Source organism: Mobula hypostoma, chromosome X2 (genome assembly GCF_963921235.1).
Source record: "Mobula hypostoma chromosome X2, sMobHyp1.1, whole genome shotgun sequence".
Taxonomy (NCBI): Eukaryota; Metazoa; Chordata; class Chondrichthyes; order Myliobatiformes; family Myliobatidae; genus Mobula; species Mobula hypostoma.
Window position 1 is genome coordinate 31,406,857 of NC_086129.1, and position 72,089 is coordinate 31,478,945.

General features: G+C 41.6%; 1 long non-coding RNA gene across 1 annotated transcript; it reads right to left on the reverse strand.

Annotated features, from left to right (window-relative positions):
- Window positions 1–22,313: 22,313 nt before the first annotated feature.
- Window positions 22,314–46,513, reverse strand: LOC134340810 (uncharacterized). Its single transcript, XR_010016640.1, has 3 exons — window positions 46,500–46,513; window positions 28,504–28,619; window positions 22,314–22,482 (listed from the first exon to the last, which is right to left on the reverse strand). It is a non-coding gene; the product is annotated as an uncharacterized LOC134340810 (long non-coding RNA).
- Window positions 46,514–72,089: the final 25,576 nt, after the last annotated feature.

Sequence of the window (72,089 nt, forward strand, 5' to 3'; positions counted from 1 at the left end):
AAGTGGCTGATACTGTGTATAAAAAGTTGAGATTAGCAAACAACCAAGGGGCCCACTGGCCAAGAAGTGAATATCTATCACACTTCAGTCAGAATAGAAGTATCCAACCACATATAACTGTAAAGTTTACCAATTTAATACTTGTTGGTACTCTTCCCATTGGGTGTTAAAACTAAAGGCATCAGCAAAGAAGTTCAATTTCTAAGCAAAACTCTCAACTGGCTTAAGAAGCTGTTTTTATTCCTATTTTCCACCCTTTAGAGAACACTAATCTTGAACATGTTCATCCTAATTGTAATCACATTATTTCATTTCCCATCAGAATGAATTTAGTGAATATTGAATAAATCACTACAGTAACCTACAGTCCAATTGTCAACAGGGTGAGTTGATCAGAGAATATGTTTGCAGCCTGCATTGCAATTTTGCTGGCCTGTGGTCGGTGGAGAACACGGCAGCTGTGTACTTGAATTTGGTGGCATATTTCCCACATTCTTCACAGATCCTGAAATTCAATTTTTATTTTCTTCACACACAACATGGCAGGACCTTCTGTGCAAAACTACCATCGTATGAGAATGAGTGGATGCTTGCAGACGGGTGGAGCGGGTAATAGGTGCGCTGGTGCAAACCAGCACAGATTTGCCCATAAATCTACTGAGATTGAAGTGGCAGCTAAAAATGCTGCACTTTTAACATAGCTGCTTGTCAGAAGTAACAACATTGTGAATGTCTTTGCCATTCAAATATTTTCAAAAAACATGACATACCTTTAAATATTAATGACATTTTCAAACCTTTTTTTTTCATTCCAAACCAACAAGCCCACAAAGATTCATTACATCCGGGTGTCCAATTAACCTACAAACCCCATATGTCCTTGGAATGTGTGAGGAAACTGGAACACCAGGAGAAAACCCATTAGATTACAAGGAGGACATACAAACTCCTTACAGACAATGGTGGAATTGAACCCAGATTGCTGGTGAAATAATAGCATTAAATGAACTGCTACGCTACCAAGCCACCCTTGAAATGAATTAGAAAGATGAAGAAAGAATTAAAACATGTCATTTGAAAACGTTATAGTAACTCGTAATATTTCCCATCTTCCCCCTCACCTGGCCTCACCTATCATCTGCCAGTTTGTACTCTTCTCCCTCCTCCCTCCACCTTATTCTGGCTTCTACACCTTCCTTTCCAGTCCTGACGAGGGGTCACGTCCCAAAATGTCGACTGTTTATTTCTCTCCACAGATGCTGGCTGACCAGCTGAGTTCCTCCAGCATCGTGTGTGTTTTGCTCAAGATTTCCAGCATCTGCAGAACCTCTTGTGCCTCCATTTATGAAAGGGCCCTCTGCATTTAATTTAATCTACTGCATGTTTTTGTGTGGATTCCCCAATGTGAGTGCTGGAGAAACGATATAACTGCGAGCTCTGTTGCTGGACTTTCACTCCAATGTACTGTACGAGTAACACACGACTGCTGGTACCTTAGCACTTCCTTACAAAAAGGAGGAAGCTGTTCAGTCCGTCTGACTGATGCTAATTCCTGAAGCATACCTATTACGTGCAAATACCTATCACTGTTCATGTTTGTATGTGTATATGTGTGCAAGAATGCTTGTGGAAATCTGAAATTTGCAGATATTACCTTGGTAGGTAAGATTAAAGAGAATACCAAGGCAATTTATACATATTCTAGGAGCTAGAGAGTAACAAGGGAAAGGATAGATCCACTCAAGGACAAAGGTAGAAGTTTGTGCAGGGAGTCAGAGGAAGTGGATGAGATTCTTAAAGAGTACATTGCAGCGGTATTCAGCTAGGAGAAAGATCAGATGAAAGTGAGATTAGAGATAGGTATTTTAATATTCCAGGGTGTGTTGATATTAAGAAGGAGGAAGTATTTGGTGTGTTGATAAACATTAAGATCCTCAATTCATGAGATCTATCCCACGCTTCTGAGGAAAATAATGGAGGAGATATCTGGGGCCTTGACAGAGATCCTTGTATCCTCTTTTGCCAGGGGCCAGTAATATAATGCTGGAGAATAGCCAATACATTTCTTTTGTTTAGGGAGGGCAATCCTTATCTCACTGGTACACAAAATATTAGAGGAAGTTTTTAAGGATAGGATTTACTTCCATTTAGCAAAACACGATCTTATGAGGGATAGTCAGCATGGCTTTGTGCAGGGTAAGTCCTGTCTCACAAATTTGATTAAGAATTCTGAGGAATTGACAAAGATGAATAGAGAGATTAGGGCAGTAGGTGTTGTTTACATAGACTTTAGTAAAGCATTTGTCAAGGTTGGTCATGGTAGGCTGGTCCAGAACATGGGCCCACAGTATGTTACTGAATAGGATCCAAAATTGGTTTGGCAATAGAAGACAGATGGTAGTAGTGGAGAGTGGTTTTTCTGACTGGAGGTCTGTGACCAATAGCTTTCCACGAGGATCATTGCTGGGGCTGGTCTTGTTTGTAATATATAATACTGCTTTGGATGAAAATGTGGTTGATCTGTTGAGTACATTTTCAAATGACATCAAAATGAGTAGTGTTGTGGATAGTGAGGAAACTTGTCAAAAGATACAATAGGATATAGATCAAATTTGGGGAGAGGAGAGGGAGACAGAGTTTAGTTCAGACAACTGTGAGATGTGCATTTTGGAGGTAGAATGAAGAGAAAAATAAACAGTAAATAGCAGGACTCTCTGGAGCATTGATGTTCAGGGGGATGCAAGATAAATAGTTCCCTGAAAGTGGCTACAGAAGCAGATAGAGTAAAGAAGGCATATTGTATGCTTTCCTTTATTGATCCAGGCATTGGGTATAAAAGTCAAGAAGTCATAATGCAATTGTATAGAACTAAAATGAGATCAACATTTGGAGTATTGTGTGCAATTCCTATTGCCACACTCTAGGAAGGATGTGGAGGCTGTAGAGATGGTGCAGAAATGGTTCACCAGCATGTTTCCTGGATTGCCGTGTATGAGCCATAAGGAGAGATCAGACAAACTTTGATTGCTTTATCTGGACTGTTGGAGGCTAAGGGGTGACCTGATAAAAGTATATAAAATTTTGAAGGAGTTAAATAGGGCAGATAGTCAGAATCTATTTCCCAGGGCAGAACAATCAAATACTAAAGGGTAAAGGTTTAAGGGGAGAGGTTTGAAAGTTTAAAGGAAATTTTTGAGATGTTTGAGTGGTAGGGTGCTTGGATTGCACTGCCCAAGGAGGTGCTAAGAACAGATACAGTAGCAATGTTCACAATACATTTAAACAGAGACAAAACCAGGCAGGGAACAGATGAATACCGAATATTATCAAGCATATAGGATTATTTTAATTTGGCATCATGTTCAGTGCAGACATAGAGAGTTAGAAGGTTTGTTTTTGAGCCGTACTTCTCCATGTTTTATGTTCTCAATTTCTTCTGAGTTCTTCAAAATGTTTTAGGAGCAGTGTATAAATCTGTTACTTGTGAAGTTACTTGGTTCATAATATCATAGCAACATTTAACTGAAATATTTTTCAATCTGCAGCACAGCTCACTGAGGGCTTCAACTTTGTTATCACACACTTATCCTAGGATTCCTAGTGGATGTAATGGCATCATCTATTTGGGTTAATTTTGAATTATTAATACTTTTTACTGTACATCATGAAAGTATTATCACAAGATATAACCCCTTTTTAAAGCAATGCACTCAAAGTATTGGAGGAACTCAGCAGGTCTGGCAGCATCTATGAAGGGACATGAACAGTCAAGTACTCTCTCCCATCTTCCCACCTTCTTATACTGGCTTTTGACCCCTTCCTTTCCAGTCCTGATGAAGTGTCTCAGCCCAAAACATCAACTGCTTATTTCCAAAGTACATTGGAAACAATTTACAGTTGCCTATTAACCTTCTGTGATGCTTTTGTGATGTGGGAGAACGTTTGAGAAAGGAAGAAGGTGAAAACGCAACACAGATTGCACTTGGGATGAGAATATGAACTTGGTGCAGCACAACATGAGCTAAACCAAAAATAATGTATTGGAATTATTGCCAGGATCCCCGTTGTTGGCTTGAATTTGTATAATGGGCACCTAAGATGAGTAATGTGTTCTGACTTCCTTGCTTGCTCCCTGATGAACCTGAAGTCCATGTCCTCATTTGTGGTGTATAATTTTTGCTGACCTGTGTAAGCTCTCATTTAATGTGAAACTTGGTTGTAAAATTGCTGTTGTTGTTTTCAAACCCCTCATACTTGTTCTCATGTATGCTCTTCCAGACTCACAATGAACTGAGATATCTGTACTCTTAAAAGTTGCTGGTGAACGCAGCAGGCCAGGCCTAGAGATGCTGCCTGGCCTGCTGCGTTCACCAGCAACTTTTATGTGTGTTGCTTGAATTTCCAGCATCTGCAGAATTCCTGTTGTTTATCTGTACTCTTCTGATTTGTGTCACTTGTCCATCCTTATTCGATCATCCTATTGTTGGATTCTTTGACTGAGGCTTAAAATGGAATTTTCTTTAGGATCCTTTTTGCCTCTCCCCCTTTCTTTCCTTATTTACAGTGCCCTTGACTACTACCTATTCTTTGACCAGATCCTTCAAGATATTGATGAGAATAGAATTTTGTGTTATTTGATAACATGTCTGTATTATGTTTCAGGATAGTTTACTATTGCTCTTTAAGACTGTTATAATACAATTGTGACCTTTATGGATATGTTGGAAAATGTTAGAATATTATTTTCATAGATATATCAAAAATTTGTTCTTTGCTTCATTGAGGAAGGTGTTCTCAATAGCTAAAATTTGTTAAATATTCCCTGAGGATTTATCTGATAAACAGCCATTTTAAATTTTTCATTCAAAAAGGAAGGTCTATCCAATGTTTCTCTTTCATTTGCTTGTAAGACACTTATAGCACTGTTGTATTGAAGTGGAAGATTTTATTTTTACTTTACTGTTGTTATACGTTGAACCTCATGAGCATTGATTTGTTTGGCTTTGATGGGTTTTGCAAACTTTCCCTTTTAATACACAGGCAGATTTACTATCAAATTGAAAAGTGTTGTTGATCTAAAACAATTCATTAAAGCTTTAAGAGGAAGGAATGGGATAATACTTCTTTGGTGCTTCAGGATGACTGCGTACACAGAATTGTCTGCCTCGGATATGGGTAACTGCCTCTTTTACTTGTTGGGGTGTTGGTTGAGGAAGAAGCAATTGTGTTGCTTTTAAATTTGTTTGCAAGTTTTCAAGCCTTGATTGTTGCTAACCCTTTGTCACAACAACCAAGAACTGGGGATATGGGCCAGCGGAGAGCTCTCAGCTATTCGGTTGGCCGGGACCCAGCGGAGACTTGCATCCAGCGCTACAGCCAACCAATCAGAATGAGTTCGACCAATATAGACATAATCACTCAATTGTGTACCAATAATGTCACCTCAACTGGTGATGAAACGTTTGCGACCTAACCTCCAGGCTCAGCGAACAACCCTACAAACAAATCTTTACCAGTTTAATGTTTTAAATACTGTTAGGCTTGGAAAAAAAAGATCCTGCAGATCTTCTCTGCTTGAACTTGTTCACTATGTTCCTAATACTATACTCTCTGCTTTCCTCATTTCATTTTATTGCTGTTGCTCATTTTCCTTGCCTGACATTATTAGACTAATCTCAGTCCTAGGTGAGACAGGATTACAGGTATTTCAATCAAATTGCCCTCAACTGTGCCATGAGCATCCTGGCTTGATATTATTTAAATAGTGCAGCTTCTGTGGAGCCTGTTTTATTGAAACTGGCACCCTGGGAATGACTGCAACGTTTTAAAACATCTGAATCCTTGGCTTCTGCAATTAACCTCTATTCTGTAACCTTAGCCTGTGAAGAAGCTTGTCACCCAGTACCTATCCCACAGCAAGTTCTGTAACCAGATCATGTCCCAGCTGACAGGAATGCCAAGCTTAAAATTATAATTCTCCTGTTTTGTATTTTGCGGTGTTGCACCTACCTCTCTTGGTGACTTCTTCTGACTTAGTGGTATTTAGAGTTTTTACTCTCCTTCAGTAGCCTCTTGTAGATTTCCGCTCTTTGTCCCACTCTGACTGCCTATGTGTACAGCTACTAAGATCTCACTTTCTATGATTCTCTCATGAGCACAGTTGGCTTAACAGTTTCTTTGTCAAGACAACCTGTGTATTCACATTTTAAATAAGTTTTCCTCATCCCTACCAGTATCCCATTTGGTGAAGTGGATCATATTATGTTTGATTTGGTCTCTGAAGCGTATTTTGGTCTTTTTCTGCTTTGATGTTTTGGTACAAATGTAAATACTTGTTTCTGTGCTCTTAATATTCTTCTCATTCACAAAGTAATCAAGACTGATAATCAAATATATGAATTAAAATGCTTGAATATTGCCTAACTAATGCTAACTGGTTGGTTCCCATCTTCTATTTAAGTTAATTATTTGTGCTGGCAGTCATATGATCTGTATATTACTTGTTTCTTCCTGCCTTTCTTCACAACAGAAGTTAAAAAGTTAAGTACATTTTCTCAGAATATCAATGGTCCTGGAATAAAATGTATATCAGAGATACTTAAAACATTCCCTTCTGTATACTGCAGAATTTCACATTTCATCCTTGATCTTCTCTGAAAGAAAGAATGACTCATATTTGAATATAGTACTTAACTGAAAATTATACGGGTATAAAACATAAAACACAAGTATTCTGCTCCACCATTCATTCGGTTCATGGTTAATCTTCAACTTTCAGAATATATTCCTGCCCTATCCACATATCCCCTGCAAATTTTTTGATATTCGGTAATCTGTTAATCTGTGTTTCAATGAATTTAACAACACAGCTCGCCTTGCTTCCTGGGGAGAGAATTCAAAGATTCACCCCCTGCATGCAAAAATGTATCTTGCTGTCTATTGTAAACAACCAGAGCTTATTCTGAGACTATGAGCTGTGGTTCTGGTCTTCTCAACTGGGGAGGGTAGAGTTGGGCTGGTGATAAACATTATTCTTACATCCAGTCTGTGGAGCCATTTAGAAATTTTGTAACTCTGGAGAATACCTACCTAGCCTCTATCCTTCTGGCATATCTATCATCTGAAACGAGCTTAGTGAATCTTTGTTCCACTCCTCCGATGACAAATATATCCTTTATAGATAAGATCAGAAATGTGCACACTACTCCAGGTGTGGTTTCACCAAGCCCTTACACAATTGTGGTAAGACATCTTCCGTATTCTCTGAATGCACTACCCTCCACTTTCTCCACACCAGTACCAACCTTACCATTAAGCCTGCAGACAAAGGGGGTTCTGTTGTAGTGTGGCACATTGACCTCTACTTTGCTGAGGCCAGGCAGCAGCTCTCAAATACCTACCTACCCCTCAAAAAAGGCCCCACTCCAGACCATCAGAAAACTGTCCCCAACACCATCACTGACCTCATCCATTATGGAGAACTCCCATCCACTGCCACCAAGCTCATAGTTCCCTTACCCTACACTGCTTGCTCCTACCTCCTACCCAAGATCCACAAACCGGACAGTCCGGGTAGGCTTATTGCCTCTGACTGCTCCGTCCCCACTGAACTTGTGTCCTCATATCTCGATTCCATTCCATCCCCCTTGGTTCGGTCCCTTCCCACCTACATCTGCAACATTTCTCATGCCCTTGATCTCCTCAGTCTTACTATTCTCTGGCCCTGACTGCCTCACCTTCACCATGGACGTTCAATACCTATATACTTCTATCCTCTAACAAGAAGGCCTCAAAACTCTCCACTTCCTTCTTGACAAAATAACCAACCAATTCCCCTCCACCAGCATCCTCCTCCTAAGTTTGGCAGAAGCTGGTCTTCATCCTAAACAATTTTTCCTTCGACTCTTCTCTCTTTCTTCAGACTCAAGAGGTAGCCGTTGGCACCCACGTGGGCCCCAGCAATGCCTGCCTCTTCATTGGCTTTGTGGAACAGTCCATGTTCAAAGCCTTTCCTGGCAATTCTCCGCAGCTCTTGTTCCGCTACATTGATGACTGGATTGGGGCTGCTTCATGCAACCATACTGAGCTCATCAATTCCATCAATTTTGCCCCTAACTTTGTCCCTGCCTTGAAATTCACTTAGGGCATTTCTGACCATTCCCTCCTCTTTCTCAATCCCTCTGTTTCGATCTCTGGAGAAAAACTATCAACCGTCATCTTTTATAAACCTACTGATTCCCATGGTTATCTCAACTTAAACACAAAATACACCTCATATACCGTCTAGGTAGTCTCCAGCCCCTTTGTATGAACATAGAATTTTCCAACTTCCGGTAATTCCCTCCCCCTCCCTTCCCCTCTCCCTATTTCACTCTGCCCCCTCCCCCAGCTGCCTATCACCTCCCTCATGGTTCCGCCTCCTTCTACTACCCATTGTGTTTTCCCCTATTCCTTCTTCACCTTTCCTGCCTATCACCTCCCTGCTTCCCCTCCCCCACCACTTTATCTTTCCCCTTACTGGTTTTTCACCTGGAACCTACCAGCCTTCTCCTTCCCACCCTCCCCCCACTTTCTTTATAGGGCCTCTGCCCCTTCCCTCTTCAGTCCTGACGAAGGGTTCCGGCCCGAAACGTCGACTGATCGTTTCCACGGATGCTGCCCGACCTGCTGAATTCCTCCAGCATGTTGTGAGCGTTATCTCAACTTTATCTCTTCCAACCGTATCTCCTGTAAAAATGCTATTCTCTTTTCTCAGTTTCTTTGCCTCCCCCACATCTGTTCCCAGGACATGGCTTTCCATTCCAAAATATCAGAGATATCCTATGTCTTTAAAGAATGGGGTTTCCCTCACTCTACTATTGGTGATGCCCTCACCCGCATCTGCTCCATTTCCCGTACATCCGCACTCAGACCAGTGATAGTTAACATTGATAGGGTTCCTCTTGTCCTTACCCAACACCCCATGTGCCTCTGCAATCCAACACGTTATCCTCTGCAACTTTCCGGTATCTCCAAAGGGATCCTACCACCAAACATACTTTTGCCTCCCTGCCCCCCTCTAATTTCCACAGGGACCACTCCCTCTGTGATTCCCTTGTTTCCCTCCCAGCACTTATTCCTGCAAACGGCCTAAATGCTACACCTGCCCATACACCTCCTCCCCCACCACCACCCAGTCCTTCCAGGTGAGGCAAAACTTCAACTGTGAAGCTGCTGGGCTAGTCTTTTGTGTCCGGTGCTCCCGATGCGGCCTCCGCTACATTGGTAAGACTTGTCATAAATTGGGGGACCACTTTGTCAAGCACCTCTCTGCAGTTCACGGCCTCCTCTTATGCCATGATGAGGCCACCCTCAGGGTGGGGGAGCAACACCTTCTATTCCGTATGGGTAGCCTCCAACCTGATAGCATGAATATCGATTTCCCCTTCTAGTTAAAAAAACTTTCCCACCCCATTCCACACTCTGACCTTTTACCTCTTCTCACCTGCCTATTACTCCCTCCCCCCCCCCCCGGGTCACCTCCTCCTTCCCTTTCTCTATGGCCTACTTTTATCTCCTATCAGGTTGAATATAAGGTGTTGCACCTCAACTCTGAGGGTGGCCTCAATTTGGCACAAGAGGAGGCCATGGACTGCATGTCAGAATGGGAGTGGAAGTGAGAGTTAAAATGTTTGGCCACCGGCAAGTTCAGCTTTTGATGGATGGAATGGAGGTGCTTGATGAAGCGGTCCCTCAATTTACGATGGGTCTCACCAATGTAGAGGAGGCTGCATTGAGAGCACCAGACAAAATAGACAACCCACAAATGTCCAGCAAATGGAAGAGATGTGAGTGATGGCAGCATCAATAGTGGAGGAAGGGAAACCCCATTCTTTGATGAATGCGAACAACACTGATGTCCTGGAAATGAAAGCCAATCCTGGGAACAGATGCAGTGGAGGTGAAAGACCTGAGAAAATGGAATAGCATTTTTTTACATGAGATAGAGTGGGAAGAGTTATCGTCAAGATAACCGTGTGAATCGGTAGGTTTATAAAAGTAGTTGATTGACAGTTTGTCTCTCAGGATGGAGACAGAGAGATCAAAAAAGGGGAGGGAGGTGTCAGATGGTCCAAGTGTACTTAAGGGCAGAGTGGAAGTTAGAAGCAAAGTTGATAAAATTGACATGGGTGCACGAAGCAGCACCAATGCAATCATTAATGCAGCAGAGGAAGAGTTGGGAAGCAGTGCAAGGGAAAGCTTGGAACATGGGCTGTTCTACAGAGCCAATGAAGAGGCAAGCATAGCTGGAGCCCATGCGGTTGCCATGGTTACCCCTCCAGTCTCAAGAAAGTGGGAGGGGCCAAAGTTAAAATCATTGAGGATGAGGTCCAGTTCTGCCAAACTCTTTGTTTTCTAGCTGATAGCTACTTTTCACTCCTGAAATATTATTTTCTTTTTCAACTCCCCAGATAGTGCCTGATCTGTTGAGTGTTTTCAGCACTTTCCATTTATTTTCCAGATTTTTAGGATCAGCAGGTTCTTATATCATTTTCAATTTTTAGTCCATGTCATCAAGTCACACTGACAGTAGAATCCTTTCAATTAGTGCTGGCAATAGTCCAGCTGCAAACAATCTCAAATCTGTGCGGCCTTCTCCTTTCATGAACATTTTGGAAAGGATTTTCAGAAGGCCTTTGACAATGTCTGTGTACTTGGAGTTTCAGAAGGAATTTGACAAGGTGCCACACATGACGCTGCTTAACAAGTTAAGAGGCCATGGTATTACAGGAAAGATACTAGCATGGATAAAACATTGGCTGATAAGCAGAAGGCAAAGAGTGGAAATAAAGGGAGCCATTTCTGGTTGGCTGCCAGTGACTAGTGGTGTTCCACGGAGGTCTTTGTTGGAACCGGTTCTTTTTATGTTATATGTCAATGATTTGGAGGATGGAATCGATGGCTTTGTGGTCAAGTTTGAGGACAATACCAAGAGAGGTGAAGAGGCAGGTAGCTTTGAGGAAGCAGAGAGGCTACAGAAGGACTTAGACAGATTAGGAAAATGGGCAAAGAAATGGCAGATGGAATAGAGTGTTCAGGAACTGTATGGTCATGTACCTTGGAAGAAGAAATAAAAGGATAGAATATTTTCTATATGGAGAGAAAATTCTGAAGTCTAAGGTGCAAAGGGACTTGGGAGTCCTTGTGCAAGTTTCCTTGAAGGTTAATTTGCAGGTTGAGTTGGTGATGGGGAAGGCAAATATGATGTTTGTGTTCATTTATAAGTGGATGAGAATATCAAAGCAGGGATGTAATGATGAGGCTTTATAAAGCACTGGTGAGGCCTCACTTGGAGTAATGTGAGCAGTTTAGGTCCTCTTATCTAAGAAAGGATGTGCTAGAGGTTCAAAGAAGGTTCATAAAAATGATGCAAACAGGAATTCTGCAGATGCTGGAAATTCAAGCAACACACATCAAAGTTGCTGATGAACGCAGCAGGCCAGGCAGCATCTCTAGGAAGAGGTACCTCTTCCTAGAGATGCTGCCTGGCCTGCTGCGTTCACCAGAAACTTTGATGTGTGTTTCATAAAAATGATTCTGGGATTGAAAGTCTTGTCGCATGAGGAGCGTTTAATGGCTCTGGGCCTATACTCACTGGAATTCAGAAGAATTGTGACTAGACCTCATTGAAACCTATCGAATATTGAAAGGCCTCGATAGAGTGGGTGTGCAGAGGATGTTTCCTATGGTGGGGGAATCTAAGACCAGAGGACACAGCCTCAGAATAGAGGGGCATCCTTTTAGAATGGAGATGAGAAGGAATTCATTTGCCAGAGGGTGGTGAATCTGTGGAATTGTTGCCATATGTGGGTGTGGAGGCCAAGTATGTATGTGTATTTAAGGCAGAGGTTGATAGATTCTTGATTAGTCAGAGCATGAAAGGATACGAGAAAAAGGCAGGAGATTGGGGCTGAGGGGAAAGATGGAGCAGCCATGATGAAACGGCAGAGCAGACTCTCTGGGCCAAATGGTCTAATTCTGCTCCTGCATCTTATGGTCTTATGTTTTTAACCTTAACTGTTGGGTGAAATCCAGACAGGATGTTAAAGTTGCTCATGGGGCTTACCCACGGACCACCCATACTCTTCCCCTGGGCCGGAGGCAGTGTACAAACGCGTAAAACTTTACTTTGAAATTGAGTGCAGTCATCCCAGGGAGATCCTGTACGTAATCAATTCATGCCAAGTGCTGCTGAGATCAACTGTTTACCACAGTTTGGTTTTGAGTTAAGGATTTCAATTTTACTTCCAGTTTAGCAAATGTGGGATTTTCACTGCTTGAGCTTGATTAATGAAAATAAATTTCAGAATTTTGAATGAAAAATGGAAGAAACTGTTTGAACTAAATTTGAAGAATAATGAATGCATTTGCTGGAAACATTCATTTTTAACATGTTTGTGATTTGTTTATATTGTACATTATGTGTGTTATATTAAATTTTGTAAAACATTTCGATGAATGTCTGGAGGGTAAAATATCAATTTAGCTCTTTGTAATCCAGAAGCATGTAGGGTCTGTTAAACCCTGCAATGTTTATGAAGTGTCTGTGCAAGGTAAAAACTGTAGGTCTATCAATGTCTATTGGTTATTTTGAGAGATAGGTTGATGGATTCTTTCTAAGTGTGCATCTGCATTTGTGCTTATTGATTATATGCAATATTAATGTTCTTTTGTAAGTCCTAAGGAATGCTGTGTTTTACAAGATAATGAGGAGTGACCATTGTGATGTTTAATTGATCTATGAGGTTAGATTGAATACTCCAATAATGGACATGAGATGTGTTTTTAAAAAGACAGGCTATGTTGAGACAATAGATAAAAGAGTTTGTCTCGTGTTTGCTCTGTGCTTTTGAAACTCATATTTATTGGAGTGCCTTTCCCTGTTTCCTTGGACTTCAAGTGGGGTTGGATCATGATCGGTACCTTTAACCATGGTGTGGTTTCACAAGCAAGTCCAAATTTGGAGCTCCCCCAACAACAGCAACGATCAAGTGGGGACTGAGGAGCATGAGACCTGAAATCTTTGTGACTTGCTACATAGTATTTTGTGTGATTTATTTGTGCTTTCTATTTTATGATAATAATTTAGGCTTAAGTTTCTCTGTTGTGCTTGTACACTTACTACCACATCTTCTAGACATTTGAAATGTTGCGTCTGATTAATCCAGTCCATTACATTATGATACAATAATATTCCAGCTAGTTGCAATCTACCTAGATCATTATTCACTCTGTTGATACAGGTGCTTATCTTCTCTGCTCTCTTTGCTCTTTATTAGTCACAGAAGTGCATGCTACCTTCATCTGTCATAAAGTACATCAAGGTTCACATGAATAGCAGTTAAAGAATTTGTGTGATGATGAATGGAAACCATGCCTGCAAATCAAAAGTATAACTATGGAATTCTCTGCTTGCACAGACATGAAGCATGAATGTGCCATGAAAAAAATACATATTCATTTTACATCAGAAATTCCTACTTTATATCTTAATGTGCAGTGCAAAAGATGATTGAAGCAGAATGTGTCTGGCTGAAATATGGGTTGCATGCCACTCTGATTCCTTTACTGTGGATCTCAATATTGTTCTCCAACCTCCAATTGCATGAAAATTCTCCTTGTTGCAAAGTGACTCATGATGAGGGAACTGGGCCAGTTGTCTCTGGAAGTGCTGGAAATTAGGGATTTTATCAGAAGCCACTAGAAATGCTGGAACTATTTCGTGACAAAAAAAAAGAATATAATGTTTGGGTTATGTGCCGGCTTATATCACATCAAAAGCAAATTTGTGCTGCCAAAGTGAGAGAATCAATAAACTGAGTCCTTTCCCATCTCTTAGGATGGAAAAACAATCACATGACACTATTTTGAAGCACAAGGGCTTTTTCCCCTTATGTTGTGGTTAATAGTTACCCGGCAGTAGTGTGGGATTGCATAAATGAGTGTGCGATGATCAGCATGTACTTGGTGGTCCTGTTTCCATGTTGTCTAAGACTCTTTGATAATCCAAACATTGTGAAAGAAATGAATTCCCTGTCCATTATCACATTGCTGCCCGTAAATCTTTGATAAATACAAATTTCTTACTGTGCTTCCTAGATTTGTGCATGTTAAAATCACTAATTGACAGTGATAAACCTCCTTGGTATGTTTTGTAACTCCAGAATAGAATTGAAAGAAAAACAAAGGAGCCCAGAATGCTTGTATTTTAGTTTTTCTTTAGTGAAGCAATCACGTATGACGTGATGGCATAATGACGTATGCCATTCACATACCTCTTACATACAACCCATAGCGAATGATGAAAACAACAGAGAATGCTTAATCCACAATATATTTACAATATTACTCAAATATTACTGAAATATTAAATACATGACACTGCTCCCTGCTTAGATATAAACTCCAACCCAATATAGAATGCATCTCAGTACAAATATATCACATATTGCTCTCCAGTGAACAAACTAGGCTCCCCAGGCTTGGTGAAAAAAATTCCATTAGACAGCATGCTAAAAACAGCCAATGAAGTACTACTCACAATTGCAACCGCTAACATAACTGAGATCAATAACCTGATATATGCATTGGGAGCAACAATCCAAGAAAAGCTGAGCTACAAAATGAAATACATTGGAGAGTACTGTCGTAAACTGCACCCCCCCCCCCCAACTGCTCCAGGAGTTTGGATTATTGCAAGCCAAGATGAAAACCACAAGGGTGGAACTCAGCAGACTAACTGAGCTGCAGAAAGGTGTGCAGATCAAAGACGCATCTTGGCGACTAAGGAAGTCCATAGCCAAAGCCCTGAAAGCTGTCAAGCAACGGTTTACAGCTCTGGCTACAAGAATACAGAAGGACACGAAGGACACAGAGGCTAAGTGAATAAATGCGCTCTTCTCCAAAGAACCAGGAAAAGTATTTGCAGAGTTCCAGAGTCACAACATGCCAGTACCTGAACCAACCAAAGTACCCCGTAACTGGGTTGCCAAACCAGCAGAAATGGATCACTCAGTTGGAGTCTGGAGTACTAGAACTAAGAAAGTTTTATTAAAGAAACAAGCAACACAGTAATCGAAAGGATAATAAATGCAACAGTTCAGCGATTATAAACACACATGTGCACAGAATTAAGATAACAGCATCAATCAAGCTCTATCGTTGTCTAGGGGTAAATGACCAAATTTCAAAGTGACCCAAAGTTCAGTCCAGTTTAGTAGTTCAGTTCGCAGTAATCGTTGCCATGGCGATGGACAACATGGGGGGAGAGAGAGAGGGAACAGGAACAACTGATCATTCAGACACGGCTTCACTCACAGACCGGCGAGCTGGCTCACAAGCAGCTTTTGGGCGGGTCCTTGCTGATGTCACCTGAGGTCACCAACTGTGACCCCTCTTCCAGATGCGGTCGATCCTCTGCAGTGAACCCGGCACCCAGGCAAGGGCGGACACACACCGGGTTCCCACTGATCGTACCTTTCCACCCTGGCCGTTGTCTGGTACTTCCCACCGACTCGTGAGAAGCGTACCGCTTCCAGGGTCTCGTTACCTCAGGTGGTGTGTGTCCTGCCTTAGCGAACCGGTCCCTTTTTATCCCCCTGCTGGGGTATCGCCTGTCCATCACTTCAAACAGTTCAAGGTTCAAAGGGGGGAGCCGCTCCAGACAGCTCTCTCTCCCCCGTCCCTTCATTACACATCTCCAGACGCTGCTCCATTGTTCCTTATCTCTCCTTCCCCTGGGGACAGGTGGCAGACCACTTGCTGATGTCACTGATGCTAACCCAGGCCAGCAAACATCTTAATTTTATGTGTATTCTCGTCACAGCGGCAACTGAGGAGTACTGGAAGAGTATATGGGAGAAAGAAGCATCGCACGACACCAGTGCCCAAGGGCTGAAAGACCTACAGGCAAGCCTCTGCAACCTCCCAGAGGAAGAACCAATCACCATCACATCAGTAGATGTCCAGCAACAGGTAGCAAGTATGAAGAACTGGACATCACCAGGGTGTGACATGATCCATGCCTATTGGCTGAAGAAACTATCAGCATTACCTACACGGCTGGGAGCTCAAATGAACCAGCTGCTTGAAGTAGGCTCTTATTTTGACTGGCTAACTCAAGGAAGGACAGTACTGATAATGAAGGATCGTCACAAAGGAACAACACCATCAAAGTACCAGCCGATAACCTGTCTGTCAACAACATGCAAGCTCCTATCAGGCATCATAGCCACCAAGGTGAAGGAACGTGTGTAAATTCCTGAGCCTGCTCAGAGGGGGATTAGTAATGGAACCAGAGACTCCAAGCTCCAACTGCTGGTAGACAAAGCAGTCATGCGAGACTCCAAGACCAGGCAAAGCAACCTAAGCACAACCTGGCTCGACGACCAGAACACATTCGACTTAATGCTCCACACTAGTATCCTGGAATGCCTGTCTCTGTACAAGGTCAACAAGACACAAAGGACTTTCATCAAGAACTCAGTAGGCCACTGGAGGACAATGCTAGAAGTTAACTCAAAGCCAATAGCACAAGTGTCCATCAGATGTGGGATATACCAGTGTGATGCACTATCCCCACTGCTGGTATGTACAATGTACATCTGGTATGTGGCCTTCAACCAGGTTTGAACCCCCTCAGCCAGATCATCTCAAAGAGTGGGTACGAGTACATGTTCAAGAGTTGAGTGACTATTAGCCACCTCCTGTACATGGATGCCAACAAGCTGTATGCCAGAAATGAAAGAGACATTGACTCACTAATCCACCTGCAAGGCTGTACATCAGAGACATCGGGGTGTCATTTGGACTGGGAAAGTGCAGCTGGACAGCAGTGAAAAGATGCAAACCCATCAAGACTGAAGGAATAAAGTTACTTGAAGGCCACACACCAGATGGACAGGACAGGAACAAATACCTGGGGATCCTGCAGGTGCATTGCAAGCCACGATGAGGACACAAGGAAGGCTGCAACATCCAAGTACCTCCAAAGAATGAGACAGGTCCTAAAAAGCCAGCTGAATGGGAAGAACAAGATCAGAACCGTCAACACATTCACTCTACTAGTCATCAGATACCCAGCCGCAACAGTGTGCTGGCCAAGGAACGAACTAGAAGCTGCGGACATAAAGACCTGGAAACTACAAACAATACATTGAAGATTATATCCAAAGTCCAACATTGAGCGACTGTATACTTGCTGGAGTAAAAGAGGACAGGGACTTGGAAGTGTCAAGGCCACAGTCCTGGAAGAAATGCAAAATGTCCATGAGTATGTCAGGAGGATGGCCCCTAAAGACGGACTGCTGGAGAATACCTCAGACAGTAAGCAGGGGATATGGAAGTGGGTAGGGCAAAACCAGAGGACCAGAGGCCATGGCAGGACAGGTCACTGCACGGGATGTACCATCACCAGATATCAGAGGTGGCTGACATATGAATGTCCTACCAATGGCTGGAAATGGCAGGGCTGAGGGACAGCACAGAGGCGTTGCTCATGTCTACACAAGAACAGCCGCTGAGCACAACAGCAATTGAAGCAGGGTCTATCACACCAGACAAGACTCAAGGTGTAGACTGTGTAAGGAATCTGCTGAAACCATCCAGCACGTAGTAGCAGGGTGCAAGATGCAGGCAGGGACAACATGCACTGAACAGTACAACCAAGATGCAGGAATTGTGTACAGGAATGTCTGCACTGCCACCCAAGTCCAAATGGGAAACACCAGAGAAAGTAGTGGAGAACGACAGAGCTAAGATCCTGGGGGATTTCGTAATACAGACTGATAAGCAGGTACTAGCCAACTGGCCAGATGTAGTATTAATGGACTAAGAACAGAAGAATGCAATAGTAGTGGATGTGGCAATCCTAAATTACAGTAACATCAGGAAGAATGAATATGACAAGCTGGAGAAATACCAGGGCTTGAAAAGGTTGATAGAAAGGATGTGGAAGGTTAAAAGCCAGAGTAATCCCGGTGTTGATAGGAGCACTTGGAGCTGTGACACCTGGACTGGAAGAAAAGTTCCAACAAATCCCGGGAACAATATCTGAGATCTTAGTCCAGAAAAGCACACTACTAGGAACAGCACAAATACTGCACCAAACTCTCAACTCCCTGACGTCTGTAGAGGACCCGAGATTAAGGGAAAAATGCACATACACACCACCCACAAGGGGTTGAGAAAAAATTATGCACAGAATACTATATAATACAACTACTATAAAGTAAAATTGAAATGGTCCCATTCATGCCTGAAGATTTAATTGGAAGACTTCTTACTCTTGTGGGATAATTTCTTTCTTGACAAGGAAGGTCACTCTGCTTGACAGGTGAGACTTGTGGCTGTGAAACAATCTCAGGTTCTGGGACCTCCTCCATGGTGGTTGTAGGAGTTGACTCTGGAACGGCAGGAAGTCGTTCTGCCAGCTCTGGACATCTTTCTTCTCTACCAATTGACTGCTCTCCTCAACTGATCGCTGTGTCTTCTCCAGATGACATCAGACGCAATCTCCACTGTGCAGGGAAGTGGTCCAGTTCTGTCCTTGAACTTTCCAAGTACCCACTTTTGATCACCTTTGTAGTCCCACACCAGGACTGCTTGTCCAGGAGTGAAACATCAAACATCCTTTTTTTTTGAGGAGCCCGCTATTTGTCTCAGCTGCTTGTCCTGCATACTCACTTAGAGATTGGTTTTGAGGAGATCCAAGCGTGAGTGAAAAAGTGATGACCCAGGAACAACAAAGCTGGTGAGTTATTGGTCGGTGTGTGCTGCACTGCAATATGCAAGGAGGAAATTGGCGAGCTTCTGATTCAGTGTCAATGTAGTGTGCTCTGCTGACTTTGCTTGCCATGCTTTCTTTAGACTCTGGACGAACCTTACCTCCAAGCCATTTGTAGCTGGTAAGGTGCAGATGTAATACGTCTTTTCTATTCATTTTCGGGAATGACTGAAACTGTTTAGCAATAAACTGTGGTCCATTGTCACTGACTGAGTGTCCTGGAACACCAGTCTTTGAGAAGAGGCTTCTCAACATATCAACAGTGTGTGAGGCTGTAGTGAAGGCTATTGGGAAAACTTTTGGCCGCTTTGTAGCTAGATCTATTACTACCAAGAAATTTGTGCCCATGAATGGTCTGGCAAAATCCACATGAATCTTCTGCCAGGGCAATGCAGGCCATTCCTAGAGATGGAAGGGCGCTGCTCTTGGTATCGTCTGTACGTGTTGGCATACCAAGCAGTGCATGGCAAGCTGCTCGATCTGCTGATCTATCCCAGGCCACCACACAAAGCTTCGAGCCAATGCTTTCATTTTGACTGCACCTAGATAACAGGCATGTAGCTCCTCCAATACCTCAGCTCTCAGCTTGGATGGTACAACAACTCTCAATCCCCACATAAGGCAACCCCCATTAAGGGCAAGTTCATCCCGGTGCTGGTAAAAATGGGGTTACTGGAATGTATGCTGCACATTCCAACCATTTTGGGTTGCCATGTAGACCTGAGACAGTGTGGAGCCCTTTCTGGTTTCCCTTTGGATTATCTCTGTTGTAATGGGGAGACTTTTAATTTGCCTTCAGGAGAATACATCAAGAGGAGGGCCCTTTTTGTAAATTTTTCAGATATTTCCTTTTCCAAGGGTAAATGGGACAATCCATTAGCATTTCCATGATTAGTTGTCCTCCTGAATTCGACCTTGTAATTGTGTCCTCCAAGAAACAGAGTCCATCTCTGCAGTTGTGCTGCTGCTGTTAGTGAAACACCCTTCTGTGGATTGAAAATGGACACTAGCGATTGAAGGTTGGTAATGAGGGTGAACTCTCTCCCATACAGGTTGAAACTGGTTGAAAAGGTTTACACCCCAAAAGAGACTCAAGGCCTCTCTGTCAATCTGTGTGTAATTTTTCTCTGCAGCAGTAAGGGAATGTCATGCAAAAACTATGAGGTGTTCACTTCTATCACTTAGACATGACTGCACCTATACCATAAGGTGAGGCATCACAGGCAAGCTTCACGGGATAATGTGGATCATAGTGTGTGGGCACAGTGTCTGAAGTTTCCCGTCCCTTTTTTAGAAAAAAAACCACGTCACACTGCTTTGTCCATTGTCATTTCTTCCTGATCTGTAGTCATAAGTTCAAGGGGTGGAGTACAGTAGCCAAGTTTGGCAGGTTGACAAATCCTAAAAAGGATCACAACTGTGACACACCCTTTAGCCTTGGGCATCCACCACTGCTTGAATTTTCTCAGCACACTTGTGTGATCTTTGTGCATCAATGGTGTGATCACAGTATACTCAAGGTTCTAAGTAAATTTATTATCAAAGAACATGTATGTCACCGTATACAACCCTGAGATTCATTTTCTTGTGGGCATACTCAATCAATCCATAATACAATAATAACCATAACAGAATCAATGAAAGGCCTCACCAACTTGGCCATTCACCCAGTGTTCAAAAGACAACAAACTGTGCAAATACAAAAAGAAAGTAATAATAATAAATAAGTGATAAATATCGAGAACATGAGATGAAGAGTCCTTGAAAGCGAGTCTATAGTTTGTGGGAACATAGCAATGAAGGGATCAGTGAAGTTGAGTGAGGTTATCCCCTTTGGTTCGAGAGCTTGATGGTGTGAGTCCTGAGGCTCCTCTACCTTCTTCCTGATGACAACAGTGAGAAGAGAGCACGTCCGGGGTGGTGGGGTCCCTGTTAATGGATGCTGCTTTCCTGTGACGTGTTTCATGTAGATGTGTTCAATAATGGGGAGGGCCCACATCAACGAATTTTGCTGCATTTTCCATTCAAGGGCATTAGTATTTCCATACCAGGCTGTGATGCAGCCACTCAATTTACTCTCCACTACACATCTATAGAGGTTTGTCAAAGTTTTGATGTCGTGTTGAATCTTCAGAATCTCCTAAGGAAATAGAGGCACTGCCATGCTTTCTTCATAATTGGATTTATGTGCTGGGCCCAGGAGTGGCCCTCCAAAATAATAACACTGAGGAATTTAAAGTTGGTGACCTTCTCCACCTCTGATCCTCCAATGAGGATTGGCTCATGGACCTCTGGTTTCCTTCTCCTGAAATCAATAATCAGCTCCTTGGTCTTGCTGACATTGAGTAAGAGGTTGTTGTTGTGATACCACTCAGAGAGATTTTCCATCTCCCTCCTGTATGCTGATTTGTCACCATCTTTGGTTCGGCCTATGACAGTGGTGTCATCAACAAACTTCAATATGGCATTGAAGCTGTGCTTAGCCACAGAGTCCTAAGTGTAAAGCAAGTTGAGCAAGGGGCTAAGCATCCAAATTTGTGGTGCAACTGTGCTGATGGAGATCATGGAGGAGATATTCTTGCCAATCTGAACTGCTTGGTTTAAAGAATTCACACATTGCATCATGCTTTCAGCCTATAATTTTCTTATCTTCAAGATTATATGGACAGGAAAGGAATGGAGGGTTATGGGGTGAGTGCAGGTCGGTGGGACTAGGTGAGCGTAAGAGTTTAGCACAGGTTAGAAGGGCCGAGATGGCCTGTTTCCGTGCTGTAATTGTTATATGGTTATATGGTTATTTTGGAGATTTTCCTTGTCATCCTCACTAGCAGCAATGATGTCATCCACATAACACTGAATGCCTGGGCAGTCTTGCAGTCATTTCGACTGGTTTGGTTTGGTTAGAACAATTAAACTTCTCAGCAAACTGTTTGCTTTTCCACCTATTGCACTCAGCAAAACTAGCACTCATTTCTTTTTGGCTATCCTGTTTGCTTTAAAATACGGTTCAATTAATTCAGTACACATAATCCTGTTATCTGTTGTGCAATCAAACATATCTATCTTTCCTAAGCTAGGCGTTCACTTCTGCTTTTTAAAAAAATTAATGTTATTATCATCTGGTATTTACAGTTTATGAATCCATGACTGTGCATGTTGCTTAATAATTTTGACTATTTTCTGCCTTTTTTTTAAAACTCTTTCCCCTTCTGAAGAAAACCATGCTGCACTTTAATACTTAGGAAGTCATGTTGGGTCTATTTAAAACTTCCTCACCACCACTGTTATGTTTTATAATTCCAGAAACTAATCAAAAGAAAAACACAGGAGCATAGAATGCTTGTGTACTGACTTTTTCTTTAGTGAGGCAATCTCATATGAAGTGATGGTATAATGACGTATGCCATTCACATACTTCTTACATATAACCCATTGGGAATTATGAAAACAACAAAGAATATTAATCCAACAATATATTTACAATATTACTCAAACATTACTGTAATATTAAATCCACTAAACTTCTAAATTCATGAATGGAAAAATATCAGTATAAACATTAATCAAAAGAAGTTTATTGAATAGAAGAGAGCTGCCAATGTTGAAAGTCTGATTTAAAAATGGTAAATGCTGGAAACACTCAGCAGGTCAGGTGGCATCTGTGAAAAGAGAAACAGAGTTAGCATTTCAGCTCAAGACACATTGCTAGAACAGTACTGACAAAGGGAATCTGACCAAAAACACTAACTAATTCTCTTTCTGCTGATATGGCCTGACCTGTTGAATGTTTCCAGCACTCTGGTTGGCATAGATGCCACAGAGGCTCATTTAGTAGAAATACTGTCTCATAGTGCCAGAGGTCTTGGTTCAATCCCAATCTTAGATGTTGTCCTCTTGTATTTTTCTTTTTAATTTTATTTTTATTTGGATAAGGTATTCACAAGTACTATACAAACTCTTTTTACATGTATAACCTTTTCCATTTTTTATATATGTATAGATCTATAATTATTTATATATTCACAAGTACACATTGAGAAGATATAAAAAGTAATTAGGCACTTAAATAGATACAGTAATTATGTGCAGTTGTAATTCCACTCTATTAGACTAAGTATTGATAATGGTTGTAAAAAAATAGTAGTAATAGTGGATTAATGATAATTTCCATGGATCTCTTCTGGACCATTTCTTTCTGGTCCAAAATATTGTATGTAACCCTATGTAGCTTCCATCATAGGTGTTTATATCTTAACTCGTTCATGTTTGTTCCTACCCACAAACATACTTATCCAATTCCTGTGTACTTATTTACTTCATTTTACCATTTTTTTTTCTTTCCCAAATCTTTTCCTTTACTATTGTTAATTCCCCCTTTTCCAAAAAAAAAACAGGAAACATTCAAACCAAGTGTGCTTACGTTAACACTATTACTCTGTTGATGAGGAAAGCGGTATAAACCAGTCAGAGAGTCATTTAAAGTCTGCTCACTTTGGGGTTATGAATTCAATCCATTTATTCCAAATTTGATAACATTTTTCTTTTTAATTCTCAGAGAGTAAGTCATCTTTTCCATTTTAAATATTTCCAAAATAATTTCATGCCAATCTTCTAATGTAGGTGATATTGGATTTAGCCACTTTCTGGTGATTGATTTCTTACTTGCCACTTAAAGGGCCTGCAGCAGTTTTATATCTTTCTTCTATTCCAAAAACAATACATGCCCCAAATAGAGAGTCTCCAAGTTCAGAGGTAGGTGGGTCTTAAATACCTTAACTAACATTCTGTGAATACCTTTCCAATATAAATTTAATTTAGGACAATCCCAAAAATATGGAAATAATTTGCCTCCTTGGAGCCACACCTTCTCCAACACATCACGTTTGTGTCATTAGATTTTTCCTGGTATGGGTCTTGAAGTATCTTATAATATTTTTCCAACAATGTTCTCTCCAAATCAAAGGGTTAGTCTAAGACCACAGAAAGCTGCATATTTTCCCCCAGGCATCCTCTGAAAGTACCAACCCCACTTCTTTCTCCCACTTCTCTTTAATATACAATGTGTTTTCATTTTTGGCATGAAAGAGGGCACTATATAATCGAGAAATTGATTTACTTGGTATTGAACTGTAAGCCGAATTCAGAATCTTGAAAAATTCTAATTCTACTGTTGGTAAGTCTGTGTATCTACAACTCTGGTTAACATAGTGTCGTACTTGAAGGTACCTAAAAAAGTCATTGTGTTCTAGGCCATGTTCTTCCTGCTGGGATTGAAAACTTTGTAATACACCTTTATGTGTGAATGAGAGGTAGGTTGTAAGACCTTTCTTTATCCATAGTTGAAATCTTTTATCTCCTCTGCTGGGAAGGAATTTGGTATTGTATGCACACCATCTGAAAAGTTTTAACATGTTATTGATTCCTCATGAATTAGCCACCTTCTGCCATACTTTTAAAGTGAGATTTATCCAGCTGTTTTTAAACTTTTCCAATTGGGCCATCAATCCTTTGTCCGCTATTGAAGCTTGTAGAGGAAAACTGTCAATCAATCCAAATTCTATTTCCTTCCATCTAGCCTTATATTCCCTATTGCACCAATATAACAGAGGGGTTATCTGTGAAGCATAAAAATAATTTCTCAATCAAGGAAGTGCCATACTTCTTCCTTCCTTCCTAACTGTAAGGTGTTAAATCGGATTCTCGGTTTCTTTCCTTGCCAGATAAAGCGGGAAATCCATTTGTCCCATTCTCTGAATTGATTATCGTTCACCTCCACAGATAAAGTCTGGAAAAGATAAAGTAACTGAGGGAGAATATTCATTTTTATGGTATTTATCATTGAATTTAAACTTAAAAAGGGGGTAAGATTCCATCTACATATATCTGCTTTTATCTCTGAAATTAATGGCCCATAATTTACCTGTGACAATGTTGAAAGAACTTTTGGCAGGGTTATTCCTAAATATTTTAATGATTTAGCTTCCCACTTAAGATCATATGTATCCTGCCATTTTTTGGATGTTGTATAATTTAGGGACATAACCTGTGTTTTCTTTACATTAATTTTATAACCTGATATTTTCCCGAACTCATCCAGCGGTGTAAACAATCTTATAAATTATTTTTCTGGTTCGCTGAGATAGACTAAAACATCATCTGCGAATAACACCACTTTCTGTTCAATCCCTGCTACCTTGATACCTTTTACAATTTCACTCTGTCTTATTAGTTGAGCAAGAGGTTCAATGTATAGTGCAAAAAGGAGAGGAGAAATTGGGCATCTCTGTCTCATTCCTCTCTCTAAAATAAAGGAGTCAGAGAGATCCCCATTTGTCTTAATTCGAGCTGCAGGGCTGCCATATAAAGTCTGGATTACTTTAATAAACTTTTCTTGAAAGCTGAATCGTCCTAACACTCTGTATAGGAATAACCAACTAACTGAATCAAATGCTTTCTCAGTGTCTAATCCCACTACCATTGTCTAATCCCACTACCATTGTCTCTGTCCCATTCTTAGTAACCTGTTCTAGTCTGTGTAAAGTTCTCCTTATGTTGTCCTGAGTTTGTTTTTGTTGAATAAATCCAGTCTGGTCTAAGTGGATGAGGCCAGGTAGAAGCTTTTCCAGTCTGCACACTAATATAGATGTAAATAATTTGTAATCCAAATTAAGAACGCTGACTGGCCAGTAATTACCACATTCTAGTTTATCTTTACCCTCTTTAGGAATAACTGAAATCATTGCTTCTCTCCAGGAAGGTGGAATTTCAACTCTCTGTCAGATCCAATTAAAGGTATTAAGTAATAATGGGACTAACTGTGACTTCAGCGATTTGTACCATTCTGAGGTAAACCCATCAGAACCTGGATACTTTCCGGCCTTTAGTCTAGAGATGGCCGCGATCAGTTCTTTGGCAGTTACTGGTTCTAATAGGCATTCATTTTGTAAATCTGTGAGCTTGGGTAGATCTAAGGAATTCAGGAAAGTGTCTATATAGGGCTCATTGGAAGCCCGGAGTTGAGAGTGCAGCTCTCGATAATATGTTTCAAAACTCTCTTGAATTTTGCCTATTGTTCTCTCCACAAGCTTTGTTTTTGGATTCTTTAATTTATGAATTGTATTGTCTGCTTGTTGTTTTCGTAATTTATATGCTAATAATCTAGCTGATTTACTTCCTACTTCATAATTCTTTTGTCTCAGATAAAGAAAATTTCCTTAAGTTTCCAATGTGTAAATATCATCAATTTCACTTTGCAGTTTCTTAATTTCCTGTTTTAAGTTAGAATTAATTTTTGTTGCTATCTACAACTTGAAGTTCTTTTAATTTTCCTTGAAGGTCTGCTAATTTTTGTGCATTGATTTTTTTCATGTGAGGGGTAATGGAAATAATTTTTCCTCTCGGTACAGTTTTCAATGTATCCCATAAAATCACTGGTGAAGTTTCTCCCGTGTCATTAAGATCTAGTTATTCTTTGATTTCTCCCCTTAATCTCTCCATTACTTTCGGGTTATTGAGTATATGTGAATTTAACCTCCATAGTGTTTTCCTCATTTTCCTTTCCAGGATTAGAGACATACCCACTGGGCTATGATCCGACAGATCAATTGTTGCAATATTATAGTCTTTTATCCTGAGTCTATCTGTGTTAAATATAAAAAAAAGTCTATCCTTGAATAAGCTGAATGACGGAAAGAGTAATGTGTATAGTCTTTACTAGTGGGGTGTAATTCCCTGCACACATCTATAATTCCCAAATCCTCCATCAATGAATTCACTTTCCTAGTCAGAGGTTTATTCTGAGTAACTATTCTTGAAGAATCTAATGCAGGGTTTAACCTAATATTAAAATCCCCTCCACAGATTACTACCCCTTGAGAACTGACCATTAGGTCAAAAATGACCATTCACAACCTGGTGGAGCATAAACATTCAACAATGTTATTTCAGTGCCTTCTATTCTTCCTGTAATTTTTACAAATTGTCCATCCTTGTCTTTAGTCTCTGAAATATGTTCATAATTAAGAGCACTTGATATTAAAGTAGCTACCCCTCTTTTGTGGCTCAATTTATATGATGAATAAAATACATGCTTAAAGCCCATCCTTTTTAATTTTGCATGTTCAGATTGGCTCATGTGTGTTTCCTGAAGGAAAGCTATTTGTGCCCTCTCTTTTTTCAATTTAGACATACTTATTTCTCTTAATTGGATTCAAAACCCCATTAACATTATAGGAAATTATTTTTACCAGTTCAATTTACATTTTTCTCTAATAGAAAAAAACACTCTCCTTTTCTAAACAAACAGTAAGCAATCCCTTCTCAACAGTAAACCAAAACATAAAACCACACCCTAGATATTTTTGAATGTATAACATTTGAAAATTTTCCCTGACTTCCAACAGTGAGGCCTGAGCACCGACCTGCCTCAGTTCAGAGGGATCACCGCTATCTTCACCCTGTGTTAGAGGGCCCTCCACAATCTGAACAATCATAGAGAATTCTTTCCTTTTAACGTCTCGACCATATTGCTATCATTCAAGTTATTCTATCTAGTTTATTTTCAGTCACCAGCTTTCATTTTACCTTTAAGTCTGATTTACTCTTTTCAGTCATTTCTCTTAATTAATCTATACTCTCTGTACGTTTGCATCTGAATATTTGCAGCTTTTCCTTGTAGTTTGACACTCTAGTTCGCGTGGAGTGTCCTCGCTGCACTGGCTGCCATGACTTCTGTCGAATCATCTCCAGTAACGACTCTGGTTGGGTGATAATTTTTATGGGTAGTCCCCGGTCCGCCAGGTCCGACGTTGCCTTGTCCACTGTATCGTAGGTTTTTGTCCCTTTGTCGTAAAGGACTCTTAGCCAAGCTGGATACAGGGTCAGGAATCTGATGTTGTTTTCCTTCAGGACCGTCCGTGCTTCCACGTATTCCTTCCATCTGGCAAGGATCCCCGGTGCGTAATCGTGGTCAAAGCCGATTTTACAGTTGCTCCACATGAAACCTTTCTTTTGCCATGCCCGTTTAAACACTTCTTCCTTCTTTCTGTAACTGAGAAATCTGACCAGAATCGATCTGGGCTGGGCATCTGCCGGGGGTTGTGGTGTCAACGCGCGGTGGGCCCTTTCTATCTGTAGGTCTTTTGCGTCCAGTATATAAAGATTCTCTCTAAGCAGCTTCTCCACGAAGGGAATCACCAATCCGGGTTTACCTTCAGCTCCTTAGGGAACTCCGTAGATCCTCAAATTTTTCCTTCTTGAGCTGCCTTCTTGGTCTATTAGCTTCCACTGGAGCTGCTCTTGCAGCTTTAGCATTCCTGTTATCACTTCCTCTGCATTTTGCAGCTGCTCCTCAGTCCCTACAATCCTCGCTTCGGCTTAATCTAACCTCAAATTAGTTTTTACTATTTCTCCTTTGATATCTTCCAGCTGTTTGTTGTTATCTTGTCGGAACTCATGAACCTCTCTGAGAATCAAAGTCAGATTCACCGATTCTTCCTCAGTGCCTCCGTCCTGGCTAGCCGTTGGGGAGCTAGGCCCCTTGTCTTGCTGCATCTCTTTGTATTTATCAGTCTTCTGAGCGGACTTTTTATTCTCGTTCTTAGACATCATCCTTGCCCCTTTTATTTATATAGTTATATAATACTAAATATTTGTCTAATTTCGACTTTGGGACAGTTTACCTTCTTTTTTGTCGAGAGACCTTTCCTTACGCCGCCATTCCCTTGATGACCCGTCTCTTGTATTTTTCATGTTCACTCTGTGACTGCCTGGGTTTTGTCAAGTGCTCTGGATTTGTCTGAAATCCCAAATATTTCTGGGTCAGTAGATTAATTGGCCTCTATAAATTGCTACCAGGTGTAAAGAAATAGTAAGAGTTTTGCAATGTTGATGATTAAATGGAGGGTATAAAAATCAGATTACTGTAAATGGTATGTTGATGGTTGGAACAGACACAATGGTATTAGGCCCACTTGAGCTGTATAATTCAATGATTTTAATTATAAATCTTCCTTATTTTGTTGAAAAGATTCAAAATGCATAAGACTTGACCGTATTGCATTGCAAAAATTACTCCAAATACAAATATGTAATGCTCCTCTTGAATTTGAATGCAATAGGTAGTGATTTTCACTGTTGCTCTCCTGCCCTGGCACCAGAGTGGTTTTATTCAGTATATAGGTAGCTACATTGAAACCTGATATTTTGCTTGATTGATTCAATAAGCTATGTATAAAGTTTATCTTTCAACTGGATATTCATAAGAATCTCATAAGAATTCATAAGAAATAGGAGCAGCAGTAGGTCATCTAGACTGTCGAACCTGCTCCACTGTTCAATAAAATCATGACTGATCTGGCTGTGAACTCAGCTCCACCTTCATCCTTTCCCCCATAACCTTTAATTCCCCTGCTATGCAAAAATCTATCTAACTGTGGCTTATATATATTTAATGAGGTAGCCTCTACTGCTTTCCTGGGCAGAGAATTTCACAGATTCACTACTCTCTGGGAAAAACAGTTCCTTGTCTCCGTCCTGAATCGGTTCCTCCAAATCTTGAGGTTATATCCCCTAGTTCTAGTCTCACTTACCAGTGGATACACATTTTTTTGCCTCTGTTTTATCTATCTCTTTCATAATTTATGTATTTCCATACTATCTCCTCTTATCTGAATTCCAGTGATTCTAGTCGCAGGCGATTCAATCTCTCCTCAACTTAATCTCCGGAATCAACATCATGAACCTCCTCTACACCGCCTCCAAAACCAGTATGTCTTTCCTCAAGTAAGGAGACCAAAACTGCATGCAGTACTCCAGATATTCCCTCACCAGACTCTATATAATAGCAGCATGACATCTATGCTCTTTATATTCAGTCCCTCTGGCAATGAAGACCAATATTCCATTTCCCTTCTTGATAATCTGCTAAACCTGCAAACCTTTAGTGATTCATACACAAGCATACCCAAACCCTCTACACAGTGGCACCCTGCATCCTTTCACCATTTAATTAACAATCTGATCCATCTTTTCTTCCAAAGTGAATGACATTGCATTTAGCAGCATTGTACTCCATCTGTCAGACCCTTGACCTGTCACTTAGTCTACCTTATTGCTACTGTCAGGAAGCCTAAAGACACACACTCAGCAATTCAGGAACAGCTTCTTCCTCTCTGCTATACGGTTTCTAAGTGGACATTGAAACCATGAACACTACTTCACTTTATACATACATTATTTCTGTTTTGCACTTTTTAAATCTATTTTATATATACTGTAACTGATTTACTTATATTTTTCTTTCTATATTATCATGTATTGCATTGTACTGCTGCTGCTAAGTTAACAAATTTCACAACACATGCTGGTGATCATAAATCTGATTGGTTCTATCTATCTCTCTCTAGAGACTCTCTACATCCAAAAGATTAACAACATTTTAAGGGTATTTATAAATTGACAACTGATTTTTTATGTGAACAATTGTGGGACCCATACAATGGTTCACAATTCTGAGAAAAATATTTACAGGGAATCATTAGAGCAGAGATTGGTTAGCTTTGCATTATTCATGTTTTGTTTATTTATCTTTTGTCAGTTCCTGCCTTCTTCAAACTGTTGAAACAAACACTGCCCGACCTTTAAACACCAGCATTGAAACTACACAACAAAATGTGACGAAACAAAAAAAATACAAATTGTGCCAAAGGCAAACACCCAAAATGCTGGAGGAACTCAACAGGCCAGGCAGTATCTATTGAAATGAATAAACAGTCAATGTTTTGGGCCGAGACCCTTTATCGGGACTGGAAAAAAAAAGCGAAGAAGCCAGAGCAAGAAGGTGGGGGAAGGGGAAGAAGAAGCACAAGGTGGCAGGTGATAGGTGAAACTGGGAGTGGGGGAAGGGTGGAGCTGGGAAATTGATTGGTGCACGTGATAAAGGGCTGGAGGAGGGGGAATCTGATAGGAGAGGGTAGAAAATTATGGAAGAAAGGAAGAGGAAGGAGCACCAAAGGGAGATAGGAGAGAGAGAGGGAAGGAGGAATGGTGAAATGGAATCAATGTTCTGAACATCAACTTCTTGAACTTATGGTAATTACCCCCCCCCCAACCCCTTCACCATTCCTTCACACACTTATCAGCGGTGATCAATGGTGAATTTCCGTCCTCGTGTCTCCTTCCAAATGCAAATGCTTTCTTTTGCCCAATGTTGTTCAACTAATTAAATTAGCACTCAAATGGGCAACTGAGCTAATCACTTCTGCCGACATAATGTCCATGTCCTTTGGCTTCTCAGATCTCAACAGAAGTCAACATCCAACAAAACGCAAGACAAGCATTAAAAAAGAACAAAGCAACATTCCGGCAGGAACCTTTAAAAACAAGAGGGGAAGATATTAGAGATGTTTTCATTCTCTCTTAGTCATTTTACCCTTATCCAGACACACGGCATAGGTCAGTCCTCGTACTATCACCCTGTATGTATTTCCTTGTCTGTTGGCTATAGTATCACCCTCCACTTTAGTTCCCTTACAGAATTGAATTGGCTTTATCAATGCATTGAGTTGTGCAATTAGGAACAAAAGGAATAGATTTTCCTGACAAACAACAAACAACAAGTCCTGACGAAGGGTCTCGGCCTGAAACGTGGACTGTACCTCTTCCTAGAGATGCTGCCTGGCCTGCTGTGTTCACCAGCAACTTTGATGTGTGTTGCTTAGATTTTCCTGTCACCTCCTTTCAAGGGGCAATTGTTCAAATTATACAGAGCATGGGGAAGGACAGGTAACCACTGAGATAAAGTATGGGCAGGAGTAATCAAGCGAATTTGCTGTTTCGTTTGTTCAATTAGACCACTGGCCTGAGAGTAATAGGGGACATGGAAGTCGGCACACCATTAGAGACAGGCCACTCTTGTATCCTGAAACCCATAAAGACTGGTCCATTATTGGATTGAATTTCAAGGGGATCACTGTATGCAGAAACAAGATGTGCTTATCCCTGAAGGGTACCATTCTGGTTAGCTGTCACCGGTTTTGAAATATGGCCCAAGTGCAGAGTGAGAGACGCTGAAGCAGGTCGATAGTTCACAGACTTTAATGCGAACAGTGTTAAAGGGAAAAGAAAACAAGGAATACTAAGCTAACCAGGGCCGTTAACTAAAACTGTCAAATGGAAATGGAAGCCTACACTGCAGCTGAAAAGAACAACTAAGAATAAAACTAATACAGCTAGTCTTCAGAGTCAGTTGACTCAACTGTCCAATTTCTCAGGCAAGGCGGAACGCAGGCAGCGAAGCGTTACCGTGTCCAAGTCTCGACAAGCACTACAACAACAAGTATGGAGTTAAATACTATTACAATGAAATAATAATTAGCTGACACGTGCATATAAACAAGCTCAATTGCCGTATCTACTGCACTGCCGAATCCGTGGTTGTGACAGGGCGCCCCTCTCGAGGCGCAGCCCCTGAGGCGCCACAGACCCGTGTCCGCTAGAAGTCCCAGATCAGTGACTTGTCCAAGATGTCCTCCACGTTCTTCTGGGCCATACCCCACCCAGTCCACAAGGCACTAGATCTTATCATATACCCAGCAAGATGCCAGGAGGTGCCACACTGTATAGACAAGGGAACCATCTACCAGGCGGGGAGGAGGGGGAAGTGTGGTGATTGGGGCCAGCGGAGAGGCAGTAACCGGCTTGAGCTGGGAAACATGGAATACTGGGTGGATCTTTAGTGATGCTGGTAGACGCAATCTATAAGACAACTTGTTGACAGCCTTTTCTGCTACACATGGTCCCAAGTAGCGCGGTGCCAGCTTCCGGCTCTCGACTTTCAGGGGAAGATCCCTTGATGCCAACCAGACCTCCTCTCCTGGCTTGAACGGCCTTATCTGTCGACGGAGCTGATCAGCCTGCCGGGAATGCTGTTTGTGGGCGTGCTGCAGAGAAGCCCTGGCTCGTCTCCAGGTGTGCTTGTAGCGCTGGATCCGCTGTTCAGCAGCAGGAACTCCTATGTCGATCTCCTGATCAGGGAAGAGCGGGGGCTGGAATCCCTTCTGGCATTCAAAGGGAGACATACCAGTGGAGGTCAACTGGAGGTTATTGTAGGCGATCTCTGCCCAAACCAATTGGGAGCTCCAGGATGTGGGGCTGGAAGAGGCAAGACAGCGCAGAGTTGTCTCCAACTCCTGGTTCACTCTCTCAGTCTGGTCATTAGATTGGGGGTGGAAGCCAGACAAGAGGCTGGCCGTGGCTCCTACAAGTGAGCAGAAAGCCTTCCAAAAGCGGGAAGTGATCTGTGGTCCATGATCAGACACTATGTCTTGAGGAAAACCATGGAGCCTGAACACAAGTTGAACCATGAGTGTGGCAGTCTCATGATGGGAGCTTGGAGAGGGCAATGAGATGGGCAGCCTTGGAAAATCGATCCACAATGACCAAAATGGTGGTGTTTCCATTAGACGGGGGCAGACCAGTGATGAAATCCGCTGAGAGGTGGGACCAGGGGTGGTAGGGCACAGGCAGTTGACATAACAGACCCACAGGAGGCTAGCAAGATGTCTTGTTCTGAGCGCAGGTGGGACAGGCAGATACAAAGTCGTGGGCATCCTGGGACACAGGTGGCCACCAAAATTGTCTCCTTGTAAACTCCTGAGTCCGTTGAATTCCCAGATGTCCAACCAGATGGAAGGAGTGACCCCATTCCAACACTTTGGAACACACCGCAGCAGGGACAAACAGCCAGTTGGGAGGTCCCCCATCCGGGCCTGGATCTGATTGTTGGCGGCCCTCACCTCTGCCTCTATTCCCCGGATCACCGGAGCAGTGATACACGAGCGAGGAAGAATTGGCTCTGGATCGGCATTGTCCTCAGATCCGTCGAGCTGCCGGGAGAGAGCGTCGGTCTTTGTATTCTTGCTGCCGGGACAATAAGTGAGGATGAAATTGAACCGTGTGAAGAAGAGAGCCGACCGGGCTTGACAAGAGTTGAGTCTCTTAGCATCCCGAATACAGGAGAGGTTCTTGTGATCTATCCAGACCAAGAATGGGTGCTCTGCCCCCTCCAGCCAGTGTCACCATTCCTCCAGGGCTTTTTGACAGCTAGAAGCTCCCTGTTCCCAACATCATAATTCCTCTCGGCCAGAGTCAAGCGATGGGAAAGAAAGGCGGGATAGAGCCAAAATTCCAGATGAAGTGGCACTAAAAGGTCACAAACTCCATGAAGCCCCGTACCTGTTTGACAGTAGATGGTTGGGCCACTCTGCAACTGCCTGAACTTTACTAGGGTCCATTTGAGCACTGGATGGGGTAAATATATAGCCCAAAAATGACACCTGGTCCTTATGGAATTCACATTTTTCAGGCTTGGCGTACAGGTTACTTTCAAGAAGCCATCTGAGTACTCTCCGGACATGCTGGATGTGCTCCTGATGAGAGTGGGAATAGATGAGGATGTTATTTAAATACACAAACACTCTTTCAGTACGAGAGCGGGAAAAGAACCGGCCCCAGGGAGGACTAGTGCCTTTTAGGAGGTTTATGGCACAGTCGTATGGCCGGTGTGGGGGCAGGGTGGTGGCCTTTCTTTTACTGAAAACCTCAAGGGGATCCGCATATTCAGCTGGAATCCCAGACAGGTCCACATCCTGAGCTGACACAGGAGGGGATTCATGGAACGGAGCATGATCTGGACCCAGACAGGTAAACAGGCATGCCAGTCCCCACTCTTGGAGTACCTTCAGAGACCAATCGATCCGTGGGTTATGTCAGGATAACCGGGGAGATCAAGTACTATGGCAGTTCAGGTGAATTAATAATAATAATAATAATAATAGACAACTGTTAGTCTCATGAGACCATGGATTTGCGCCTTGGAAGTTTCCAGGGCGCAGGCCTGGGCAAGGTTGTATGGAAGACCAGCAGTTGCCCAAGCTGCAAGTCTCCCCTCTCCATGCCACCGATGTTGTCTAAGGGAAGGGCATTAGGACCCATACAGCTTGGCACCGGTGTCATCGCAGAGCAATGTGTGGTTAAGTGCCTTGCTCAAAGACACGCACGCTGCCTCAGCCAAGGCTCGAACCAGCGACCTTCAAATCACTAGACCACTTAACCACTTGGCCACGTGCCAACAGGTGAATTAACCAGATAGAAAGTTATTTCTTCATTGTGGTTGCCTCTGAGCACTAGTTGGAGGGGTTAGGTGGAAAGCTGGATCTGGCTGGTTCCCAAAAGTCGACCATCCACCGCCTTGACGTTGATCTTTTCCCTTAATTCCCGAGTTGCAACTCCCCATCTTTGAGCGGCCTTGACGTATCACTCTGACCAATGAATCTCAAGGCCAAGGTCAGCTGCTCTCTCTCTGCTGGGTCCATCTTTGTGTGGTCGAGACTTGCTGTCACCGGGTTTGAATATGACCCAAGTAAGGAGTGAGAGTCACTGAAGCAGGTCGCTAGTTCACAGACTTTAATGCGAACGGTGTTAAAGGGAAAAAGAAACAATAAATGCTAGGCCAAACAGGACCATTAATTAAAGCTCTCAAATGGAAAATGAAGCCTACAATGCGGCTGAAAGGAACAACTCAGAATAAAACGAATACCGCTAGTCTTCCGAGTCAGTTGACTCGATGGTCCAATTTCTCAGGCAAGGCAGAATGCAGGCAGCAAAGCTTTGCTGTGTCCAAGTCTCGACAAGCACTACAACGACAAGTATGGAGTTAAATACCATCACAATGAAATAATAATTAGCTGACACGTGCATATTCACAAGTGCAATTGCCGTATCTACTGTGCTGCCGAATCTGTGGTTGTGACATTAGCTCTTGCCATCAGAAGTCCAGAGTAAGTGTTCACCATAGTGACCAGGTTACATAGAAACATAGAAAACATACAGCACAATACAGGCCCTTCGGCCCACAGAGTTGTGCCAAACATGTCCCTACCTTAGAAATTACTAGGCTTACCTATTGCCCTCTATTTTTCTAAGCTCCATGTACCTATCTAAATGTCTCTTAAAAGACCCTATCGTATCTGCCTCCACCACCGTTGCCGACAGCCCATTCCACACACTCACCACTCTCTGATTAAAAAACATACTCCCAGCATCTCCTCTGTACCTGCTCCCAGCACCTTAAACCTGTGTCCTCTTGTGGCAGCCATTTCAGCCCTGGGAAAAAGCCTCTGACTATCCACACGATCAATGCCTCTCATCATCTTATACACCTCTATCAGGTCACCTCTCATCCTCCGTCGCTCCAAGGAGAGAAGGCTGAGTTCACTCAACCTATTCTCATAAGGCATGCTCCCCAATCCAGGCAACATCCTTGTAAATCTCCTCTGCACCCTTTCTATGGTTTTCACATCCTTCCTGCAGTGAGGCGACCAGAACTGAGCATAGTACTTCAAGTGGGGTCTGACCAGGGTCCTATATAGCTGCAACATTACCTCTCGGCTCCTAAATTCAATTCCACGATTGATGAAGGCCAATACACTGGATGCCTTCTTAACCACAGTCAACCTGTGCAGCTGCTTTGAGTGTCCTATGGACTCGGACCCCAAGATCCCTCTGATCCTCCACACTGCCAACAGTCTTACCATTAATACTATATTCTGCCATCATATTTGACCTACCAAAATGAACCACTTCACACTTATCTGGGTTCTGGAATCACTTTTGTAAAGGAAGGGGACTGACATAATCTATTTGTCAAATCTGAGCAGGGGCACAGTCATGGCGAATGGCAGCCAAGGGTTGGGTTAGAAACTGTCAGTCCTTAATTTATAAACAAAGCCCACAATTCTCTCTTGCTTTACAAGGTATATCAGTGGGACTGACTAATCCTCACACCCTAGAATACTCCACAGTACCCTGTATCCCAAAATGACCAGGAAATGCATGGGTCCACTGAGCAAGTGGCAAGAATGGTATTTGAGTCTGAGGACTAGATGTCACCATATCAACACAAGTGTGTTTGTCAGCAGTGTTGTTAGATCTTGTCATTGGTGAATCACCTTTCAAATGGGTGACAACGTGGTAAACTGTAAGGGTAACACACAATGATCTGCCCCAAATGTCATTCCATAACTCTGTTCCCCAAAAGGAATGTCCCATAACAGTATAAGACTGCTGGTTCCATTGGGGCAACCACACAACAAGTCCATTAGCAACAGCTCAAGAATCATTATAAATATGGGATTCTTCAGTTTCATTCACAATGACAGTGTGCACTGCTACAAGCTCTACATATTGACATGACCCATCAGAGTCTTCCTTCTTCAGAAATTGTTGGGTGAGAGGGTTAAGGCTACAATGACCATTTTTCCGTATCACAGAACCATCGATAAACCAAGGATGGTGCTGCTGTCCCTGGGATTTAAAAGCAGTCTTAACCTGCATCTGTTCCCGATCTACATCTGACCCTTCAAGTTGGGCCAACAGACTGCTTGTCTCTGTTCCAGTCTGACCCTGAGCTAGCCCTAACAAAGCCAAAAAGGCATCACATAAAGAACACACAGAGGATGGAAAGAGTACTGGAGGCTCAGTAACTCACTGATAACTTGAACTTGAGAACCTTCAGTACTGTCAAGGTCATCAATAGTCCAATTGCCATACTACCTATGGATCTAGCCAACTGAGAGCTAAGAACAGGGATGAGATGCAAGCAAACAAAGTCACCTAAAAAGGAATATTTATTTATTTATTTAGTGGCCTTTGACCCACACCAAGCAACCCCTGATTTAACCCTAGCATAATCACAGTATACTTTACAATGACCAATTAACCTACTAACCAGTATATCTTTGGACTGTGGGAGGAAACCGAAGCACCCAGAGAAAACCCACACATTTCACGGGGAGGACGTACAGACTCCTTACAGATGACGTTGGAATTTAACTCCGATCACCTCCTCAATCATGACTCAGTCCTCCATGTAAGTACCCCTTACTCCATCCCACAGCTGCCTATTTTATACAGTTTTGTCAACAAGAAACCTTTCTCAGCTAAGAAACAACAACACTTCAGGATCCCCTTGGAAGCCTTAAAATTCAGCAATAGAGGTTCAATCACCAATCCATAATCTCATTCTACTGGAGAATATAGTAGGGAATCAAGAATATCTTCTTAACTACGGCTATCTTCATGACAAGAGACAAGTATGACCGTGGTAACTACAGAGGGAACTCTCTACCGTCTGTCACAGGGTTCTCCTCAACTGCTAAAATGCTGTTCCCCAGTGGACGTGATCTTTACTATGTGACAACTTGAAGTGGGGAGCAGCACCATTATGAATACATATCCTTTTTCAGTCTCACTAAACCCTTTGACTCCATCCCTCAAGAATGTGGAGCAATCTCCTCAAATTCATCTGCCCACACAAATTCATCACAATCTGACAGTTGCTTCATACTGGTGTGTAAATCATGATCCTAACCAATGGGCTACTACTGAGCAAGGCCACTTTCAAATAAGACTACATTATTACACCAAAATAACTCTCTTGTGCAATGCTGTACTTCACATCCAACAAAGTTTTGTGTGGGAGAGGAGCTAATCTTCAAAGCTCGTGAGAAACTATTTATACTTATGCCAACTACACGTCAGAACCAAGGCTGTTAGAATCCCAGTAGATAAGATTCAGTGTGCAGACAATGCCATGTTTGTTTGAGCCCAGAGACCATGCTGCAAGCCATTGTTGATTCAATCATTCCACATTTTTAAGGGAGATTTCCTCAACAACCTGTCTCCATTACATAGCACTGCCCTCTGACAATAAAGGTTCATATTGAGACGCTTAGAAAAGTGGATCAATTCTTATATCTTGGGAGCCACTTGTGCCAGCACTTTCAATGCACCAGAACTGCCTTTGGTCAACTGAATAAATAAGACTACTTGAAGATTAAGACCATAGGTATGGACACGCGGTCTACTGGGCATTGGTGAGCCCTGCCCCCTAAGGTGCTTTATAATCTGCGACTATCTTAGGTAGGCATCTAAGGACACTGGGAAGATACAACTAATGCCACCTGTGCAATGTCCTTTAAATTCACCGGCAGGTTAAGTGAACTATTGTCAGTGTTCACTCCCAGGATGTAGCCTGAGGTACAATGAGTTAGTTCTATTGGGTAGACAAAGTCACTCACATGTCTGACTCCTGAAACGGGCACTATACTTTGAGATCTATCATGGGAAGATAATACCAGACAGGCAGAGGAAAAAATTTAAGGATTGACATAAACCATCCTGGGACTGTGAAGGAGGATATAAGGTTGTGTTAAGAACCACAAGCTATGCATCTGGAGAAGAAAGAAGTCCTGTGTGAGTGACAAAGGGAGAACATCATCTTACAATCTAACCACATTCCTATGGAAAACTGAGAGGCCATGAACTTTCAAGAATAACACAGAAAACACAGTATTTGTTAAATGGTGAGAGATTGTGTGGGTTCATCTTCAAAGGCTTCTGAGTGAAGTTGTACAAGAGATACAAAAGGCCCACATGTAGGGCTGCAGAAGGGAAAGTGGGATTGTTAGTCTTGTACCAAGATAGCATGAAGACTGGAGTAAGGCTGTCTTATAATTGGAGAGCACCTTGGTGAGACATTACCTGGTCTTTTCTAAGCATCTCAATATGAAGGAGTGCAGTGAAGACACAATAAATCTATTTCAGAGATCACTCTTTGAGGAGGCATTGAATACATTGAAACTATTCCCAAGAGTTTAGGAAAATGGGAGAAGATCTCATTAAAATTCACAAAATTCTTATCCTTTAGGCTGGGTGATGCAGGATGTCTCCCCTGGCTGAGAAATGTCAGGGACAAGTTGAGAACAAGAACAGAATGATTCAGGCTGAAGTGAGAAGGTGGTGAACCTTTGAAATTCTCTATCCCAGTGCATTCTAGCGATTTAGTGCTTCCATTCATCCCAAAGGGAGATTAATAGATTTCTGTATAATAAATGGTCCTGAGGTAAGAGATCAGCCATGATCTTGAAGAATGGCAGAACAGGCTTGACAGATTAGCAACTGTTGGTATGGGAGCTGTTGAAGACCCATTTTTTGGGGGGAGTCAAGCTTCTGCTTAAATCAGTTGAACCCAGATATGGGTTCATTGGAAGAATTTTCCTTTGACTGGATAACCAGCAAAGTGAACAGGAATGCAGAGGGGGAGGTGGGGGGGAGAGGAGGGAGGAAACGTTGAGTCAGACCATGAGAGGCCCGCGTTGGGCATTTTCATGCCTTACAAGGCGCAGAACAGGAAATCTATTTTTAAGGAAGAAGTTAATTGGGTAAGAATTTATCTGAAGGAGGCCACATAGGCTAAGATACTTATGATTCTGCCTGAACGTCAGCAAGAAATCAACACATACCAAGAAATGTACTCATAAACAATGATGGGCTAAAATCATCACCTTAAACTTTGCAATCAGTAATGGATAAAGATCTACAAGGGGACAATCACTGATTGTGCAATTAGGATTACATTCTAACTGCGACAGTTATGAGGGATGACAACACTTAGGAAACATTATTATAATGTGAAGGTTAGACAATGTAATTCTGCATTCCTTCAAAAGGATGTACTTACTTAGATTTGCACATAGATGAGAACAAGTTGCAGCCAGTTAAAGGGAAATTTGAGGTTACTATCAAAGCAACCAAATGCAGAAGCTTAATTGAGCTCCAGTCATTTCAAGGTTTGACCGAACGCTATATCAGATTTCTATCAAACCTTATCACAGTGTTGAATCACTTTACTACTGTTAAAAAGGATGAGTTATTCTGGTAGAGTGAGAACCAGTAAAATGCGTATAATCTAAGCAAAGTGCAAAAATCTGCCTCTAATACTTAAGGGCATAGTGATTAGCCATTGGCATAAGAAATCTATTGTTCACACATTCTGTACACTAACCAACAGAGGGAAAAAAAGGGTGACCTTCAGAAAGAGAAGTAGCTATGTCTCAAACAGGACAAAATCTGCAGATGCTGGAAATCTGACCAACAAACAAAATCCTGCCCAAGGATTTTGCCCTGAAATGTCAACTGTATTCTTTTCCATAGATGCCGTCTGGCCTGCTGAGTTCCTTCAGCATTTTGAGAGGAGATATTATTTTTGGTAATGTAAGATTTCAACATATTCTGGGAAGGTGATTCACAAATGGTACTGATCATAAATTTAAATTGCTTATTTTGGGACCAAAGGTTGTTATTTCCACTGTTTGTAATTAAAAGATGCAAAGGTGGACAATCCTCAGAAATACATGACATGAGCAAATGCTAACATGTCTGCTTTATCAGGGCTATCCTTTAAAGAAGTCATAATGAATTTAGAAAGCAAAATTTCAACTCAACAATTAACAAAGGATTACTTTCATACTGATCAGTAGAAAAAGCCAGCGTTGTGTGGCAATACACAGATTTTTCTATGAAAAGGAGATACAAAAGTTCATACATGGATTTAAGTGAAGGCAGGAAATTCTGTTACTGGTTCACCAACAAGGAATATTCTCAAAGTTAATGATACCAAAGTAATTAGAGGGGAAGATTATGGCGTACCGTCATAAAGGAGGTAGAGAAGCCTCAGCGATTCAGGAATAGCTTCTTCCCCTCTGCCTACGATTGCTCAATGGAATTTGAAACCATGATCACTAGCTGACTTTATTTTAATTTCTGTTTTTGCTCTATTTTTAATTTAACTATTTAATATATATATGTATGTATTTATGCCAGTAATATTAAATTGATTCTGATTCAAAGTACTCTGTTCATAACTTTGTACAAGAAATAGAAAGCGTGTATCTGGGAGATTTATCTATTGTCCTGACATCAAGTATGAAGAACTGCCTTTGATGAATAGTACTTCAGGGATGGATTTAGTTTACAAGATCATTTAACATTGTCTATTTTAGAAAAAGGAAAAGAAAACTTCATATTATTAATTGCCAACCATTCAAAGTGGCCGGAAGTAAAGAATGTGGAGTCATGTACGAACCTCGAAAGCATGATAGAGGAGTTAAGATCAATCTTTGTCACACATGTATATAGTGAAGAAATAATGGCCCACAGTTTAGATCATTTCATTCTGAACTACTCAAAAATAATAATGGAATGATATACTGCCTCATTTCTCCTTACTATCGAGCTTCAAATGGGGAAATAGACATCAGTTAGCACAATAAAGCTCATGATGAAGAAACACAGCATTGAGATGGATCAACTGTCACAATGAACCAGTGGCTTGCACCATCTCACTCAAGATACAGGAAACCACACTCAACGACGGGATGTACTGTTGCTGAAATCTTAACGAGTAGAGACCCAGAATGATTTGCTACCCAATTTTGATGTAAAAGTGGAAGTGAGGCAATTAAAACAGGGACATTTTATGAAATAATCTACTTAGATGTTCAACCTACATGACAGTCTTTGTGTGCTGAAATCCCCCTGCAAGTCAGAGATGAGGAGATGGGGAATGAGGAAATACTAGACGGGTACAGGTCTCCAAATCAGGTTCTGAAAATCAGACAAAGTTTCTGTGAGCAACATGCACAATATGCTAGAACTCAGCAGGCCTGGTAGCATCGATGGAAAAGAGTACAGTCGATGTTTCGGGCCAAGACCCTTCGTCAGGACAGGAAAGAAAGATGAGGAGTCAGAGTAAGAAGGTGGGGGTAGCGGAGGAAGAGCCCCAAAGTGACAGGTGAAACCGGGTGTCAGGGAGGGGTGAAGTAAAGAGCTGGAAAGTTGACGAGTGGAAGAGATAAAGGGCTGGAGAAGGGGAAATCTGATAGGAAAGGTCAGAAGGCCATGGAACATAGAAAAGGGGGAGGAGCAGAAGAGGGAAGTGATAGGCAGGTAAGGAGATAAGGTGAGAGAGGGAAATAGGAATGAGAAATGGTGAAGGAGAGGTGGGGGGAAACACTCTGTGAGATCCAAGTTAGTTACCTAATCCTAATACCTGGGAGAATAGAAAAACTGACCCCTCCCACCCTCTCCATGAACTGTTTGTTCTTCTGCCATCAGGCAAACGTCACAGGAGCATCAAAACTAAAACCACAAGGCTACTAAACAGCTTCCTCCCACAGGCAGTCAGACTGCTAAATAACTGCTCTACCTGACTCTGCTTTGGACACTTTTAACTTGCACTGGACACTTATAGCTTGATTTTAACTGACATGTGGCTGTTGTGTTTTACTATTTATTGTTATATTTATTATTTAGTGTTGCGTTTGTTATGTTATGATGAACTGCTCCTGGGAAACGCTGTCTCATTCTGCCCTGCAGAGCTGATGTACAGTTAGAATGACAATAAAGTTTTCGAATCTTGAATCTTGAACCTTGAATCTTATATGTGATTATTGTCACCTGCATTGTAATAATTTTCTGAAGAAAGTCCCAAAGAGGCAGTTTGAGAAGAACATTTGAATAAATACATTTTGTTTAATTTCTGCATGTGTTTGTGGGTCCATATATGCTGCAAAGATTATTGTTAGAGATTAAGAACATACTGACCAGACAGGGAATCTGATGACTTCATTAATGTTGGGCCATTGCCAACTCCTGATTCAAATCAAAACGTTCAGCAAGCTGTTCTCAGGTATCCTGTTCCTCCCAATCTTATAGGCGTGAAGATCTTACTGCCTTTCCTCAAGTCTGCTATTTATTCAAATGTCTAATATTTGACCCTTTGTGAGTGAATTCTTATTAGAGGGGTAGATAATTTCCCTCACTTAATTCTCCAGACCCAAAAATGTTTGTACTAAGTGGAGAAACTTAAACTATTCTCTATAGCTCTCTTCCCCTCTTGTCTGCTTAAAACCTTCTTACTCACTGAATCCCATCCCAGATCTGATAAAGGTAACCACATAAAACATCTATTCTACACAGATGCTTTCCCTACCTCACTGAGTGATTCACAAATATCTACATTTTTAGTTGTTTTGTCTTGGTATATACCACAATATTTTGGGATTCTTTTTCATAATGTGCACTGAGAATGAGGAGGGCAAGCAGGATTTTCAGCGCCAACTGCCAGCCTTTTGATCGCTGCCGGAGAAGGATTCTGTAAGCGGCCTATCATAGTGTGGCATGCTATGGCTGGTGGGTAGGCCTCTCTGCCTCATGAGGTTTCCCCCTCTTTCATTGAATTTTGGTGATATTGCAGGATGGTATCATGGTTCTGTGTTTATGGATTGGACTATAGCATTTATGGACTGTGGACTTCTTCAGACTTATGGATTTTATATTCCGTGTTTTTTTAATCGCCTGTTCCTTTTCTGTTTTGTTGTGTGAGGGGAGGGGGTTTGGGGGGTTGATGTTCTGTTAGTTTTTTGTGTGGGGGAGGGTTTGTTTTTTGGGGTCAACGTTCCTGTTCCATTTTGTGCTGGAGGGGTAGTTTGGGGGGGGTGGGGGGGTTTGGTGATCGGGATACCATCCCTTTTTTACTGGGGGGAGTGGATTTGATGTTTCTCCCTCTGAACAACTTTCATGTTCTTTCTTTGTTCTGTGGCTACCTGGAGAAATACAAATTTCAGAGATACATATGGATACATGCTTTGATAATAAATGAACCTATGAACCTTTGTTTAATCACGACTTTTTGCAGACTGCCACTGTAACTTTCTACAGATACTTAGTGCAGCTCAAGGAGCAGCTAGTCACATGAAACTTTAAAGACGTGGCAGTCTTAAAAGCACAAATATTGTTTCCAACCAATATTAAACATGCTGCCACATTTGAAGATATTGAGCTGTACTGGAACCTGTGCTGGGGTGTAATTTAAGAATTTGTGATTGTTTAACTCTTGTAGCATTTATGGAATTACTAGGAACAAAAGCAGTTTACTTGGGTGTAGAGCTGTTCTTCATCTTAAAGCTCCAGTTTCTTGGCATCCATAGTTATTAGGGAGAAAATGCACAATTTCTTATACCATAAATATGATAGGGAGCTTATTGCTTTTGTTGATACTGTGTCAAATTTTAAGACCTTGTTCTCTTTTATTCTTGATTCTTCTACCACAGGGAAGGAGAGTCAAAACTTGACCATTACACAATCTTATGTATATTTTAACACTTTGATTATATCACGTATATCTTCGAACTCAAAGCAATGCTGCATGTCCCAACATCATTCCAGTTTACTCAAGATGTTCCTTCTCCAAAGTGACAATATCCTTCTTATTAGAATTTCTACAATTTCCCCTTTTATTTGTTCTGTTTTCACCGCTCCACCACTGGTGGCAAAGCCTTCAGCTGACCAGGATCTGTGCACTATAAATCTTGCAATACCTGCCTTTCTTCTACCCTTTGATGACAATCCTTATACTTCCAGTTATCAAAAATTTCCGATTCCCTTGAAGGATAAGTTTCAGATCACTCTTCCTATTAACTGCATAATGGTTCAGAATCAATCTTGTTTAAAGCTTTCTTTGTGTTAAAGATGTTTATGAATGCAAATTTTAGATCTTCTATCAAAAAGCAGCATGTTTCAAGTACGTTTTTGACAGTTGAAGTGTTTTCTGGTTGTTTTATATTGAATACTTTTGTTTGATTTGTGTGCTTATTATCACAAAGGCATGAATTGTGAAATTGGTATATTGGCATAGATTATGGATTTTTGATGGTTCATTTGTTTCCAATGCATAACTTACACATTGAACATGCTTTTTAAAACTTGGACAGGTGTTTTAGAATTTGGGATTACTGGTTAGTTATTAGAAACAAGAAATAGTATTTGACACATTCATTTTTTTTGCATTCATACTTTTCTTTAAATGCTTAACACTTCACTAATCATTTACATTTGGAGAACTAGGAACATCATAAAGCACAGAACAGTAAAGCATTGGAAAGGCCATTCAGCCCACAACATTGTGCTGGTCTTGATGCCAATACATACTGAACATCCTCTTCCTGTGTGTCATCTATTCCCCTCATATTCATGTGTCTATCTAAAAGTCTCTTAAACTCCACCAAACTGCCTGTTTCCACTACTACACCTAGTAACCTACTCCAGCCACCCACCACTCTCTGCTGAAAAAAGACTTGCCCCTCATGTCACTTTTAAATTTATCCCCTCTAAACTTCAAAGTAAGTCCATTTCCCCCCTCAGCCCCAATCTCCTGCCTTTTCCCCACACCCCTTCATGCCCTGACCAATCAAGAACCTACCAGCCTCTGCCTTAAATAGAGCCGATGACGTGGCCTCCTCAGCCACCCGTGGCAATAAATTCCACAGACCCACTCCATATCTCTGTTCTAAATGGACGTCCCTCTATTCTGAGGCTGTGGCCTCTGGTCTTAGAGACATCCCCTCCACAAACACACTATCAAGGCCTTTCAACATTCGATAAGTTTCAATGAGGTCACCCCTCATTCTTCTGAATTCCAATGAGTAGTGGCCCAGAGCCATCATATGCTCCTCATATGATAAGACTTTCAATCCATGAATCATTTTCTGGGATTGAAATCTATATAACCTTTCCTTACTCTCTAATCCAGGCAATAGCCTGGTAAACCTTTTCTGCACAGTGTCCACATCCTTCCCATAATAGGGTGACTGGAACTGCACACAGTCTGACTAAATTTTATATAACTGCAATAAGGCTTTCTTACGTTTATACTCAATACACATACCAATGAAGGCAAGCATATCAGATACCTGTTTTTACCATCTTATCTACTTACGTAGCCACTTCCAATGAATGATGGACATAGGCCCAAGATCCCTCTGTATTTTGATGCAGTTAAGGGGCCCCACTCTTTGCCTCCTGTCAGAATCAAAATCAGGTTTAATATCACTGACTTAATAAATTTTAATATCTTTGCACTGCTGCCGCAACACAAGAAGTTTCATATCATATGTCAGTGATGTCTGTCACCAAAGACATTCGCAAATCTCTATAGGTGTACCGTGGAGAGCATTTGAACTGGCCGCATCACTGTCTGTTATGTGGGGGCGCTACTGCACAGGATCAGAATAAGCTGCAGAGAGTTGTAAACTCAGTCAGCTCCATCATGGGCACCAGCCTCCCCAGCATCCAGGACAGCTTCAAGAAGCAATGCCTCAAAAAGGTGGCATCCATCATTAAGGACGTGCCCCCTTCTCATTGAAACCATCAGGAGGGAGGTACAGAAACCTCAAGGTATACACTCAATGATTCAGGACAAGATTCTTCCTCTCTGCCATTAGATTTCTGAATGGACATTGAACCCATGAATACTATCTCACTACTTTTTTTTATCTTTTTGCACTACTTATTGTATTTCACGACATAAGTCAGTCATATTAAACCTGATTCTGATTCTGACAGGGGGCAAAGAGTGAGAATAAAAGGAACCTTTACTGGTTGGCTGCTGATGACTAGTGGTGTTCCACAGATTCGGATGACGGAATTGATGGTTTTGTGGCCACGTTTCTGAACAGTGGAGGGGCAGGCAGTGTGAAGAAGCAAAGAGGCTACAGAAGGGCTTAGAGAGATTATCAGAATGAGCAAGGAAGTAGCAGATGTAATACAGTGTTGGGAAGTGTATGGTCATGCACTTTGGTAGAAGAAGTAGAAGCATAGATTATATTCTAAATGGAGAGAAAATTCAAAAATGTGAGGTGCAAAGGGACTTGGGTTTTCTTGTGCGGGATTCCCTAAATGTTAATTCGCAGGTTGAGTTGGTGATGAGGATGACAAATGTGATGTTAGGATTTATTTCAAGAGAACTAGAATATAAAAACAAGGATTTCATACACTGGTGAGGCCTCACTTGGAGTATTGTGAGCAGTTCTTGGCCCCTTATCGAAGAAGGAATGTGCTGATATTGGAGAGGGTTCACAGGAGTTTCACAAAAATTATTCCGGGATTGAAAGGTTTATCAGATGAAGAGTATATAATGGCTCTGTGCCTGTACTCACTGGAATTTAGAAGAAAGAGGTGGGGGGGAGAATCTCATTGAAAGCTATCGAACGTTGAGGGCCTCAACAGAGTGAATGTGGAGAGGATGTTTCCTATGGAGGGGGAATCAAAGAACAGAGGGCACAGCCTTAGGATAGAGGGATGTCCATTTAGAATGGAGATGAGGAGGAACTTTTTTAGCCAGATTGTGGTGAATCTGAGGAATTCAATGCCATAGATGGCTGTGGAGGTCAAGTCATTGGGTACAGTGGCATACAAAAGCTTGGGCACCCCGGTCAAAATTTCTGTTACTGTGAATAGCTAAGCGAGTAAAAGTTGAACTGATTTCCAAAAGGCATGAAGTTAAAGATGACACATTTCTTTAATATTTTAAGCAAGATTACTTTTTAATTTCTATCTTTTACAGTTTCAAAATAACAAAAAAGGAAAAGGGCCCGAAGCAAAAGTTTGGGCACCCTGCATGGTCAGTACTTCATAACACCCCCTTTGGCAAGTATCACAGCTTGTAAACGCTTTTTGTAGCCAGCTAGGAGTCTTTCAATTCTTGTTTGGAGGATTTTCGCCCATTCTTCCTTACAAAAGGCTTCTAGTTCTGTGAAATTCTTGGACCGTCTTGCATGCACTGCTCTTTTGAGGTCTATCCACAGACTTTTGATGATGTTTGGGTCGGGAGACTGTGAGGGCCATGGCAAAACCTTCAGCTTGCGCCTCTTGAGGTAGTCCATTGTGGATTTTGAGGTGTATTTAGGTTCATTATCCTGTCGTAGAAGCCATCCTCTTTTCATCTTTGGCTTTGCTTCCAGAATTTGTTGGTATTTAATTGAATTCATTCTTCCCTCTACCAGTGAAATGTTCCCCGTGCCCCTGGCTGCAACACAAGCCCAAAGCATTGTCGATCCACCCCCATGATTAACAGTTGGAGAGGTGCTCTTTTCATGAAATTCTAGAAATCAAGTCATCTTTCACTCGCTTAGCTATTCACAGTAACAGAAATTTTAACCAGGGGTGCCTAAACTTTTGCATGCCACTGTATATTTAAGGTAGAGGTTGATAGGTTCTTGTTGAGTCTGAGCATGAAGGGGTATGGGGAGAAGGCAGGAAATTGGGACTGAGAGGGAAATAAATCAGCCATGCTTGGCCAAATGGCCTAATTCTGCTGCTATATCTTATATCTGATGGTTTGACCTCCCAAAGTGCAACAAAAAGTCACACTTGCCCAGGTTACATTCAACCTCTCAGTTCCCTGCTTATATCTGTAATTGATCTAATGTAGATCCCATTGTAGTCTTTGATAATCCTTTACACTGTCCAGTTGAGGTAATTACTAGGATCAAATCCCAGTTGAACTGCTTATTCAAACCTTGTAGCTATTTTAGACCTCATCACTCAGAAGCATAAACTGGATGTGCTAAGATCTTTGCAACACACACAAAATGGGAACTGGCCAAAGTTGACTGGAAAGGGACACTAACAGGAAGGACAGCAGAGCAGCAATGACTGGAGTTTCTGCAAAAAATGAGGGAAGTGCAAGACAGATATATTCCAACTAAGAAGAAATTTTCGAATGGAAGAAGGACACTACAGTGGCTGACAAGTGAAGTCAGAGCCAAAGTAAAAGCAAAACAGAGGGCATACAAGGAAGCCAAAGCTAGTGGGAAGATAGAGGATTGGGAAGTTATTAAAAACTTGCAGAAGCAAACTAAGGAGGTCATTTCGAAGGAGAAGATGAATTATGAAATGAAGCTGATGAGGAATATCAAAGAAGATACTAAAAGCGTTTTTTGAGTACATAAAGGGTAAAAGAGAGTTGAGGGTAGATATAGGACCAATAGAAAATGACACTGGAGATATTGTAATGAGAGATGCAGAGATGGCAGAGGAACTGAATGTGTATTTTGCATCAATCTTCACAGTGGAAGACATCTGCAGTATAGCAGACATTCAAGAATATAAGGGAAGTGAAGTATGTGCAGTGAAAATTATGATTGAGAAGGTGCTCAGGAAGCTTAATGGTCTTGCGGGTAGATAATTCTCCTGGACCTGATGGAATGTACCCTTGGGTTCTGAAGTAAGTAGCTGGAGAGATTGTGGAGGCATTAACAATGATCTTTAAAATATCGATAGATTCTGGCATTGTACCAGATGACTGGAAAATTGCAAATGTTACTCTGCTATTTAAGAAGGGTGGGAGGCAGCAGAAAGGAAACTATAGACCTGTTTGTCTGACATCAGTAGTTGGGAAGTTGTTGGAATCGATAGTTAGGGATGAGATTACTGAATACCTGGAGGCACATGACAAGATAGGCCAAAGACAGCATGGTTTCCTGAAAGGAAAATCCTGCCTGACTAACCTACTACAATTTTTTGAGGAAATTACAAGCAGGGTAGACAAAGGAGATGCAGTAGATGTGGTGTACTTGGATTTTCAGAAGGCCTTTGACAAGATGCTGCACATGAGGCTGCTTAGCAAGATAAGAGCCCATGGAATTACATGGGCGGAGCATTGGCTGGTCGGCAGAAAACAGAGAGTGGGAATAAAGGGATCCTATTCCGGCTGCCTGCCGGTTACCAGTGGAGTTCCACAAGGGTCAGTGTTGAGACCGCTGCTTTTTATGATGTATGTCAATGATTTGGACTGTGGCATTAATGGATTTGTGGCTAAATTTGCCAATGATACAAAGATAGGTGGAGGAGCGGGTAGTGTTGAGGAAATTGAGAGCCTGCAGAGAGACTTAGATAGTTTAGGGGAATGGGCAAGAAGTGGCAAATGCAATACAATGTTGGAAAGTGGTCTGGTTCTGCACTTTGGTGGAAGAAATAAAGGGACAGACTAGGTGGAGAGAGGATTCAAAACACAGACATGCAAAGGGACTTGGGAGTCCTTGTGCAAGATACCCTAAAGGTTAACCTCCAGGCTGAGTAGGTGGTGAGGAAGGTGAATGCAATGTTGGTATTCATTTCCAGAGGCATAGAATATAAGAGCAGGGATGTGATGTTGAGGCCCTATAAGGCACTCGTGAGACCATACAGAGTATTGTGTGCAGTTTTGGGCTCCTTATTTTAGAAAGGATATACTGACATTGGAGAGGGTTCAGAGAAGATTCATGAAAATGATTCCAGGAATGAAAGGTTTACCATATGAGGAACATCTGGCAGCTCTTGGGCTGTGTTCCTTGGAGTTCAGGAGAATGAGGGGGGATCTCATAGAAACATTCCAAATATTAAAAGGCCTGAACAGATTAGATATGGCAAAGTTATTTCCCATGGTAGGGGAATCTAGAACAAGAGGGCACGACTTCAGGATTGAAGCACGTCCATTTAGAACAGAGATGCAGAGAAATTACTTTAGTCAGAGGGTGGTAAATCTGTGGAATTTGTTGCCACAAGTGGCTGTGGAGGCTAAGTCATTGTGTATATTTAAGGCAGAGGTAGATAAGTTCCTGATTAGCCAGAGTATCAAAGGGTAAGGGGAGAAGACAGGGGAGTGGGGATGACTGGAAGAATTGGATCAGCCCACAATTGAATGGCAGAGCAGACTCGATAGGCTGAATGGCCTACTTCTGCTCCTATATCTTATGGTCTTATGGTCTAAAATGCTGGAGAAACTCAGCAGGCCAGGTAGCACCTATGGAAAAGCGTACTGTCGATGTTTTGGGCCAAACCCTTCAGCAGGACTGTATATAACAAAATACAATAAAATCTCCCTATATAACAAAATCTTTATTATATTGGGAGTTCAATATTATGAAATGTTACAGTTCACTAATAACATTATGCTAAATGTTGGCCAGTGTGAATTGCAGAATATGTGTTCTGATAGCTGAAGTTTGGTGAGCAGCACCAGGACTTTGTTTTGTCCCGCAACATATCAATAAAATTTAACTAAGAGACAGTTCAATTTTACAGTAGCCTTTTCACCGCATATTGATCAGCAACTTTAGTTTGAACCAGGGGCCTGACTAAATCAGCATTAAAAGCAGGTCACTGTGGAAACCATTCATAAATGGAGAGTTAGGGGCCTTATGAGTTGTGAAATGTAGTGTGTTCTGAGAGGTTCTTTTTGTCTCATTATCATCACTTCTTTCCTGTGTTCCATTTCATCACCATCCTCCCTTTTGTTCTTTCCTGCACTCACAGTTTCACCTGCCTTCATACTTGCCTAAAATCTGTTTTCTGCTTTTGATAACATGTCACCAAATCTGTTTCTCTCTTTAATGATGCTGCCTGACCTGCTGAGTATTTCTGGTACACTCTATTTTATAATGAGTCCTATCATGTGTGAACAAAGCTGCAAATTTGTTCACAAGATTGGACAAATTGCAAATTAATTAACTGACAAACTGGTTCATATTGCAGAAAAAATTGTTGGCTGGGAATCCTGGGGAATTCTCTTTAAAGTCCCTTGCGGAATTTTACAACTATATGAGCAATTGAATGTTCCGTTAGATCCTTGAGCAGATATTGAGCCTGCAAGTATTGGCTCAGAGACGTTAGTGTTACAGACTGAGCCAATCAAAGAATTACTATAATTTGCAGAAAGTGTATTCTCCTGAGAACAAGCATAACACCATCTCTCGACTTGGGTCGAACTGAAAAAGTAAACAAGTACTCAACCAACATATATGCAGCATTATTGATTTTGGGGGATTATTATTCTTCCTCCCTCTGTGAATTATTAAGCATGTTCCACATTGTGTACGGTTATTTACAGACATACTTCTGCATTGACACTCATCTGTGGGTATTCAATCTGATGAGACAATATTCTTTGCATCAAAGTTTGATGGTTAGCTGGCATACAGTTCAATAAAGGCTCATTGAATGATGCAGAAGGACATTTGGCAGAGATGGCTATCTCAAAGTATTCAGACTTGGACTAAAATTGTTGAAGGGTGGATGAATGCTGTGCAGTCTGCAGACATCCTGCCCATTTATAAAGGGTCATTAATAACTGAAGGGACCTACAAGGACAAAAAGAAACTATTCTGCTCTCGCTCAAGAATTTTCCCCATTTTCATAATCGAGACTGATAGATAACTCCAGTCCTGGCATTGTTGTAGTTGAAGACAGTTTTATTATTGACCAATATGTTACGGTACGCAAGTAACCGGTGTAAAAAGACAGTACTTGGCATTCTAATGAAAGGCAGATTCAAATTTTGATTGAAGTTCCTTTGAGTACTAATAAATGAAATGTTCAAAGATATAAAATGGCTGACATGATGACGAAAGCTAATTGCCAAACAACATGATAATGAGCAGTCAACAACATTTGTGAACCCACAGGTAAGCAGTGAGATCTAGTAATTAGAAATAAAATAACAATCCAGATCAGAAAAGACATACAGGAACAATTATTACTTTTGTCATCAAAGGTAAAACTTTCTCCAAATTTTTATTAAATTGGAATATTTTCATGATAAATCTATCTTTGTAGGTCTTAAATGTATACACATTTTTATTTGTCTGCTTAGAATTACCTCAAAGCTCTTTATGTACAGATAACACAGCAATTTTAGTGGAAATGTCTGGTGAACAGAATGGGATTAGTGCCGGATTAGTGTGAATGGATGCTTAATGGTCAGTGTCGACTCAATGGGCTGAAGTGTCTCTAAAACCCGATGATTCCCTGACAACAGATTAAGGTCCAGTGTTTAAGCGTATACCAACCATCCTAGCTATTTTATACACAGAATGATCCCACATTAACATTTAGATTTACAAATATATCCTAGAGGTAATGGGAAGAATATATTTAAAAAACTGCTGAGGAATGCAGTGGATCAACTGTAGTGACAAAGAAGGTTTTGGATCAGATCCCAGCAACAGGAGTGCAGCCTTTTGTGTCTGTAGAATTAATGGGTTACTGTGATGGAAAACGAAATTTAGTCTAAATTCTGGAGTGCAGTGATGAGAATGTATATAGACCTCCCATCTTCAAAACCCACAAACACCTCACCTGCACCATAACAGCCTGACTGATAACATGATCATACTGAATGACGGTGCAGGCTCGAAGGGCCGAATGGCCTACTCCTGCACCTATTTTCTGTGTTTCTATGTTTATGTTTAATCCTCAAGAGCTACATTGAAGTATCAGCCTAGTTTGTACAGTTTCAACCTGGTAATTAATCCACAACCCCTTGACTTCATGCATTCCAACCACTGGCATTTAATGCCGATGGTCAGATTTTTGCGGATCCACCATCAATATGCAAGGAAGTTTTGCTATCATTTGACTTATATTAGGAGTTGGTATGTACTGGGTTAAGTCAATGGATGTGTCAAGTAATTCCCTCTTGTTCCTCTCCTGAGTCCAGTTACTAATAGTCTGAACAAGTTTCAGTTCAGTTGAATACCATACACATCATTAATGGCAGAATTCTCAGTATATAAATATAGAATATACAAAGTAGTTAGTAGCTGGGCTGACAGAAGTAAAACAATGGCGAAAGTATGGAGGGAGAAAGCCATTCTGAACTGGTTTGCAACTGGATAGGACTCCCATGGTTGAAGATGCTGTGGATGTATTTCAGTTTAATGAAAATTATGTCTGTCCATTATTTTTGATTCCCCTCCCATTGTAAAGTCTGTCTGTTCAAGGATTGGGCACGTCCTAAGGTATCTTATTTATTTCTGGTTAGATGTAATGATATTCAGAGTTTGGAATGTTTAATTAATCATTTTGCAGATGCACTCCACCAAACACCTGTGTATTAAGCATATTGCTTGTGTTATTCATTACTCCAGAGACCTGCATTTCCATTTCAACTAGGAAGATAGAGATTCAGTCAATTCCCAGTAGTGTTGACAAACACAGCTGAGGAATAAACAGATTGGTAATGAACAGGTATTATTATATCTTTCTTTAAAGTTGAAACACAATGAAAATATTGCTGTTGACATTGTAATCTTTGATATTTAGTTTAATGGGAAGTCAGGGTCGTCAATATGAAGAACGCTACAAGAGAGTGTTATGAAAGGATGGTAATACATTTAACAGAATAATTTTCTCATGATGAAGGTAATGATTCCAAATGTAGGTTTTCTTCACAGGGATTGGAAGTTTCTAAATTTACCAGCTGTTTAAACTCTCATCTAGTTTGAGCCCGTACCTTCTGACCTAAGGATAGAAAGGGACTTGGCAATCTTCATGCAGAGTTCCCTAAAGGCTAATTTGCGGGTTGAGTCAGTGCGAAGGAAGGCAAATGCAATGTTAGCATTTAGTTTGAGGGGACTAAAATGTAAGAGCAAGGACAAATGCTGGGGCTTTATAAGGCATTGGTCAGACTACACTTGGTGAATTGAGGGCAGCTTTGTGCCCCTTATCAAAGAAAGGATGTATTGGCATTGGAGAGGGTCCAGAGGAGGTTCATCAGAATTATCTTGGAAATCAAAGGATTAAAGTATGAAGAGCATTTGATGGCTCTGGACTTGTGCCCTCTGAGAGGGGGATTTCATTGAAACCTATCGAATATTGAAAGGCCTAGATAGAGTGGATGTGGAGAGGATGTTTCCTGTAGTGGGGGAATCTAGGACCAGAGGGCACTGCCTCAGAATAGAAGGATTTCATTTAGAACAAGGTGAGAAGGAATTTCTTTTGGCAGAGGGTGCTGAATCTGTGCAATTCATTGTGGAGGCCAAGTAATTAGGTATATTTAAAGCAGAGATTGATAGATTTTTTAATTAGTAATGGCGTCAATGGTTATGGAAACAAGGCAGGAGAATGGGGTTGAAAGGGACAGTTAATCAGCCGAATGGCCTAGTTCTGCTCCTATGTCTTATGGTCTTACAGCTCATTGTTAATCTCCTTTTCATACAAACATAGTAATTAGGACCCATTTTTTCAGGTTAAGTGTATAAAAATGGCTCAAAAACAGGAGAATTGGTGAGTTTGAGAGGTTAGGCAGTCTGCATGCTGTTTTCTGAATTCACACTTCTCAATATGAGGCTGTCACAACCACGGATTCTGCTGTGGAGTCTGGGCACCCTCACAGGCGGGCAACTGAATGTGGTCGGCAATCACGCTCATGAGTGTAAGCATTTTCCAGCCAATTATGGTTTAATTGAGGTTGTATTTAACTTTCTTACTTTCGTTTCAGTCCTGTTACGTCTTCACCGAAGCATTGCGGAGGCAATGCTCCCCGCTTATCTCAGTTCAGGTTCCGGGGAAGTAGATTACAATTTAGATTGACACTACAAAGGAGTGGTATTAGTTTAGTATTAAGTTACTTCTTCCGAGCCTCAGTGACAGCATTTGCTTTAGTTTGAGAGTTTCAGTTAGCGGCCCTGTTGGCCCAGAGTTGATTATTTTTTTCCTTTTGTTCCATAGATTTCTGAATAAAACTAAATTAACTGTTCATTCAGCTGCTCTCTCCCTCTAGACTTGGGTCAGCACTGAACACCTTGTCAGCAAGACTTGACCATTAAAATGAACCCAGCAGAGAAAGGACAGCTGACGTCAGCCCTGAATTTCATTGTTCAGGTAGGAGAGAAGTTAAAGTCAGTGGAGACTGGGTTGACAGAAGTAGCTCATGCAATTCGGCAACTACTCGCAAAATGGCAAGCCCAGCCCAAACCGAAGTTCGTTGGTCAGAAGGAAGTCAAGTAAAACTCAGTGGCGGCTGGGTTGGCGGAAGTGTCTCACGCAGCGTGACGACTACTCTTAGAGTGGCAAGTCCAGTCCGAGCAGGAAGGGCAGGCATCAGTACTTGCAGCAACGGTTCAGCAACTCACCCCAAAGAGCCAGAATCAGGTGGCATGCAATACTGCTCTCACTACTGCAGTACAGCAGCTCACTGCCGACGGCCAGAATCACCACGCTTGCTGCCATAATTCAGCAGCCTTCAGCCAGGACAGTTCCACTCCTTGCATCTCCCACATCCTCCTCTTTAACAGTCCCGTCAACCTCAACCACTAATGCCCCGACTCCCTTAGTACTTTCTGGATCAGGACCGAGTATTCCCGCACCAGGCAAATACTCTGGTGTCCCGGACAGCTGCAAGAACTTTATTACCCAGTCTGAGCTGACTTTCCAAGTCCATTCAGGTCGGTTCAGTGATGATGCACATAAACTGTGTTACATGGTGAATCTCTTCGATAGACTCCCCACTCAGGCTGTCCAACACCCTATGAGAACAAGGTTTCCCCGTAGCCCAGTCTTTCCAACAACAATTCAAAGTTGAGTTCAAGAGATTGTTTGATCTTCCAGTACAGGGTCAGGAGGCTGCCCATCAACTCCTGGTCTCGGCCTGAAACGTCGACTGCACCTCTTCCTACAGATGTTGCTTGGCCTGCTGCGTTCACCAGCAACTTTGATGTGTGTAACTCCTGGACCTGTGCTGAGGGACAATGCAGTAAAAGTTCTGCCTGCTTATGGTCGACATGGGATGGGACGAGAGATCCCTCTTCACTACTTTCCAACATGGGCTCAGCACAGGGGTGCGGCATGAGAGCACAGTGCACGACAAAGAGGTCAGCCTGGATGACCTGATAAAATGAATGGAACGAGATTAACGCAGGAGAACAGGTTCCTGCCTCCACTGTGGAACTCCAGGGCACTTCCGGGCATCATGTCCCAAGCATCTGGTAAAAGAGGGAGAATTCTGACAGGTTGATTCTCCCTGCAAGCACCTTCCCCAGATCACCTAATGCTCCCAGCTTCAGGCAATTATTGACTCCAAGGCAGCTGTGAACCTCATATTTATATATATCTGGCGCAAAGATGGAGAGTTCTGACTCAACAATTGTGAGAGAATATTGATGTCAAGGCTCTGGATGGTCAGCCTCTGGGCACCAGCAAGGTCCACCTTTCAAACTCAGTACCTCTCTAACTTGTGCTAGAATGCAACAATAGAGTACAGCTCTCCATATATCCTATTGATTTGCCTGAACTGCTGCTGGTGCTTGGCCTTCCCAGGCTAGTCCGACACAATCCATGGGTTGATTGATCCCTAAAGACGCTCCAAGAGTGGGGACCAGCATGTCTGTCTACCTGTCTGGGTCCAGCTCAGGCTCCTGATCGTGAATCCCTTCCTGTATCAACTGCTAATGTGCAGCTATCTAGTGTTCCAGCTGAACATGCTGACTTTCTTGAGGTCTTCAGCAAGAGGAAGGTCATCTCCCAGCCTCTACACTAGCCATACGGCTGTGCCATTGACCTCTTACCTGTTCTAGTCCTCCCCAGGGCCGGCTCTTTTCCCTCTCTCATCCTGAAACAGTGGCCATTGAAGAATACATCAAGGAGGCATTGGCCTTCAAAGGTATTCGTCCATCAGCCTCACCAAAAGAAGCAGGCTTCTTTTTTGTGAGCAAGAGGGATGGAAAGCTCTGTCTCTGAATGGATTATCAGCTCCTCACCAACATCATGGTGAAGAAGCATTACCCTCTTCCCCTGCTTGCCTCTGCATTCGAGCATTTCCAGGAAGCAACCATATTCTCCAATATAGATCTGTGCAATGCTTATAACCTGGTTCGTATCCAAGAATGGGATGAGTGGAAGACAGCATTCAACATCTTCACTGGCTCCTATGAGTACCTAGCGATGCCATTTAGTCTGGCCAATGCCCCTGCTGTTTTTCAGGCCCTGGTCAATGATGTGCTCAGTGACATGTTGAATCAGTTTGTTTTTGTTGTTTTTGGACGACGTTCATATCTATTCCTACTCTTGCTAGGTACGCATCCAGCATGTCTGAAGGATACTCAGATGGATCCTTGAGAACAAACTTTATGCCAAACCGGAGAAGTGTGAGTTCCACAAAGAGCAGGTGTCGTTCTTGGGTTATATCCTCACACCTTCCAGTGTTCAAATGGACGCATGTAAGGTTCAGGCAGCCACAGAGTGGCTCAAACCATCCATGGTCAAACAGGTGCAGTGCTTCAGTGGGTCTGCAAACTTTTAGTGCCGCTTATCAGACTCTTCCGTTCCATCGTGGCCCCTGTAAATGCACTCAGCAAGAAGACCTCTGCAGGATTCCTTGGACAAGTGAACCAGATCAACCATTCTCAGAACTAAAGTGACGCTTCACCACTGCCCCGGTGCTGCAACATCGAGACCTGTTCCGTCCATTCATTTTCAAGGTGGATGCATCAGGTCGGTATTGGAGCTGTACTCTCCCAGAGCTCTTCTATAGATAATCGGCTGCACCTCTGTGCTTTTCTTTCCCGCTGCCTGTCTCCTGCAGAGTGTAACTATGATGTCAGAAACTGAGAACTTCTGGCTATCAAGAAGGCCCTGGAGTCATGATGACACTGGATGAAGGGGGCAGAGAAACTCCTTCTGGTCATAACACTAGAACCTCTCCTACATTCAGAACCCCAAGAAACTCAACTCCCGTCGGAACTGTTCAGCTCTCTTTCTTCATCCAGTTTAATTACACCCTCGCCTAACCTCCTGGCAGCAAGAATTCTAAGGCTGATGCTCTCTTCCACCAGTTTGACATCTCTGAGGACAATGCTAATCCAGAGCCCATTCTTTCTCACTTGTGCATAGCTTCCCCTATGATTTGGTGAGTTAAACCAAATGTGACGGCTGGCCAACAATCGGATCCACATCCAGGTGGGGACCTTCCAACTAGCTACTTGTCCCGCCCACTGTATGCCCCAGCGTGTTGAAGTGGGGTCGCTCTTCCCATCCTGCTGGCCGTTCAGAAATTCAGTGGACTGTGGAATTTACAAAGAGTAGAGAGCTCGTGAAATCGCATCTGCTGTAGACATATTGTGGTGATGGGCAAATTGCAGTGGATCCAGGTCCTTGCTTAGGCAGGAATTGATTCTAACCATGACAAACTCTCAAGGTACTTCATCACAATAGATGTGAGTCCAACTGCAACCGGGCGATAGTCATTGAGATGGCTCATCCTCCTCTTCTTGAGCACCAGTGTGATGGGTCACCCTTTTGAAGCAGGTGGGAAACTGTGACTGCAGCAATGAGAGATTGAGGATGTCCTTGAACACTCCTGCCATTTGCTAGGCAGAGGTTTTCAGAACCCTACCAGGTACACCATCAGGGTCTGACACCTTGTGAAGGTTCACTCTCTTGAAAGACGTTCTGACGTCGACCTCCAATATAGAGTTCACAGGGTCACCAGATGCTGTAGGGATTTGCACAGATGTAGTTTTATTCGCCCTTTCAATGTGTAAGGGGGTTTTGTCTTTTATGTTATTGTGTAGGCTAATTAAAATGGCTTCTTTGTTATGTTATACTTGGGAATGCTTCTTTGTTATCGCTGAGAAAGTTCTTGCACTGGGTGTTTGTTTTGGATTATCTACTGATAAGAGGACAAATGTACCAATTGGGTTAGTTGTTATGCCTGTGGGGTGTCTGCAAGAGATTGTATGCACGGGGTTTTGGGGGCAGAAGGCGGGAGAGAGAGAGACAGAGGATGGACCAGGTGCTGTGATGTCCGCTAACGGGGTCGGACCCCGATGAGGGCGTTCGGCGAGGAGATGGAGACGGACTCGTGTGGAGCGTCTGGTCGACCACCGTTGTTGGTCCCAGGCGCCGGTCGAGGTGGTCCGAGGGGTCGCAGGGTGAAGAAGAAGGGTCCTGAGCTCCAACTGTTTGTGCACGAAAAGATTGAACTTTGATAAATGTGGCGCCTTTTATTTTCCTTTTATATTTTATTCTCTATTAATTATATAGTTCCAGTAATATCTATAAACAGTAAATCATTTAATCGTATCTGGTGTATTGTCTGTTATTTGGGCGGGGTGGGGTACATCACACAGCATCCACACAAACTAATTACCCAGTTTGGCGGGGCCGAGGGCTGTTTCCCTAGACGACAGCGAGCCGAGCGACCCTAAGGTTGGCCAGGGGGGTTACAAATGCATGCATAAAAGACATTGAGCTCATCTGGGAGTGAAACATCACAGTTATTCATGATGTTAGGTTTTGCTTTGTAGGAAGTAATTGTCTGCAAACCATGCCAGAACTGATGTGCATCTGATTCCATCTCTAACCTTAATTGGAATTGTTTATTCGCTCTTAAAATAGCCTTCCATAGGTCATACCTGGACATCTTATATAGTTCTGGATCACTGATCTTGAATGCCACAGATCTAACACTCAGCAGACTATCAGTATCCTGGTTCACACTCAGCTTTTGGTTTGGGCATGTTCAGTATGGTCTCAAAGGCACACCCTCATTCACACAGGTCTTGATGAAGTCGGTGACAACTGTGGCATATTTTTTCAGACTTGAAGGTGAATTCCTGAATATTGCCCAGTCCACTAACTCAAAGCAGTCTTGGAAGCAGTTCTCTACCTCCTCATACCATACCTTCTTGGTCCTCACCACTTCTGTGGTCTTTAGACTCTGCCTAGACGCTGGGAGTAGAAGTACAGCCTGGTGATCAGACTTTCCAAAGTGTATGTGTCGGATGGCACAGTAAGCATTCCTAATGGTGGTAGAACAGTGGTCAAGTGTGTTGGCTCCTCCGGTTCCACAGGTGAAACGTTCGTGGTAGTTGTTCAGAGACTTCTTCAAGTTGGCCTGGTTGAAATCCCTCACAATGATTGGGAAGCATCATGGTGCGCAGTTTTGTGCCTACTGATTACAGTGCTTGCCTGACATTGGTCTGAGGCAGAATGTACACCACTACCTGGGTGATGGCAGAAATCTCCCTTGGCAGATAAAAGGACGACATTTGACCACGACATGTTCCAGGTCAGGTGAGCAGGACTGAGTCAGAACCACTATGTTTGTGCACCACGATGAGTTAACATTAAAACATACTCCAGCTCCTCTACCTTTAAACGACTGAGTTGTCCTGTCTTTACAGAGAATGGTGAAGCTATTGCACTGCAGCGCTGTGTCTGAACTTACCATCTTACTGCGAAGCAAAGGTCACGGCAGTCCCATTGTCCGTCTGGCACTGCAATCTTGCTCTGAGGTGTTCGATTTTATTTTCCAGAGACTGTACATCCACCTGCAGGATAGTTGGGAGTGAAAGTCTCGGCCTCTGCATTTCAATCATACCTGCAGACTGGCGCAACGTCCCCGCTTCTATTTTCTTAAAGGGGAACTGCACTCGTGACCCAAGTCTGCCATCTGAGGTTTGTCGCTTTTGAGTATCGATATATTCTTGAGCCATCTTAAAACGATGTAGCTTACTGAAGTACCCATGCCTGTGCCCATGCATTTCAGCTGTTGTAGTTATAATCGGAACTATTTGAGGATTTCCATCGGAGGTGCCCGCAAAGAGTTGCTACTTAATGGTATCATCTTACTGGAATCAAAGAGGGACATGCCAGTTACTTCCCCTTTGAACGTAAAAGCGGTTCTAGTTACCAATCTTGTAAGCATTCTGCAGGTTTCTCGGGATTGGAAAATGGACGTGGACTTGGGAAAAAAGCTTGTGTTTCCCCCAGACATTGCGGCTACAACACTCCGGCTAGACATGGTCCTGTGGTCCACAACAGCCAAGCTGGCATATGTTGTGGAATTGACAGTACCATGGGAAGATGGTGTCGAAGAAGCTTATGAGAGGAAAAAGACCAAGTACTCTGAACTGGCAACTGAAGCTGCCCAGAATGGCTGGAAGACCAAGATTTTCCCTGTAGAAGTGGGGTGCAGGGGATTCATTGCTACATCTACGACCAGTCAATTGAAGAAGATGGGGGTGAGGGGTCACTCCCTCCAACAAGCAATCAAGTCCTTGTCAAATGCAGCAGAAGAAAGCAGCAATTGGATTTGGATTAAAAGGAAAGACAACAACTGGCTGCAAGATGAAGAGAGGAGGGTACGGAACTGAGGGGGGTGTATCTGGGATGCCAGGTAGCACCGTTGAGCCCTCTGGAAATGTCGTGGGCTTATCAACAGATCACAATCCCGACTTACCATAGGGATTGAAACATCAAGTCCTAGTAGCTCTACTTCCCCGACCATGAGATTGCTGTGGGAGTCCCTCCTGCCTAACAGTTGGTTCAACGTGATAAGCACACTTAGAAACGGGCCAGGGCTTCTCTGCTGCAGACTCAGAAACAATTTGCCTGGCATGCTGATGGGCTCCGCTGACAGGTAAGGCCCCTTAAGCCAGGGGAGATAGTCTGGTTGGTGTCTAATGATCTATCTTTGAAAGTTGAGAGCTACAAGTTGGCCCCATGCTACTTGTGAAGGCTATCAACAAAGCCTCCTATAGATTGTGCCTACCATCATCAATAAAGATTCACTCAGTTTTCCAGGTTTCCCAGCTCAAGCCAGTGACATCCTCCACCCTTGTTCCTGGTAAAGTTCCTCTGCACCTTCTCTAAAGCTTCCTCATCCTTCCTATAATGAGATGACCAGAAATGAGCACAATACTCCACGTGTGGTCTAACCAAAGATTGATAAAGCTGTAACATTACTTCATACCTTTTGAATTTAATCCCTTGACTAATGAAGACCAACACACACCCTAATTTTGAAAAACTGGCAAGCCCACAAGAGAGAGGGTACATGGTGGCTAAATGGAACATTTGTTGAGATGGTTGCCACAGTGCGACAACTAAGCACAAGGCCTGAGCTGTTGTGTGACTTGCATGGTCTTATGTGTGGATTCCACCATTAAAAGGGGTGCAGAAAACAAGCCTCTCAAACAGCTCCTGTGCACAATACATATAGGATATCAAAATATAAATGGAGCAGGCATGTCATTGGACAGCCATGGGCATATTTGGACCCCTGTAGACTCAGAAGAAAAGCTTGCAAAATTTCAGCATTTACATTGGCAATTGTCTTATTTTTTTCATTGAAATTGAAATTGAATTGTACAGTGCATAAAATGATGCCATGTAATCCATTTCCTGGCAAACCATATTTTGTCTGTCAAGATGATATTTCTTAAAATGAGATTGCTGATTGACTTTTGGGGTAAAGGGTTCAGTTTGTAGAATGGAGAGCTTTCAACGTTTGAGTCTAAGACAGATGAAGTTTCCCTGAAGTTCAGTCAGTTCCAGGGGAGATGGGCTGAAAAGGGAGGAAAAAAAACAACCGCAGATCCTGAAGATTTGAAATAAAAACAGTAAAGTCTGAAGACACTCAACAGTATGGCAGTGTTTGTGGTGAGTGAAGTAAGATGAATGTTTTAGCTTGATGACCTTTCAGTTTTAGAGTCACATTATTTTCACTAATTCATGCTTCTTCCTCACTTTCCTCTGCCCACCCCAGCTTAGAGCTATCCTATTTTAAGAGGAGCTTCCTGTAGAAACTTGTGAAGCAGTGGAGATAATGGCCACCACTTTGGAACTGTCTTTAAGTATTTTCACCCATACTCCTTATCCTGCTAGTTAAAGAGGGGGCAGCTCAGAAAGAAAGACTTCGACCCATTGAGACCATGCAGATAATCTCATGTGGATAGGGTGGTGAAGAAAGCTTTTGGTATGCTGGCCTTTATAAATCAGAGCATTGAGTATAGGAGTTGGGATGTAATGTTGAAATTGTACCAAGGCATTGGTAAGACCAAATTTGGAGTATTGTGTACAGTTTTGGTCACCGAATTATAGGAAAGATATCAACAAAATAGAGAGAGTATAGAGAAGATTTACTAGAATGTTACCTGGGTTTCATCACCTAAGTTACAGAGAAAGGTTGAACAAGTTGGGTCTTCATTCTTTGGAACGTAGAAGGTTGAGGGGGGACTTGATAGAGGTATTTAAAATTATGAGGGGGATAGATAGAGTTGATGTGGATCGGCTTTTCCATTGAGTGTAGGGGAGATTCAAACAAGAGGACATGAGTTGAGAGTTAAAGGGCAAAAGTTTAGGAGTAACATGAGGGGGAACTTCTTTACTCAGAGAGTGGTAGCTGTGTGGAACGAGCTTCCAGCAGAAGTGGTTGAGGCAGGTTCGATGCTGTCATTTAAAGTTAAATTGGATAGCTATATGGACGGGAAAGGAATGGAGGGTTATGGGCTGAGTGCAGATCGGTGGGACTAGGTGAGAGTAAGAGTTTGGTATGGGCTAGAAGGGCCGAGATGGCCTGTTTCCATGCTGTACTTGTTATATGGTTATATAATCAACCACCCATTTAAAAAAACCCTGCATTAATCTTTACACTTCCAACAAATCCTGCCCGATTCTTCTGCTCAGCTACACTGGAGGCAATTTAAGGTGTCTGGTTAAACTACCAGCCAACAGATCATTGGCTTATGTAGGAAGCTGGAACACAAAGAATACTCATGTATACACAGGGAGATGCACAGACTCTACACAGGCAGCACCCTAGGCCAGGATCGGATCTGGGCTACCAGCACTTTTGGGTAGCAGCTACACTGTTGCACCAACTGTTATTTAAAAGCAATCTATTTATCTTTTTTTCTGATCGGCTTTGTGTTTGAATTTGCTCTGAAGCCTTAATCACAGGTGGTGGGAAGCCACAAACGTCCTGATGCAGGGTCTCAACACGAATTGTCAGTTTAACCCATTTACTTCCATAGATTCTGCTTTACCCATTGTGTCCTTCCAGCATTATGCTTATAGTTAAGGGATGAAGGCCCATTTTCTGAAGGAAAAATAGAACAAAATTTACAGTGAGAAATGGTGACTCCACCTCATCAAATACATATTTGTAAACAGGAAGCATTACAGATGTGATGATAGTTCACAGATCATTCATATTCTCCTTTTTCAAATATGAGTGTTAGACTTTAATGAAGATAATGATCTGTTACCACAGGCCATTGCTTTCTACCTGTTTTGCATTAAGAGTGCCCTGAAATTCAGTGTATAATTCATCCAAATTGCACTCTGCTTTATAGGGACTTCAATATTAGGAGAACATATTTCTTAGGTTTAAAATACATTTTGTTTTCCCTCTATAAGCATAAGGCCAATAACTTAAAAATATAGTTTAAAAATTCTATTTATTCTATGAATACTACACTGTGTCTTGTTTTATAATTTAAATGCTTCAAATTTATTTAAAAATATAAATGTCAACAGATGCAGTATTAGAAAATGTATGTCAAATTCTACAGTCTAATTTTATTAAACAAACATTCCAGTGCACAGTGCTGACTTCCTCTGCCCCAACTTCTTACTCTTTAAAATTATCCAGAAAGTAGACATAACACCAAGTTTATACAGAATTTCCAGCAAAATCTGGTAATACGTTAGCTCCTATAGTCTAAAGCTGTCATGCTGTAGATCTGGGTTGGTTGATTTAATAAACTTGGTGACAGGCAACCAGGCACAAAAGAAATATATGGCATTAGGCACAGTGCAGCATGTAGCTATGAGATTGAGAACTTAGTCTGAGGATTGAATTAAAAGGAGATGTTAAATTGATTTGAATGATGCAGTCTGGAAAAGAAACAAACAAGAAATAATCAAATTGAAGAAATCAAGAAACGATATACAATAAAAAATATTAAAATATGTCAAATATGGTACAGAGACAAAAGTTACATACAGAGCTGATGTTAAGAAGCATTTTATACAAATGGTTGTTAGTATCTGGAAACGCCTTGTTGATGAAGCTAGGACGAAACTCTGGCAAAATTAGATGTTGAAATAGGGAGTCTGAAGGGTTCTATTGAAAAGATAAGCTAGATGGTTTGAATGGCCTCACTCCTTTATCATTGTTATAGTTTAGTTTGTTCATAAACACTATGCCCTTTGGTTACCTGGGAGTATCCATCAAAGGATTTAATTACCTTTGTGTCAGGTAATTAAACAGTACTGTTCAATTTGTCTCAGTCACTTCAGTCAAAACAACTGTGCAGTAATATGAAGCATTAGAGAATTCATAATGAATGTTGCGACCATACATTATACCTCTTGCTATAAAACTTATCATGACCCATGTGAGATTGTACACCATCTTTCTCATAAAGCCTGAAGTGAAATGAGTGCCCTTGTTCTCCAAGGTACTGAAAATGACAGATTACCCTGTGTTATGGAAGATACAGTCGAATGGTCACGTTGCAATCCATTATGAAATTGGCATCATCCTTAAGGCTTCAAAGCAAGACTTGCACCTCATACTTTATTCCATGAAAGATCCACATTCTTGAGTCATTTTTTACACCAATGCTCCAACTAGGAGATCCTGACCAAGATGGACACGATTGTCCCAACGCCCTTTTATCATAAATTATCTTTGAATTTAAAAGAGGCATTATCATAAGGTTCATTAGCTGCTGGTTTAAATCTCTGCACCAGCTTTTGAATTATTCAATACAATTTCTAATCAACTGTGCCTTTTATCATTACTAATTTTGCCTTGTTTACAATAATCCTCAAAAGAGTCATAACATTGCTCCAATCATTTCATACAAGAATCTACAAGACGTTAGCATCTTCCCCTTCCATTTCAGTCCTGAAGAAGGATCTTGGTCAAAAACATCTTCTTCTTGGGTCCTTGGCTCCCAATGGAGCAGAAGCCATTGATGACCTCCTGTCTCCATCGTCAAAAGTGGATGGTACAGTTGGAGTTCATCAATGTTTCTGTAATCCATTGTATCCACTGTACTATACAACTTCACTATACCTGGTTCCACCTCTCATGAGGGGGACGTAGTGTTGGACTTTGAGAGGCTTGGCCCAAAACATTGACTGTTTATTCATTTTCATAGATGCTGCCTGACCTGCTGAGTTCCTCCAGCATTTTGTGTGTGTTGCATAAGATTTTGTGTAATTAAGGGAAAAGGTGTGAGTTTTTTTTTTGTAAAGCATAGGGTATCTATTTTCCCTACATGTATGTTGTAGAGGATAGGTTAGAATTGATGTCTACTTATCAAGCACCACTTCAGTCTACCATTTCACTACTATGTATCAAATTCCTTTATAATTTTCATCTAAACAAAATCTTTTGACTATCAGATACTGCACATATAAAATAAATGATGTGTGCTCAAAAGTTAGGAACTAATTATGCTGACCAATGCCCTGATGCAGGATTTTGACCCAAAACATCGGCAATTCCTTTCCTTTCCCCACAAATAGCAGCACCTTCCAGACCCATGACCACTACCATCTAGAAGGACAAGAATAGCAGATACCTGGGAACACATCCACTTGGAAATCTCCCTCCAAGACACTCATCATCCTGACTTGGATACATATCGCCATGCCTTCTTTGTCGCTGGGTCAAAATCATGGAATTTCCTCCCTAACAGCACTGTGGGTGTACCTACACCTCAGGGACTGCCGCGGTTCAAGAAGTCAGCTCATCACTGTCTTCAAAAGGGCAATGAGTGCCGGCTTAGCTGGTGGCATCCACATCCCATCAATGAATAAATTAAAAGAATGCTGCTTGGCCTGCTGAGTTCCTTCAACAGATTGTTTGTTGCTCCTGTTTCCAGTGTCTGCAGTCTCTTGTGTCTTCATAATATCCCAATCAATGCCTCAAATGAATGGTCCAATCTTAAATATTAATTGAGATTATAAAAGGAATGAAACTGTTTGAGTTGTTAAGTTGCCAATAATGATTGCACTGCCCTTATACAAGATAGCATGTTGGGCCCTGTGCTCAGTTGTTGTGGCAGTCCAGGTGTGTCCTGATAATGGGTGTGCACAAAACTGCAATATGAGATATTCACTGTTATCCTTTTCACATTACCTTGATTAACCTATGAATGCACACATTTATGAATTCACACTGAATGTCTCTGTTTTGCTACAGAGTTGTTCCTACTTCATTTGAGCAGTGCAGTTGAAAATAAACTTTGTTGATGTGCTTAAGTCTCACCAGCTGTGCCTCCACATTACCTCTTAATGTAATGAGGGGATATTATGTACTATTTGCCGATTATGACCATTTTGTTTGGTAACGAAAAATGCAGTTAGATGAGCTTCAGGAGCTTCAAGTGATCAACCATTTTTGAAATCCAGTGATTGGAAGTGAAATAGAATTTGTATCGTACCCACTGGCTTTCCTAATGCATGAATGAGGGTTAAGATAATCCACGTATCATGCAGCAGTTATATCATCAGAGATGAAATGATCTGTCATTACTTGGTATTGGTATTGGTTTATTATTGTCACATGTACCAAGTTACAGTGAACAGCTTGTCATTACACCAGGGGTTTCCAACCTTTTATTTATGCCATAGACCAATATCACTAAGCAAGGGATCCTTGGACCCCAGGTTAGGAGCTCCTTCCTACATTACCTAGTGCATTGAGCTAGAATAGGTAAAACAACAAAAATGCAGAATTAAGTGTAAAAGCTACTGGAAAAAAGTGCTGTGCAGGTAAACGATAAAGTGTAAGATCATAGTGTCGTAGATTGTGAGGTCGAGTTGATCTTATTGTACAAGGCGTTCATTCATTCAGGAGTCTGAAACAATGGGATAGAAGCTATTCTTAAGGCTGGTGATGCACATGCTCTCAAGCTCCTGTATTTTCTTGTTCGCCACAAGCTTGTGGTTATTTTAACATTTCATTTTATACCTACGGGTATCATATGAGAGCACACTGTCAAGCAGTTTCTTAAATATAAATTCAAGACTTACCTATTTTGCAGACTTGTCTTAGACACATTTTTCTGTCTTAGTATACAGTATTCATATTACTTGTCAAAATTACTCTGATTACATCATTTGACCAATTATCTATTGCATTTGTGAAACAATTTGTTAAATTGATTCAATTTCATTTCAGAATTGACAAATATCATAAACACCTATCTGTATATGGATACTTTGCAGCTCACTAAATTTCCATTAACATTCATATTAGTAGAATTTCTTTTTAATGTACAGAGAATATTTACTCAAATATCCCAGGAATAAGGGATTACAGCTCAATAATTAGTCTGTGAAAGCTGGAGATGTTCTCCTCAGAGCACAGAGGTTGAGAGGAGATTTGATAACGGAGCACAAGGGTACGAAAGATTTAATCAGAGTGAGTAGAAGCTGTTCCTATTAATAGATGTTTGAAGGACTAGAAGACATTTACTTAAAGTGATGGGCAAAAGGGAACACGGGGAATGAATGATTATGACCTGGAAATCACTCTCCTCAAGTGTGGTGGAAACCATCATTTAAGGACTCCACAGGGGAAATGGATAAGCTTGAGAGCAAATCATTTTCATGGTGCTACACTTCAAAATTCACTGTGCTCTGTTTTTCTCTGTTTGTGTCTTGAAGTGCATATTTGATAATGCTCTGGGCACATTGAGAAAAGATTCTCATCACTTTTGGAAATGAAAAATCATGTAGTTTATTGATGCAGGAAATATTGTTTGGCAAAGTGCAATATACAGACAAAGCTGGATCATCTCAGCAGAAATATTCCTTTTCTATTCCCATCAGGAATCAGAGAATAATCCAACACATCATTTGGTCCATTGAGTTTGTGCTAAATCTTTTAAAGAGCAGACCAGTCAGACATAATCGCAAAGTCCCCAGAATTTTACTTCCTACAAGAATCCATCCAGCGAATAGCAATCATGCCAAAATGACTTGATTCATCTACAAAAGATTATTTTGTGAGGCTCTGAGGACTAAACTTAAGGATCTAGAGGGAATGCTTCACAGATCTATCAGAAAGCTACTTGGATGAAAATTTAATTATGGAGAAATTACAAAAGGAGCTATTCTAGTGCTTGGAACCGACAAAATGATCTGAGCTGAATTTTTCACCATGCAAAACTGTTAGCATCGGTAAACTATTTCAGGTAGTTGGTCTCTGTGTGGGAATCATTGCCTGAATATTAAATCAGCCTTTCATGTTGAAATTAGGAAATATTCCAAAATGCAAATAGCAGTAGAAGTTTGTAATGTTTTTAAAAATTTGTATCTGAGATGGATAGATTTTATTATCCATATTTATTAACCATATTAACAAAAGCAGCTGTTTGGAGTTAGTCTGATTAGACATGATCTTACTGATGACACAGCAGGTCAGACGCTAATTGATCTACTCCTGTTTAACTGTTTCCATGTTCCTGAAGCTAAAGTTTCCTTTGGGTTTACCATAACTTTTGGGCTTTTACAATATTTAGTGCCTTCACCTATAAAACACAGGATCCTAGATGTTTTAATATTTCCTCTGTTAAATTAACCTGCTTCCCTCAAAATGTTTGGACCAGCATATCTTCCTATTTCATGTCCCATTTAAAATTGTATCATCTAACTTGCATTATCCTTCCTTAATTCTTAATAAAACATAATACCCCATACTTGTGAAATTTCTATGAGTGCTCATCTGTTGCAACACCCTGTGCCTCTGATATTTTACTGTGTTGATAATATAATTGTTCTGTTGCTGCAAGACATCCTAATCTTGCTAAGTGACAAAGAACATTCTGATTTTGATAACAGATGCTTGTGATTTGATATATTAGTGCTCTGTCTGTTGAATAAATTTGACACACAAGTGTTTTTTTCATTGTCAATGCTGCAGTTAAGTCTCTTGTTGGGAAGAAGAGGTAAATACAGGCAAGGAAGAAGCTGGAAACAGAACACACTGCTGTGAGTGAGTTGCAGTTAATAGAGCCATTGTCTCATAGCACCAGAAAGCTCGGTTCAATCCTCACCTCGGATGCAGTCGGCAATGAGTTTACACATTTTCCCTACGAGAATCTAGGGTTCCTTTGAATGCTCCATTTCTCCTTGCTCCATCCTAAAGACTTGCTGATGGATTAATTGGCCACTGTACAGGGCCCCTAGTGCACACATGTGGTAGAATTTGGGGAAAATAAAACAATGAGGTATTAATGTATGATTAGTGTAAGTGGGTGGTTGGGGGTCAGTGTAGTCTCTGTACTGTACCTTTCTATGACTATAATTCAAATAGAAAGCAAAGAGCCCAATTGAACAGTTCTAACGAGGAAGGTAACCCCTTTGGAAAGGATGTAATTCAATTAATAAATAGAATCCATATTAGAATATAATATAATAGAATCCATTCCATAGAATATTAATGCTAACTTCCAAGAATACAAGACATATTTATCAGGCAGTCATGCTGGTTTGAAGATGACCTAGTTACACTCTTGTTTTGTGGATTCTGTAGTGGCTGATGAGGCCACTGTATGCACCTACAGGTAGCAGTGAATTGTTCCTCCCATTAAATTATCCTTAGATTGAATTTCTGGATTCACAAGCACTATGAAATACACTTTGAAATCAATGGCAGTCAGCATTCATATGTGATATCTAGCAGACATATGTTGGGTCCCACATGATAAAGGTATTCAAAATTGATGATTAACTTTGCAGTCAATAGAGCTCTTTCCTTTGCCTAGACTCCTTTGTGATGGGTGGCACAAGGATATGCAGACAAAAAGCATTTACAGTGAGATGCCCACAATGTCCATTGTTTCAATTGGTGGCTTCTGACCCTGGTAAAGAAACCTATTTGCATATCGTTGAACTACAACACCTTTTATGATGATTTAATTGCTTGACACAATGAGCTATTATTCTTTGTACTATTTAT